Genomic DNA, 72,089 nt, shown 5'->3' on the forward strand with positions numbered 1-72,089 from the left:
CACCTGCACGCGACATGACCAACCCTTTCGAGTTGGGCATCTTGCGTACGTGAGCAAGGTGCATGCGTACGCGAGCAAGAAAAACACGCCCACGCGCACGCGTGACTCTTGAAATCAGCAAAGTGAGTTTTGTGTTTTAAAAGGTAATTTTGAACTTCTAAACCTCTATTTTTACTCTCCAATGTCCTAAACTTAAATTTAATTATAGGGAGGGAGTTGAACATTGAAAGGATAATAACTTGCAAGTGAAGGAAGATTGTAAAGAGGTGATATAAGTTGAAAAATGTAACGGGAATGCTGGTTTGTAAATAAATGTGATTATGGCCCCAGGTAGTAGGCAGTGGCGATATTCACTTGCTCCGGGTATGAGATATAGAAGAAGAATTATGAAAAATGAGTTTAATTATAGAGAATAAATGGACGTAATGATGGTATTGATGTGTTGGATGTGGGGAAGGCGGTAGGGCGCTAATTCCTCGATCTTTTTCCCCTACATTCTCTGTGATTGTGAGGTGTTGGATGTGGAGAAGGTAGTAGGGCACTAATCCCTCGATTCTTTTCCCCCGCATTCACTTTGATTGGATTATGTTAGAAACTATCACGATGATTAAAATGAGATTATGATTTTTGGATGTGGGGAAGGCAGTAGGGCGCTAATCCCTCGATTCTTTTCCCCCGTATTCCTTGTGGTTGTGTTTTGTGGGATGTAAGGAAGGTAGTAGGTCACTAATCCCCCAATGTTTTTTCCTCACATTCTTTCTCTCTCTGTCAGCAAGGTGGTAGGGTACTAATTCCTCGATTGATATGGCACGACCTCACTAGGGGAAGGTGGTAGGGCACTAATCTCCCGATTTATTTCTCCCTGGTGTATGCCTCCAAGAGAAGGTGGTAGGGAACTAATCCCCCGATTTTATGCCTCCTGGAGATGCGTAGTTGAGTGATGATATCCAGGCAAGATTAGACATACATCATATGCATATGTTTGAATTGTTTGGGTTTGCTTAATTGCTTTGGTTTGCCTAATTGTACATGTTTCATGATTATTTGCTAATTGTCTTACTTGCCTTACTTGCGCATTACTTGTTTGTATTGTTTGTCTTTGTAAAAAAGTTGAATTACGATGAAGGATGGTTCGGTTCTCGGATTATTCGGATGGAAGATAGTGAACGTTTGAAGGATATTGTGTTAGAATTAGAATCCCCTATGATGGTTACCAAGTTATGGATTAGCGAGGACTTAGGATGAATATGACGAGGTAAGAAGTTTAAGATGCTTAGGGAATTTATGTTATAGTGCATTGTATTTATTTGGCACTTTTACCGTACTGAGAACCCATGGGTCGGAGTTCTCATTCCGTATATATTCTCTATTTTTTAGATGCAAGTCCTGGTGCTCAGTAGTGAGCTGGATTCGTCTGGAAGGCGGCAAAGTTCATTTGATTCTGTTTTGTACTTTTAGAATCTCTCCTGTTTATTTTGATAAACCTTCAATATGATGTACGTAAATGTTTATTTTGCAACTTGCCTATAGATGCAATGATGTATCTTGAGAGAGATAGGAAATACTGTTGTAAAACTAGTTTTAAATTCTGTACCCTAGTCGGCCTAAACTTCACAGGTCGTGACTAGTGACTATTTACTTATGTTACTTATATATATATATCTACGTCTTGTCCTTATCTTATTCTTATTGCTTTCCGAAGCGCACTTTACTTTTCGTCGGTTATCTATATACGAGAGTGTTGTTCGTTCGTGATTTTATTTTATTCCTTTCAGGCTTCTCGTTTACTAATTCTTTCATTTAAATACATATATATTTACTTACTATTATTCCACCTTGATTCGTACCACCGTAATATTGATTCTGATAAATTTTTTTATTATTGGAAAAATGAAAAAATACCTTCGTGGGTGTTATTGATGTTCTTAATAAAACTTCCTCTCCTAACAGAATATCAAAACAATCCAATAGTCGGTTAAATTATAAAATTAATAGCACAATTTAATCTTAAAAAGGAGTGTAAACATAAATAAAAGAAAAAAATCATAAAATTAATCACACAGTATAATCTTGAAAAGGATTGTCAACATAAATAAACGGAAAAAAAATGTAAGTGTGTAGTAAATATCATTTTACACATTCAGTGTCGAACTACTTGAATCATTTTATCCGATAGCTAATTAATTCAACAACTAAAAATTAAAATCAATCATCGAATAAAGACTAAAACGTGTTATACAGTAATTATAGTTTACAAGAACGATACATGCAGAGCATGAAATTAAATTCCGTTGGATGTAATTAAATCTTAATAGCATAAAAAATAAATGGGATTATTTATGTGTATAGTAAAATTAAATAAATCCTCTCGCCAGCATGTAATACTTACATAAATTAAATAGGAAAAATACAAACAAAATTTATAAATTTTTGCATTATGAATTGTAAAAAAGTATAGAATTAATGTCCACATTAATCATTTAAATAACATTATTAAATCCAAAGAAAGTTTTTATATAGAACACTAACATAACAGAAAGAGAAGGATAAAGGAGAAAATAAAAAATTCAATACATTAATTTTTGTGTTAGTAATAATCGTGATGGGAATAAACTTACCTGACACATTTCTTCACATTGGAAATTGAGAATTTTGAAAAATGGCAAAATACAAGTCTTTATATTAGCCTTAAGAAATGCAAAATTTTCTAACCGTTGAAAGTCAAATTTGAATAATAGATAGGTACTATTTTAACCGCATGTTAATATCATGATAACAAAATATAGGAAAATTAGTTTGTGCAAAATTAAGATAATAGTTTGGTAGCGAAATTAACTATTTAAAATTTAAATTGGGTTCTTATCAGATATGAATTGTTAGAAAAAGTAGCAATGTTATCGTATACAAATTTTAATTTAAAATTTAAAAACATTTTCATCAAATATGGTTTGTTATGCAATTTTCAAAATATAAAACTTAATTAATTTAAAAATTAAAATTTTAAATATTTAGTTAAATATTAAATAAAGTTATACTGGCTTCACTTAATAAATTGACCTAAACACAATAATCAAAAAGTATTTTGTTTAGAATCATTATTTAGACCATAAAAGATTTAGACCACCAATTTTCACAAGGAAACCTCAACAAAGGCCAATGAGAAATGCATAATTCAACCATGCATAACGTCGTTTCACAACGACCTAACAAAAATAAGTGGAAGGAAAATTATAATATCCTCTTATATTATGGGTTTTTAATTATTTTCTCTTCTTTTAATTTACTTGAACCGTTACACTAGATTTCAATTACCTTAAAAAAATCAAATTAATCAGAATTTGAAAATTTTTTGTCTAACGATGTCAACAAAGTATTGTAATTAGATTACCTCGTGTACTATAAGATCTTCTATATTTGCATTCAATCATAAATATACAAGAAAAGACAATGATACGGGTGAATTAGGAAAATTAAAAACAACTTCGATCTTAGAATTCTTTATATTCCTCTGAGACTTTGTTGAGATCAGAATGCATGGCAAAGTTAATTCTTTGGTTGGTGACCTCAACTAAGTCGGATTCCGGTTTTAAGAGCTTTTCTTCCAATCCCATTTGTCGTTGTACCTCCCTTCTCAGGGTTTTTTCGGATTCTCGTTATCGTTTTAGTACTTGTTCGAGTTCTTCCAACTGGCCTTGATGTCCGTAGACAAGTCCCATGATCTTTGTGGAATTTCTTGGCCTGGATGCTTCAAGTCAGTGTACTTGTGAGCTTATTCTGTGTCTTTTTGGAATCGAAAGGATGCGCATCTCTGACCGCACTTTTTTTCCTATCAGCTCGGGAACGTATGACTAATGCACACTCGTTGATATGTCACTCATCTTCTACGGCTTAAGAGTTAGAAACTATGTACAAACCTTTAGGGATGTCGTCCACCATGGTACGGTTTTGACTTCAAAGACTTCGGCAAAGGCACCAATGTTTATTTTAAATGTAGGGTGCACATTTGCAAAATTTAGTTAAACAAATGATAATTTATTAAGCACGAGAATCATTATTAAACATTGACCTCATAAACATTGTTTTATAATTAAGATTTATATTCATTAAGAGGGAATAAATAGATCAATCTCCTAATTAAAATTAAAATAATAATAATGTGGTCTGCCAAATAAGGTTTAACTTTATTTTTGAAAAACTTTTTTATTTTCAAAAATTGAAATTCAGGGTTCATAATTCTAAATTAAAAACAGATACATTAGTATTCATTCAATTTTTTAAATACAACATAAATAATTGAAAAATAAGTTAAAACAATAATTATGTGTTAAATAATATATTAGTGACTATCGTTTATCAAATTTAATTATACTTTATGTCATGGTGGTAAAGTAGTAATTGTAAGTACACTACAAGAAACATCGTTAAAATCGATGGCCAAATCGACGGCTAAGCCGTCGATAACATTGAAATTCGACGGCAAAATAGACGGCGCAGTTGGTCGCTATAAAGCTTGTTGATTTTTCAAAATGCTAATAAAATCGACGGCTTTCATGGCCGTCGATAATAATTTAATAAAATCGACGTTCGTTCCGTCTGTAATATGGGTGTGAGAATTTTACATTCTTAATAAAATCGACAACATTGCCGTCGATATTATAATTTAAAATTGACGTCTTCTTTGTCGATAATTGATTCAATAAAATCGACAGCCTTTGTGTCGATATTTAACATAATAAAATCCACAATACTTTTGTCTATAATATGTTTAATAAAATCGACGACAGCGCCGTTGATATGTGATTGAATAAAAGCGACACAGTTGCCGTCGATTTAATTATTTAGATTTGTCTATTTTCTTATAAAAGCGACAACTTTGCCGTCGATTTTAATAGTTATATGTTTTCATTATTTTTTATTTGAAAAATAGTAAACCGTTAATACAAATAAACTTTTAAATATAAAAATAAATTTTATACAGAATATTAGATAACAAGACAAATAAATTTTTAAATATAAAAATAAAATTTATACTAAATATTAAATAATGAGTTTACAAACTTATCAAAATAATAAATAACCCTCTAACATAAAGATTTAAGACAAATAAATTTTCACAGTAGCCCTTTTTTATTAGTCAACTTAATTCTTAATGAAAGCACTAAAATATTAAACTACAAAACTTTAAAAGAATCATTATTACAAAAATTAACTATTATAGTTGAAGGATCAAATTCCTCTAAAGTAAAAAGGTTAATAAAATGATAAAATAATACTTTAATTATCTTGGAATACCCTTTGCTGGCATCATTTACTTGTCCAAGTAACTCAAATAGATAACAGCGGTAAATCCTGTATAATAGACTACAGTCACACAATGCCAGTTACAAACACCAACCCAAAAGTAAGTCAACTAATTAACTGAATTATCAAATTCTAACCATGAAAAACTACCGTTCCATTGCAAGAAAATTGGTACAAACTAAGAACTGTTACCCTCCATGAAAATGATCCTATCAAACCATGTTAGGTCTTTGTAGTAGAAGGAGATTATAAAACTTATCATGCAAGAAGAAATTCTTTCCCTTGCTATCAACAGCTTTCTTCCACCCACACCATACACCATTAACGATCTTTTTCAGCCTTCTTTGCCTAGGGCTCAGCATATGTTGTCCAGTTAGAACAGAAAAACCAAAGGTTAACGTTTAATCAATTAGCATTTAATTAACCTAAAGGTTAATGTTACAAAATACGGAACATAGTGAAAATTGAATGGTAAAGGATGACTTGCCTTGTAACCTTGAAGGCCCTCTAAGCTGCTTGGCTTAAGTTTTGCATCATACCAATCACCTTTTTTATTAGCAATGAGTGGCCACATGACACCCCATGAGAGAATTCCACCAATCAGCAGGGATACATTGATTATATATGGGCAAATCATCCCAATCCCAACATAAGTAGCGGAAAAATCAAAGTAGAACCTGTTATGCACAAGAAAATAACAAATAGATAAGCAAGTGGTTAAAGGAAATGAAAAACAAAGTACAAATCTATTATTATATAACAATAAACAATTAATAAAAAAAGGCATTATTTCATTGAGGATCAATAAGTGCTACCCCATCAAGCTAAGACTAACACTAGAAGGTGAAATGCTTCATCTTAGTTTTTCTTTTATTGGTTTATTATTATTACAATACAAAGTTGGCTAATATTTGACATTCAAGAAGCATATTTTTTAGAGGATAGAGGTTTTGCGAATATATTTACATGTCCTTTATTGAAATAAGTGTTTTAAACACTTCTTCTGTTTGATACTTTGATTCATCAACAAGATATAGAGTGAGTCACATACTTGTTCTTATAGGCCTGTAGACCAACTGTAGGGAAGCTTGAAAATCCGCAATCATCACCAGCAGTGAAAAACCATTGGAAGAAACTCCATAAGAAGCTAATGGAGAAAATCTTCCCAGCTTTGATACTTGCTTCCTAAAAATGAAAAGATCAAGAAGAAATTAGGAGAAAATATGCCAATAAAAGTGGAAACTCTGCTGTTCAAAGCCCTGAATGCTCACTTAGCTAGCTCTGCGCCTTCTGAAGTATGGAAACCATTGATAAGATTGGCTGTAAATCTGAAGAGAAAATACAGAAATAAGCTAAGATTAAATTACTTCTAAGAAATATTAAAATGAAATGACATATCCCCTAGTAACAAAATCCATCCTTAAGATGAGGCAAACTGAAAATACCTATGAGAAGAAACCTCTATAGATGAGTAGTTTTGGAGTCTGAACCATGAAATGATAGTCTGGAGAGAGCGATAAGCACAACCCCATCCCTATAAGATCAAAGTAAGTGATTTAATTTGTGATACTACAAAGAAATAGAGTTAAGAGCCATTTTGCTTTAATTATATTCAATTTCAAGAAGTGATTTACAACTGCATAAAACCAGATTATCTTTGTCTGATAATTTAAAACCAGTTACTCAGTAATTGTTTTCTTTAGTGCAAGACATTATTAGTTGTAACTTGTAACAATTGTGTCTGTGTTATGATGTGTTAAGAAGAATAAAAGATGAAGAAACTACCGTTGGAATGATGAACTTTCCAGAGAGAAGGCAAATTGCTGGCAAGGAACAATAAGCAACAAGAAACTACCGTTGGAATGATAATGACCCTTTGAATGCTGGCCTTAATGGCATGCACTAAATTGATCTCCATCCTCTACAGTGCATCTTGAATCCAGTTAAGATATCCTCTATCACTGATCTATAAATCCAACCAATCTGAATGAATACACAACAAGAACAACACATTTTAGTTAGTAAACAAGTCAACAACACATGAATGAAACGTTTAAGCCTCACCTCTTTTCCCCATTCAGTATTCTCTTCATATCCATAGCCAATTACATGAATGGCCTCCTTGATCAATCCATTAACCAATATATGAATGCATTGCCTCACCTGCGGGTGTTGTCCCAAAAGGTTAGGCAACATTGAATCTGCAATGCATTTAACTGATCAGCTAAACCAGGGATGGTTAATCTTGAAACTGCATGCCTCAAGGGGAGCTTCTTAGAAGCATAGCAGAGTACATCTAGTTTAATATCCACAACAAGGAGCCTGACTTCATCCTGGGCTGAAGGTAATAATTCAACTTCAGTTAAAAAAATACCCAAAAAAAATCATGCTAACATATAGGATTTAGGACATTAATTTGATCCTAACTCCTGATTCCTGACTTGGAATGTACTCTGCAACAGGCACAGCAGACGCTGATAATGGCCCTAAGCTGTTAAAGAGAACACTAACTTGGATGGTATCTGCATTCTAAGATGAAGAAAATATCACAAAATGGATGATTGAAGTCATTTCACAATTCACAATGCGCATGATTCATGGTAGCAGGCCAAAAAAATAAATAACCACTAAAAATAAATCACAAATACTATCATATAACATCAGCAGCAATTAAACAATTAAAATGAAGAATATCATAATCAACCATTTTACTTGGAGCTAAAGTTTTCATTGCATCTCATAAGTCCTGTGCTCTATAACTTTCATCATCAAAGTATTATCAATTAATGCTACTAGCTCACAAACCCTGATTTCCAATCCCTAGATTGCTTTATTACATGGCAATGCAAAAACAATGAATTGATTGAAGTTAATTTCAAAATACAACCCCAGCAGAACATACAAAGCAAAATTAACACCAATCCAAACTAACACTTAGAGATCAGAAGAAACAAAAATTGAATAAAACTAACCACTCGTATTCTTGAGAGGATAATATACTGGCAACTTGATCGGAAGCTCACAACGAATCAAGCAACCATCCATTTAATTTAAAAAGTACTACTTTTTTTAAAATATGGTAATGGCAATAGCAATGGGCATGCACTGAAATATTTATTTTTATTATTATAACAATATGAATACTATTTTTGTTTAGAAAAAAAAAGAGAGAATCAGAAATCACATAAGTATATTGCTAGCTATCCTATTAGCTATCCTATTAGTAGTGAATATAAGTAGTGAAATCTCTTTTTGTCTTTATTTCATTATTGCTAGCTATCCTATTAGCTGCCACACTCACTACTACTTAGCAAATAAATAGTAATGCTGTGACGTTGAGTAATGCTGATCCAGTCACGAGGAAGTTGTGAAGTTAGCATTAGCAGTATCACTTTTTGTTTTTACAAAGCAGCAGTAGCACTGTTTGTCGGTTCCCATTCCCTTTAAGTCATTAAAATATTTCTAACGTGCATATCAAAGAAACTTTGGCAAATTAAACTTTAATTCTTACAACTCAAGCAAGACACCATAAGCTAATTAAACTTGAAGACTTAAAGGGAGAGAAATCAACCTGAAAGTAGTAGCTAGCAAGAGGCTTTTATATTATGTACTTTTCTGTTCTGCCGAAAGTAGTAGTTGTAGTGTAGTGTGCTGTGTGGCAAAATAAGCTTTCGTAAGAGATTGTGTAGCATATTAGTTAATGTCAAAATAATAATTATCTTGATACTTTAATTAAGCTAAGTGTTCGATAATGTAAAGCCTATGCTGATCAGACATAGAAATTAAATCAAAAATTCCATTCAGGCATTTCTCCGAACATGTGGTGTGCAGAGTTCAAAACAGTAAATTTCAATTCAATATAAGCAGCATTCAACCCAGTAATTTCAGAAAGATACAGCCAACAACAATTTCAGTCCAGAAACACATGTTTTAACAAACCTAAGCCTAACCAAAATTTCTAAAAATAGAATTAAAAAGTAGTGAAAATAAAGAAAAGAAAGACAGGGAACAGGGGAAGGGAACCTGCATTCATGAAAGGAGGAAGAAGAACGGAGAGGCGGTGAGGTGGTGGTGATGTCGCGGTGGCACAGAAGGTCACTGCCGCTGGTGGTTTCTTGTCAGTGCTTGAAGACGCGGACAGAGGGTGACTCCACGAACAGGGGTGTCACACGCAGGAATGAAGAAATGGAGAAATGGGGAAGAAAGAGAAGAAGGAAGAAAGAGAGGGTAGGCGATGGTGGTCGCCGGTGGTGGTGTCGGACGGAGGCGGTGGGAAGAGAAAGCGAAGTCAATCAAAGGATACCTAACTTGAAGAATACCTAGCGAAGTCAACCAAAGAATACCTAGCTTGAATTTGGGGAAGTTTGCGTTTCTGAACTTTGGAAGCGGGAGTTGACGCAAGAACATGTGGTTTTAGTGAAAAAATCGACGGCATATTTGTCGATTTTATTTAAAAAAAACATCACATATAGCGTCTATTTTATAGATTAAATTTATATCGTCCATTCCATTTTAGAAAGCAATTAAGACTGTTCAAATTTATCGACGGCAAAGGTGTCGATATTTTAAATAATAAAATAGACGTCATATTCGTCGATTTTAATATAAAAAAAACAACACATATAACGTCTATTATATAGATTAAATTTAGACCGTCCATTCCATTTTAGAAAGTAATCTAGACTGTTCAAATTTATCGACAGCAAAATTGTCGATATTTAAAATAATAAAATCGACGCCATATTCGTCGATTTTATTTTCGACTTCTGGTTCGCCTATGATATGACGATAATAGGGAAATAAATTAATGCATTATAAAAATATCGACGACTAGGCCGTCGATTTTAATATTTTTATTTTTAATTATTTTTTTAGTGATATCGACAGCAGGCCGTCGAAAATTATCGACGGCAGAAATAGCCGTCGATTTTTGGCGTTGATAAACACGCTTTTTCTTGTAGTGGTATATATAATAAATTATATTTTTTTGATAGCGAAATAATTAAATTATAAAAATTATGAACTTTTAATTTTAAAATTAAAAGGAATTAGTTAAAAACAAAAAAACATTAAAATGGCACATAAAGTAAATAGACATGAACATAATCATTGGAGGTCTTTTGTTTATAATCATTAGTTAGAATGCAAAAAATTTGTACCACCAATGTTAACGAGAAATCCTGAAGAAGATAATCAAAACATTTTCAAATGGGTCAGTGAAATATAAAAAAATATTATGGCAAAAATTAATTTTTTCATAAAGATATTTGCATAAGTTAGGAGTGAAGATTATTGGATGCACATGCAGAAATGATTTTAGTATTGAGAACTAAAACAGAGACCTAGGGGAATATGATAATGAAACAAAAAATAAATAAATGAAAAGAAATAGATATTGATTTTAGAGAATAAAATTGGAGAAGAAGATTTCATAATAAGAATCCGTCTGTGTTAGTAGAAGAGAATAGGAGTATTTATATAGCCTTTCAATAACAAAAAATTATAACTATTCAAATTTGATTTGAAATTCAAATGAAATAATAATATATCTACTCCAACCGAATTATACTACACTATCACCGTTTAAGAACTAGTTTTAAATTTGTTGTTTAAGCAGAAAAAAATAATAAATATAACAAACGAACAATTCAATTCATATTAATAGAAGTTTAACGTTATATGCAGCTTAATTAACAACTTAAATTGCATTATTATGATTAAGGATCAATTTACACAAATATAATTTATAAAAGTTTGATTTAATTTAACGGTACAAATTAGGCCCAAAATTACATAGTAGATTTTTGAAATACAACCAAACTTTTAGCTTTTTGTTTCACCCATGTCTATATTCCTCATCAGCCACTATTTTACCCAAAACCCTAATCTAAGCCAAACACCTTCACATCACATTCAGACATCGTCTGTTGGGGCTACAAGCCTCCCACTCTTGCCGTACCTTTGCGTCACTCTCTCCTCTAAAGTCTCTGCTGCACGCTTCTGTTGTTTTTTTCTCCTATGCTGCAAGTTGGTTTCGTGTTGTGACCAGTTTCATACGCGGTTTGTGCTCGTGATCCCCTTGGTTGGAAGTTGTATACGGTCTTCCACTGTCTTTGGGTGGCTCTGGTCCTTGTTGAGATCACTGCTCTACTGTGTTTGTGGTGAGTTTTTCTATTTTATTAACTTGGTTATTAATTGTTTTTGCTTTCTTTCAATATCTTATATTATTTGCCTCTGATTTTGAACTCTTACTCTGCTCTACCACTTAAATATAAAATGAAAATAGGGGTGCATTGGTGCAAAGTGCTGCTGCTCTGGGTGTAGGTGCAAGGTGTTTCACTGTAGCTGGTGGTGGATTTTGGATAGCTAGTAGGTTACACTTAATTTTTTGTCTTTACTTTTCTCTTTTCTTTGTATTCTTCTCCGTTATTTAAACAATTATACAAATATGCAAAACAGAATTTTGATGAAATTAGGAATGATCTACTTCTGTTTGCACAATGAGCGGAGATTGTGAACTATATATTAGAAGGGACCAAACTAGCTAGTTCAAGAGTGCCAGAATAAAAATGTTATAAGCAGCACTTTTCAATTACACTTTGGATTTGGATTGCTAACATATTTGAGTCTAAATATTTCATAACAATAAGAATAAATATAAGGAATCAATTTTTAATTAGATAATATTAACTATTTTTTTGTAAATCCTTATTTTTAGGGGTTTTATGATTTAGAATTAGGACTTAAAGTTTCAAATCTGAAATTTAGAATTTAGAGTTTAAGATTTAGTATTTAGAATTTAAGATAAAATTAAAAGAAATTAAAAAAAATAATTAATATTGACTGAAAAATAATCAATTCATTAGATGTTCAAAAATAATTTATATTATTATAGGTAAAAGAAGTAGAAATTAACGGACCACAATAATTAGCTTGATATTGGAATTTTTGCTAATAAAATTATGCCTTGTAATTAATTAAATTTTTTATTATTAGTATATCTTTCATGATAAAAACTTTCTATGTGTGAGTTGTTTTTTGAGGTAGTGGCTACATAAAAATCTAATTGATCAAGAATTTTTAGTATTAGTATGTCTTCCAGCTCCTAATTAGTGATTTGTGAGCCAATTAGGTTAAGGGATGGTCCATAAAACTTAATGTCTCATGTGAACTTCTGTTATGTGAATTTATTTTTTGTAATTTCTAGTTTGTTATGGAAGAGTTATGCATGTTATGATTTATGTCAACCATTTATGTTTTGATTTATTGTAAAACTCATGTACAACTTAGATTTAATTTATTTTATTTAAGACTTATTTATGACTAGTAAAGACCTAATACAAGAAACAAGTTCAATGAAGACCTTAGTTATTTTTCTCAAAATGTGTCATGAAAATTGTGATGTGATATGTTATTATCCTTAATTTTTAACTATAACTTTGTTAAAACCTTATTCAAGTTTGATGGACTTTAATTATATTTTATTGAGTGATTAGTAAGCTTGTTAACCGTTGTAGTTGGGAGTAACATATAAAAAATCTATTTTTAATAGCACCAGATTGTTTTTTTCTGAATTATTTTTAATTCGTGAGTATGTTGTAAATGTTAGTCATAACCCAATTTAAAAGATATTGTTTACTCTTTTCTAAAAAATGCCACATTGAAATATGAATTAGTGTTGTGTATTTACTTTCAAGGATTCATTGTATTTGCCATGTAATCTTAATAATTTGATTGCATTCTTTTCATGATAGATGTGATTTTTAGTTTAGGCTAATCATTTATTTGGTTACATTAAAATTTTAAAATTATTCCTTTTTTGTTATTGGTATTTTTGTAGATTCTACTCTCTAATAAGTATATAACGACTCTAGTTTGTGTGAAGGTTTAAAAATATGCCTAGGAGACTATGATACAGCTGTATCCCCGATGCCGACACTGTTGACAAAACTCAGCATATCAATGCTCAGATGTCTGGAAAAAAATAGATCATTCCGTCCACTGCGTATTGAAACATGGCTAGCTCCGTCAACTCAGAATGATGCCGATGAAGCTTTTGCACGACGCACAGAGACTGAACATGTTGCTAAGCTTGCCCAAATATCTTAGGAGGATGAAGATTATGATCCTGAGACTGATAAGGTTGAGTCATGGGATGATCACATTGACAACTTATATGCTGAAGAAGAAGTTGTAGGCCGTAACAATCCAAACAATCGCAAGGATACGGATGATTGGACTGTTGCTATTGTCGGTAAAATTTTCTCCTACAGTTTTGATTATTTAATTATAATTGGATGACTTTAGTATTCTATTTGAGTTTTAGGCAACGATAATGCAACTAAACCTTGTAATTTGTTTCTTAGACAATAGCGTCACAAAAAGGATGAACTTGAGTGTCAAGGCAGCTATAGTACTTCCTCCTAGTAGACAGATCATTTTGGAGTTTAATACAGAGTTGCAACTGATCGATCAGACAACTAGATTGTTAAATGGGTTTCTAGGGAGTTTGGGTGCTAACTTTCAATATTTTTCCATTAATGAAGAGAGTTGGAAGATAATGGACAGTGCTCTGAAAGAACATGCATACGACACAGTTAAGGTGTAATGTTAATTTTCATAGCTTATTATGTTATGTAAAATATGATCTATATGTCCTTATTTTTCCTTTTATTGACATGCATCGCATTATGTCTCAAATTTTTAGTGGACCTTTTGGTATGAGGAGGATGACAACGGAAAAAAAAAGCGGATAATGATTCAAAAGATAGGAAAAATTTGGAAAGAAGAAAGAAACAACTTATTTCACAAATTTTATGACGAGAAAGAGTTTAGAAGAAAATGCTAAGCATAAACCATCAGGAATAAATGCACAGTAGTGGAAATGGTTCCTTTAATATCGTTTGAAGGACTCTACAAAGGTAATTAACATTGACTTGGTACTCCATTTAGTGTTGCAATTTTAAACATTTTGAATACCTGAATAAAATGATTGATTGAAAGTGATAGAATTAAAAACCCAAAATACCAGTCCAATATGTTTCTAACCCTTAAAAAAAAAGATTGGGGCACTATTAAGGTGTCATTACGTTCTAAAACTCATTACATGATTAATTGTATTTGTGTCTTTATTTATAGAAAAAGTGTAGACAAAATGCTCTAAATCGGTCGAAGCAACTTTATACACATACTGGGGGTTCGAAGACATTGGCAAGGCGAAAGGATGAAGAGGTAATTATGTGTCTATTATCTTTCATATATTTTTCGTGTTTTGTGATATTCATATGTTACATGTATGATTGTGTAAATATTTAATGTAGTTATAGGAGAAACTACAGCAAAGACACATTGGTAGAGGAGAGATATAAGCTATGACTCATAAAAAAAAGGATAGCTCGTATATGAATGATGATGCGCGTGTTGTTGGAGTAAGTATTGGTTAATAATTATTTACATCTCTTGCTTTATTCATGTTGCTAACTTCGAAATCACAATAACCCAACTCTAGTATATCGATAGGAAGCGATTGCAAATATCAAGAGCCAAGATGGTTCCTTGAAGGAGATTTCACATAGTGATTCGCTTGCGCGAGTCCTTGGAAAGGAGCATTCAGGACAAGTTCAGCCGTTAGGTTTTGGACCATGTCGAACCAAAATTATCCGTAATACTACACAACAATCAAACTCTGGAGCGCAAATTCAGGAGTATCAGAAGGAGATTACAAAAGACAGCGGCAGCAAAACTAAAGGCAGAGGCAGCAGAAGAGAAGGCAAAGAGATTGACGATGGAGAATCTATTAAGATACATAATTTAACAGCAAGGAGACACTTTGCCACCTGAAATTGATGCACAGCTGAAGTCTTTGGGAAGGGCAACAAAATAGAGATCTTTTAACAATTTTTTTTTTGTTTCCTTTATGAATAGTGCACTTTGAGGACAATTTGCTATTAACTTTTTTATTTTGTGATTTATATGTATAATTTGAATTTTTCTAGCATTGTGTTTTACATGACTTATGTTTTTTTTTTACTATAATTGGAAACATAATCAATTAAATTAATATGTAACATCTTCAAATTAAAAGATTTTTAAATGTTGATTGTGATGTGAAATGAAAATTCAAATAAAATATTTAAATAAAAAAAATACAAAGTTTAGCGATGGTTACTATTGAACGCTGCAAAATCTACTTTTTTTAATTATAGTAAATAACGGCGGTTATCTAACTACCGCGAGAAGGGTCTCAAATCTGTTCTGGTAAACAGCAGCGGTCGTTAACTGCCGCAGAACATTTTTCGCTGCTAAATCCCATTTAATAGCGATTATTCCAGCGATCAAATAAAACTGCCGCTAAAGGTTTACCAATGCCATATGTTTTAGCGGTCAATCAACCTTTGCTATATGTTTAGCGACGGTTAAAAAACCGCCACAATAGAAATATCAACCATCATTATCTACCGCTTCTGTTGTAGTGTATATCATATGCAGGTTTACATTTTTACTTAGGGTGATAACATAAGAGTATTTTTGGCTTAAATGCTTATCACATCCATATTTAACTTGCAAATTATCATTATTAATGAAAACTCTACTTTTTTTTTTTTAACCAAAGATAGGAGACTCGAACCCGCAACCTCTTAATTGAGTATGGGGAGACTATGCCATTTGAGCTATAACTCATTGGCTAATGAAAACTCTACTTGATCACAACGAAGAGAGTAAAATAAATAATATTTAATAAATTAGAAATATATGAAAACACGGTAAGAACATAAAAGACGAAAAATGAGAAAAAAAAAAAAAACTTCTTGTATATTTTGCTTGTATTTTTTTGTGTTGTTACTTTTAGAAAGCTTTGTGCTTAAAATTTTGTGAAAAAAAATAAAAAATACTGATAATAAAAAAATAAAATAAAAATGACAACCAAACAAATTCTTAAAAATGATTATTTTTTCATTAACTAAATAACAAATATGATGAGTAATATTCCAAATTAATTCTCAAGTCACACACATTACTTCCTAACAAATCTTAATTACCAAATTAGTATCAAACTTTATTTTGTTACAAATCAATTCTAACATCAAATTGTTTGTCTTTGCCATGAAGAGATTAATATAAGAATTTTAAAATTTTTAAAAACTTTCACGTCTTTATTAAATAATGATGAGAGATTGTTTTGTCTAATTTTTTTTAACAAAAAAATTGACAGACATATTGATTTATACATCAATATTAAAAGATTAGGAGACTAATTTTAATAATAAAAATATATTAAAAATTAAATTGTTCGACTAAATTTAACTAAAAAATTTGTAAAAATTTTTGCACTTAATGTAATAAAATTAAACTCAATAAAAAATGGATAACCATCACAGTCTACTCTATCCAATCTAAATATGCATAATAACTTAATTAAGTTATTGATTGATCTATCTCATGTCAAGAACATGCATGCCAAATAAGATGATTAACTGCATGACTTTTATCATATCATAGTAAAATAATATTCAACCACTACAATTCTACAAGTATATTATTAAGTCAACAACTTATACTCTTATACTAATAATGGAGTCTATTTCAAAAAACAAAAAAGTAAAACAAAATAAAACAAAATAAAAAATTAACCTATGTAAGATCATAATTTTTTTTTAATAATTATAATAAATATACACAAAAAATAGCTTTTAATTTTAATATATATATATATATATATATATATATATATATATATATATATATATATATATATATATAGTCAAGACAAACTTTTTAAAAGGAGAAAAAGATAGAAAGAGAAAAATAAATAAAGAAATAAACCAAGAGGAAATGAAGACAAACCAAGTAGTGCTGATTATTGGTTGTTCCATGTTTTATGGGTATAGTAGTTGATATATTGTTGCTATGTTGTGAATGCAAAACTGCATGGATATCTCCGAAGAAAGTGGATTTAACATTCATCTATAAATTGAGAAATCTCATTCTTCCTATGTGTGCTATTTAAATAATTTATCACTTCCAAGAAACATGAATAACCTTGATCTTCTTTCTATGCCCTTCCAACACAAATAGTTATTTCTATAAAGAACTAGGTATTATATATCTTATATATTTATACATATATTGCTTTTCATTTGCCTGAAGACCATGCATAACAATTACCGAAGGTTTGTATCTTGACTTCCCTTCTAATTTTAATTAAGTTATATATTAGCGTTTTTGATCTTCTAAAATTAAAAGAGGATAGAGAAATTTTATAGGGATTAACTTATGGAATTATGATATTTATATGCTATGAAAAGAAATTCAGGAAACCATGACGATCGATGTGATGGTGTGAAAATAACACGACTCCTTTGTTATTTTGTAAATTCATTATTAATACTACATATTATGGACATATCTAGATGTAATACAACATTACTCCTTTATGCTTTATCTCTTCTTCTTAATTAATTATAAATAATAATAAAGCTAAATAAGAGTGTTACATATATTTCCCAATTGTATTTTTTCTCAAAAGTATATCCTACTCTCTCTCCTTCTCTCTCTCCCATTTCATTTTGTTTTGTTTTGGTAGAAACGTTTGACTAGGGCTCATCAATAATCAAAGTAAATATTAAGAAAATAATTAAGAAGATAATGAATTTAATTAAAACGTTTAATCATTATTCGTAAAAAATTGGTTTGATATATTTATAATTTTTAAATAAAAAAATTTGAATTTTTTTATCTTTTAATATTTTAAAATAATAAAATATATTTTGATTTTTACTCATTTAAATATTAGAAAAATGAATTAAAATTTTCAATCATTACTCTTTATACATGTTTTTTTACATATTTTTTAATAAAATAATTAATAATTAAAATAATCAAATCTGTCATAATAAAATAATCAAATATTTTTATAGCACCCCACCATATATTATTAAACTTAATTAATTTCCATTAATATCAAATATGCATTCCTATACCGTGGATGACCTTTTGTATTTAATTTTTATAGAATACTACTTTTAAATACAATTAAGAGTTCTTTTTAATGTTATACCGTACAATAATGCTATATTAATTATCTATTGAGTTAATTAATTAAAATGGGCTTAATTATGATTATGATGAAGGATGCAAAGAAATAACAACGGAATGCATCCAGCATGTGCGGCATGCAAACATCAAAGGAAGAAATGCAGTGAGAATAATTGCATATTAGCCCCTTATTTTCCAGCAAATAGAAGCCGTGAGTTCCATGCAGTGCACAAAGTTTTTGGTGTTAGCAACATAACTAAGTTAGTGAAGAGTGCAAAGGAAGAAGATCGAAGAAGAGTTGTTGACTCATTAATTTGGGAAGCATGTTGTAGGCAAAGAGACCCTATTCATGGTCCTTATGGAGAGTACACAAAAGTTTACAATGAGTATAAGAAAGTGTTTAATGAACTTAAGATATTTAGGGGCCAAAATACTAATACTAATCCTAATAATAATAATCATCATCATCAACTATTGCAAATGCCATTACCATCATCTCATCATCAAGGACTAAAATCCGTACAAGATTTGATTATGTGCAATAATAATAATAATAATACTAATAATGGGAATAAAGGGAAACACAAAGGTGAAGAAGTTGATAGTAATAATACTAATAATAACAATAATGGTAAAAACTCATTGGAATATCATCATGTTCATCATGATGAGAACAAGAATGAGATTATGGACTCTTCTACTACTATTTATAATGCATATTGTTCAAATTATTTGCATGATTTGGATAATATGATGAGGCAGGAGGTTGTCATCCCATTTCAGCAGCACTCTCAAACATACTATATTACAGGTAAGTCTTGATGATTAATTCCTTGATTTTTAATTATCATATATACTCATATATTGATGGGTTAATTTAAGCTTATAATTGCGTTATGACGGCCTTTATTAGGTTGATTTCTATTACTAGTATATGTAAAGTACAGTAGCTTTTATTTATGTAATTTTTAATTAAAATGTATTCAATAGAAATTAATTATTTAATGGTCAATATCAACAATTTATTTGAAATTTAATTTTAATTTATATTAAATTTAAATAAACATCTATCCAAAACTACGTACAAGATAACAAGATGAATATCCAATATTTTACTAAAAAATTCATAAATGATATAAAATATCTAATATCAGTGATAATTTAGTTAAAAATTACGAGAAATGGATAATAATAAGTGTTTGGAGTTAAAGTTAGATTTGATAAGTAAAAAACATTATTTAAAAAAAAGAATCAATTAAAATTGGATATAAAAAAAACAAAACTTTATATAACTTTTTTTAAAGATAATGTACTAATACTATCCTATATTATTTTTTAGAGATATAATTATTTATGTATCTTTTTTTATTAGCTTAAATTTTTGGAGTTCAATAATAAAGAACAAATTCTAAATTGTTGTCATAAAAATTCTAATAATATATTATAAAATCAGTTTTTATATATAAGAACTTAAATTGATAAAAAAACACATAAACTAAATAATTATATCTCTAATATTATTAACATGTGACTTAGAATAATTTAGTATTTATGCGTGTTTTTTATAAATCATACAAAAAAAAAAAATAACTATTTTTCTATCCAAATATTACATTATAGGTAATCAATTCAATAATTGAAAAACAAGAACATGGAGGATGGCCTATGTGTGATCGATGGCAGATATGTAATGGCAATAAAGGATCTAGATTCTTTTCTGATTACAGGTTTTCTTGTACAAACCAATGAACCTTGATGGGCTATGACATGCAGAAATGATGTTTACAATTATTTCTATCTTTTATATATTTAATAGCTCTCTCCCCATTATTTAATTAATAATTAAAAAGTCAAAATTTATCCTTTTTTTAATTTGGCATTTATATATAGTATCTTAAATTTCAATCTACATAAGAATTGAAAATATTGTTGCCAAATAAAATAATTTCTTATATTTTTCAATAATAAATATTTTTCTGCATTTATCCTTTTTTGTACTTAATTATAATATTTTAAATTTTTATTTACATAAAAATTGAAAAATATTGTCGTCAAATAAAATAATTTCTTATACTATTCGCATTTTCTTGCTAAGTTACTATATTATTTTCCATTAATCACAAAAGTAGGCAAGTCATCATTTACTTATTGATGCTACTATTGAAGATGCTAAGTTTTAAATAAGTTGATTTTCAAACATGGTAGGAATGCCTGATAAATCCATTGTTATCCGTTCTGGCATAGTTGCCTCTTTTCAACAATAATTGGAATTTAATTCAACTATTAACTTTAGTTTTATGTTTTGAAAATATGTAGCTTGACTGATAAATTTTATAAGATACTAAAATTTTATTTTTTGTTGTTATAAATTTATAAATTTTTTGTTGTTGATAATTAATTATTAAAGGAATATTTTTACAAGCAGAGAAATTCATCAATTTTCAATTATTTTAACTTTCAATTATTTTAGATTGCTAGGATTTTGAGATAAGTTGATCCAACCCAATATATAAGTAGTTTTTTTTATGCATTTAGATCCTTTAAATTTTGAATTTTATTTTAGAAGGTAAAATGTGATATCTCACCATTTATTTTATAGGTAAAACTAAGAAAAAATATGAGAGAAAAAATATTTAATAGTGAGAGATTATATTTTATCTTTTAAAATAAAAATTCAAAATTTAGAGGATCCAAATTTTTTTATATAAATAAAATTTGGCAGTTATTGTCATCTATAAATATTAAACAAAAAAATTCATTTAATTTTATCTCTAAGTCTAATTTCACCAACACATTAATAATAAAAAAAGTTTAATTACTCTGTTAGTCCCTATAGTTTTGCGAAATTTTCAATTAGGTTTCTATACTTTTTTTTTTCTTTTAATTGAGTCCCTGTACCAATTTTTTTTTAATTAAGTCCCTATACTTTTTTTTTCCTTTTATTTAAGTTCCTGCACTAATTTTTTTTAGTTGAGTTCTTATGTAATTAAGCCAATTACTACCAAAAGGGATCTAATTGAAAAAAAAATTGGTGCAGGACCCAATTAAAAGGAAAAAAATATAGAAACCTAATTAAAAATTTCGCAAAACTATAGAGACCAATAGAGTAATTAAACCTAAAAAAAAAATAACCTTTAAACAATTATCACTTATATTTAGGTATCATATGAGTATTATTTTTTTTGTTAGATTAAGAGCCTATTTGAAAAATGAAGCTACATTTTTAAAATATTGCTTTTAATTTTTCAAAAAATTATTTAAGATCTTTTGAAGAAGTAAAAAAATATGATTTCTCTCTTTCTCAAAAGCTGTTTTATCACGTTTATTTATTAAAAAGATTTTAACTAAGTTATTTATCCAAATACAAAATAATTTATTTATAAGTTACTTTTAATATAAGTATTTGTTTAGGTGCTATTATCTTGGTAAAAAAAATATATTTTTTCAATGAATTTTTTTTTAATTTTTAGTGTGTTTGTCAAATTTTTAGTAGTAAAAGTAAAAATACTAGAAAAATAAAAAATACATCTGTTTTGAGAAGTTACAATTTATATTTTTTTTCCTAAAAAAAGATATTTTTTACATAAAAAATAAATAAAAAAATATTTTTATATTATGATACCTAAACATAATTGATAGATAAAAAAAAATCTTTTAACATGAGATATCCAAACATAAAATTACTTTTACGTTTTCATAAGATCTTTTAAAAAAAGGTAACTCAAAAAAAATCTTTTCTTAGAAATTCACCAAATAAGTCCTAAATTCTTATGTTTTAAGCTCTTTTTTTCAAAGATTTTAATTAAGTTATTTACTTAAATTAAACCTAAATCTAAATAATTTTTTATATTATACTCGGGTCAAATTTGCATTAAAATTTATTAGTATTTTTTTCTCATAATAATATTATAAAATTATGAACTTTTTTAAATGCACTGTATGTCAATGTTTAATTTTATTATGAAATAAAAAATCTAATAACATTTAATGTTCTTGTAATAAAAATAAAAAAAATTATCAAATTAAAAGATAAAAAAATATAATACGTTATCAATAAATGCTTGGAGCTAGTGACAGAATTTGTTGCCTCATAAAAAGCTGTATTCGGATTTAAGTCCTATAAAAAAAAAATGAACCGTTAAATAAATTTATGTACTGAATGTATTGTGTAGATGTATAATACATATCTAATGTCTAGGAATAGAGGCTGTGTAATCTATCTGACCAACAAAAAAAAAAAAAAAAAGACTTTAGAGGGTCCGAGTCAATCGATCAATTAGTTGACCCAGGTCTATTGGCAGTTGGTGACTTGGTTGTTTAGTCCATGTCCATAGCACTATATTACAGAATTATAGATTATTATGACAAAAAAAAAAAAAAAAAGAATTATAGAATAAAGAAAAAGGAAAGGAAAGGCGAATTGGGGCCTAACCCAACCTAACCAAATCGAAGTGGAAGTCCAAGTCAACTGAAGCTAGACTGAAGTGGAACTGTGGAGGTGGGTTCTTCATTCATTTCTTCTCTCTCAATTCTCAAAACACTACAACGTAACCAACATGGAATCGCATTTCTTCCTCCTCCGATGTTTTCTCCTCCTAGCTTCTGCCGCATGTTCTCTTTCCCACCCTTCTCTCCTCGGTGTTCACCCTCTAGGTACCGCCTCCGACATGCAATTTGCTTCCAACACATTAAAGTTTGAAACTTTCTCAATTGGGTGTGCAACCCAACTCAAAGTTTGAAGACCCATTTTGGACTTCTTTGCAAATTTCTTTCCTTTCTTTTTTTGAGACTTAAATTGCTTTTTTCTTTTGGTGGTGTAGATGAGAAATATTACAGCTCTGAGGTAATCAAGTGCAAGGATGGATCAAAATCCTTCCCCAAAGATCGTCTCAATGACAATTTCTGCGATTGCCCTGATGGCACTGATGAACCAGGTGTGGCAGATGATAAAATTTATGATTTCTGTTATTCCTTATTTGTTGGCCTTTCTTAGTTGCAGGATATGTATATATAAATTTAAAATAAAAAATGCTATTCGTATATAAAAAACCAGCCACTAAAAGCAGCCACCAATGTATTTGTGGATAAATATATGTGTGGTTTAATTTATTTTCAATGTGTGTTTGTATTCCAACATGAATTTTATACTGATGCCTGATTTTGGTGGCTGATTTTGGTGCTAGTGTATAAATACATGTATGTTTTAATAGTGTATTTGTATTCCAACATGTATTTTATACTTGTGACTTACTTTGGTGGCTGATTTTGGTGTACATGTAGCATAGTCGATTTAAATTATATACTTCTATTGTATACTTTTCTTTTCAAAAAAGAAAGGAAACGGCCTGTATTATTTGGAACACATGGAAAATTTGACAAGGAATTCCTTGTTTGCACTAAAATATTTACTCTTTGATCTTTTGCACAATGTGGATACAATGTATGTACTTCTTTTGGCTGTTAGTGTCACAATTTTCTTACTGTTTGATTTATGAATACTCATATAGAGATATGCTAGCAGATGCACCTCTATGCCAAACTCATGAGGTGCTTTTTTTCTAATAATTTATTTGTAACTTGTTTGGAGGTTGTTATGCATTTAACTGCAGGAACTTCAGCTTGCTCAGCTGGAAAATTTTATTGCAGAAACCTGGGAAGCAAGCCACAATTTATATTCTCTTCTCATGTTAATGATCTTTTCTGTGGTAAGCAATTTCTTCTGCCTTCTGGACTGTGTATTTCTTTTTCATGTTTATCTCTCTAAGTTGCTCTTTCAAGTCTATTTATTATATCGATTCGCACACGTCTTTGGCATTTTGCCAAGTGAAAGGAATTCGATAACCAGTGTCTCCCTTTAACAATGAATTGTTTGAAATGTTTTCTTAATCTCCTCGCTTTCAACTATACAATTTGGAGATGGAACAGATAAGCCTAAACAAATAAATAAACTTTTGATTGCCTTCGTTGCATTATTTCTTAAATTATAAGATTTTAAGGTCATAAAGTCATTAGTATCTTCAAATTCTATACCCTTTTGTGGGCTCTATGTTTTTAGCCGTTTTGCTTGGCTTTCAAATTTATATCCAAGTTTGATTCAATATTACTGCAGATTGTTGTGATGGGAGTGATGAATATGATGGACACATTCGGTGCCTCAACACTTGTGTAATGGGTGGGAATGCCGAAATTGGCAATTACAATTCAAAACTGAGTCAGCAGGCCTCTTTTGCTGGAAAAGTGACCAAAGATGAAGTGAAGTTGGAGGACTTGGTTCATAATCTTTTGAGTAAGATCGTATCCAATAATGTGCTCATGTGTTTTAAAATTCATAGGTGAATATGAATTGAAACTTGATATTGATGGCATAGGTTTGAGGTTAGCAATTATTCTACAAGTGGTTCTGCTTGCTTTTATGGTATTTCTATGGCGTTTTGGTTGCCGTTCCAGATCTAAAAGGAGGCGTACAATTGAACTGAAAGAGATCTAGCTATTTAACTGATACTGAACTGTGGTAATATTTTTTAAATATTCCCCTCATTTTCGATCACTTAATTCTGTTTGCTTTTTTTTTTTTTTCCCCCATATGCTGATGTTAGTTGATGAAATGTCAAATACCAAGGTATTAGTTAAGAACTTTCCACAGTTAAAGTTAACATAACGAGATATGTTATTATATTATTAGGAGTTTTCTTTTTCTTTTTTCCCTGGAAAAATGTTATTAGAATAGGATAGGATGTACAAAAGAGGATAGGCCATCCTCGCATAGATTCAAAAGGTTCAAATGTGGGCAGATTTATTTTTGGAATTTACTAATATTTTAGTATTTGTGTTTAATATCTTCCTCTGGTTTGCTATTTGTTTGACTCCTTGGTGATGCTTTAAATTTCAATACCATCAGATTTAGTTACAAAACTGCAATGTCTACTATTTTGCCTAAGGAAATCCATTAATGTTAGCTAAACTTATCCCATGTTTAGATTACAAAATAAATACTATAAATGCATGATACTTAGCAATGAGATTTTCTGCCATTACGTCTCTTCCTTTGATCTCTTCACATTGTTTTTCAAACAGGAAAAGAAAAGGACTGGCTATATAATTATATTTTGCTCCAATAAATGACGATTAATGCATACATAGGCTTCTTTTCTTCATATTTTTGTATCTCTCTTTTTTCTTTTCTTTTCTTTTTTTCAAATTATATTTTCTTATTTCCTTGGATTGAATATTTGATAACTCTTCACTAGTTCTTGAAGGCTTTGTCACACTAGAGGAGTTTGTTATATTCTAGGGGATATCCACTGCATTGCAATAATCCTAAGGGTAGTGCAAATTTGCACACTCAAATTGTGTTTTATTTATTTTTTCAGGTATATTTTCACAACAATATTAAGAATAGTGGTACATGAAACTAATGGAAATAACATACTAACAACACATCCAACATTGCTACTGTTGAAGTACACTGTTAAGAATGCCAGGCAAGAGGTAGGAAACATATATTGATGGGAGATAGCCAATGACAAGGATTCAGCCAAAGTCTCAAATTTTTGTTTGTTCTCTCATAAGAACAACGCACATTGAAGAATTCATTAGTCAATGTAGTAAGAATGATGGGTGCACAAGTCTTATTGCAAGAAATTCAATCCTCTATCTTGTTAGGCTCCACCAATAATCTGGTTTGGGATTCTACCAAGAATTTCAACTCCATGCATGTCAAGGATGGAGAGAACCCTCTCTTGCCATCGAATGACTAGTTGATTTTAATTGTTATAGGTTAGGCTGCCTATATTATATACCCTTCGTATGCGGTCCTTCTTTGGATCTTGTATTAATGCGGGATACTTGTGCACCAGGCTGCCATTTTTTATGTTTTTATTTCAATGTTCAAAGCGAAAGGGAACCTTGGTGGAACGTTAAGTTGTCTCCGCGTGACTTCAAAGTCACGGGTTCAAACATTGGAATCAACCACTGTTGCATTTATTTGGTTATGCTATCTAAATTACACCTTTAGGCACGCCCCTTCCTTAGACCTTGCTTAATGCGGGATGCTTATGCACTGAACTGTCTTTTTGATCTTTTATTTCAATGTTCAGAGCATAGCCATTTTGATTAAAGTTGTATGTGTTTTTGTAACATTACGAGATTTTATAATTTCATCCTCTTATTTTATCTTTGGGTGTATGGCTATGCCTGATTGCCTGGTGATTATACAATTTTCCATGTAAAGAATCAATTTTCTGGTATGTTATCAATAATTGGCTGATATCTTTTCCACTTGTTTGTTCATCTCATTTCTCATCCCTATATATTCAAGTCTTTTTTGACAAATCTCTGCGGTTGTGTTTTATTAAGGTGCTCTAATACTATATAGTTGATCAATAATGGTGATTGGATCAACAGAGTAGCATATAGTTCTTCATCTTCACATGTTTTTTGAGCCATGGCCCATGCCAAAGCAGAAACAAAGTGTGAAATTCCCGAGTTCCAACATTTTAATTCCCTTGAAATTTGGTCAAACTTCATACCATTTTTCTTTCTTTTCATGTTTTCTCGTTGACTTGAATGCAAGACTGTTAAAACCCCCTATAAAATCAATTTTCGTTATTATGTAATGAATTTTTTAAAAGAGGGTTTATATTGTCTCAATAATAATGTTTGGGGCTGAAGTGTTCCTTTGTTTGGATAAAGGGTCGCATTGTCCTTCGTAAAAATAGATAGGAGTCAGATTGGGTCTTTACTCTTTTTTGTTACACCTCGTCTTTACTCTTTTTTGTTACACCTCACAGCTCCCATCCGTTGCTTCCTAGATCTAGTTATCCTTCGCTGCTATTTTCGAATCCATTCTTTGTCTATGATAGAAGCAGGTTTGGCTTAGTTTATAGGAGAAAAGGTAAGGAGTTGATGGACTGATTTTTCACTATTTTCACTGCTTAATTCCTATTGTTGCTGGATGGCTATTTGTTGGTCCTTTTAAGCTAGTTTAGCAGGTTCAGAAGCAAGAGTGCTAGGCCTAGCTGTTGCCTATAAATACTAGGGGTTAGTTAGTTTTTAGTTAGAAAATTCTGTTAAGTTTGTTAGTTCAGGAGAGGGACAATTCTCTCCACAGTTTGGTAGTTCCAACAATGTACTCTAATAAGAAATTGTAATTTGCAATCCCTAGTTCAACAATAAAATTCCTTAATTTTGCTAGATCCTTAATCCTATCAATTGGTATCAAAAGTCCATGGATCCTAGAAGTGGTGAATGGTGCAACCACGATCGCGGAAAATGAAAGGGAAATTGGATGTGATGGAAACACGATTTAACCGACTTGAAGACCTGCGCCATGCGCTGCAGAAAATGATGCAGAGGATCGATGCGTGAGTGGATTCCATGGAGTAGGACGCTTCGATCCGTCACGGAGTTCTCCCGTGTCACACCAGGCTGTTGGCAGCTTGTAGTGGAGTAGAACTGTGCCGATGCAATGGAGAAAACAAGAACTCCTGATTTTTCGCGGTGAGGATGCAATGACTTGGATCGAGCGTATGGAGTAGTTCTTCTTGCTCAAGCGGCATCAAAAAAGGAGTGGATTGCAGTGGTGACGTTTCCCATGGAAGGCTGCACGTTCATGTGGGTCCGGTGGTGGGAAGCGACCTTGCCGACGATGCAGTTGCAGTCCCTTCGCGTAGCGTTATTGCGTCACTTCTAGCTTGAGAGGTTGCAGAGTCCCTATCAACTGCTGCTGAAGCTGCGACAAACCAGCACTGTGCGGGACTACATTGACCAGTTTGTGATGCACGCACGTCCGCTTTAAGGTCTTGCTCCAGAATTCTTGATTGACTTGTTTTGAATGGATTGAAGCTGGAAGTGAGTGAGGAATGCAGGTTATTCATGTTCTAAACAATGGATGAACTGATGGAGCTGGCGTGGAAAGTGGAGAATCGTAACACAACACTGTAGGATACTCCTGGCTGCGGTGGGGGCAAGGCTATGACTTAGAGCTTCTTAACTAACAAACCGGCACTCGCAGCAGCAATGACAGGGCTAGCAAGTAAGGGTGTGAAGTAAGTGGTAGAATTGGCGAAACGAAGGGGAGTGCAGCACCTTAGTAATGATGAATACAAAGCTAAACGTGCGCGGGGTGAATGTTTTTTCTGTGATGAACCGTACTCAGCGGAGCATGTGTGCAAGAACAAGGAATTCAAGCTGCTGGTCATGAACTGGAGGCTGAGGAAGGGAACTGGTTAGACGACGAGGCTGTTTCAAAAGCAATAGCGCAATTAGAGCTCAAACTTTCATGCTTCGATCGCCACCATAGGGCGTCCAAGGCGTGGGTCGATGTGAAGAGACGTCGAGTGAGGTTGCTGTTGATTGTGGTGCCTTGGATAACTTTGTAGCACTAGAAATTGCAGCGGAATTAGGGCTGGTCATATATACTACACCTAATTTCCGAGTGAGGTTGGCTGACTAGGGCAGATGCAAGGGGGTCACATTAAGCTTCTAGGGGCTGTCCATAAAAGAGGATTTCTACCTTTTCCCCATCAATGAGGTGAGTTTGTTTTTGGGCTAGCATGGCTAAATAAGCTCGGGGTCATTTGAGAAAATTTTAAGGACTCTTGGATCGGGATATTCAAGGGTGGGGAGGCTTTAACCTTGAAAGGCGACTCGAAGTTGTGTTATGGTTTGCTAAGTTTACATTCGGCATTGGTCACAAGTGTGCCACAGTTGATACAAACGGTGTTGGACGATCATGATGTAGTCTTTCACCCACTACCAAGGTTACCACTGCATCGATCACATGATCATGCTATTCTTTTAAAGGAAGGGCTGTTGTTCCTAATATTTGGCCTTACCAAATTAGGATGTGTGACGAGGATATTCACAAAATTGCCTTCTGGATGCACGAGGGACACTACGAGTTCTTGGTAATGTCCTTTGGCCTAACCAACGTGCCGAGTTCTTTTCAAGCATTGATGAATAACATTCTTAAGCCGTTGTTATGGAAGTTCGTGTTAGTCTTCTTTGATGACATCTTGATCTACAGCTGAGATGTTGATAGTTATGCCGAATTGCCAATCACTTGCAGCGAGTATTTTGCATCCTCATCACCAATCAGCTTGTGTTAAATGCCAAAAAATGTACTTTCGCATTAAATTTGGTGGGGTATTTGGGCCACATAGTCTCAGTTGAAGGGGTGGCCGTAGACCCTAGCAAAACTGCAACCATGCTTGCTTGGCCAATCCCTAAGGATGTGCGTGCCTTGCGGGGGATTTTGGGCCTCACTGAGTACTATCGGCGGTTTGTGCTAGGGTATGGCATCATTGCTAGACCATTGACAGATTTAACAAGAAAGAATACTTTTGAATGGAATGCTAGGGCTATGGCAGCTTTTGGAAAACAGAAATCCCGCATAGCAGCCCTTCCCACATTGGCTGTCCCAGATTTTAAGAAAGAGTTTGTCATAGAGACCGACGCCTCGAGCGAAGGGTGGGGGGCTATGCTGTCTCAATAGGGGAACCCCATTGTATTTTTAAGTCAAGCATTGTTTCCAAGAACGCGTCAAAATCAACTTATGAGAGGGAATTAATGGCGGTGGTGCTTACTGTCTTGAAATGGCGCCATTACTTGTTGTGAAGTCACTTCTACTTATGGACCAGTGGAGTCTGAAATTTTCCACCGAGCAGTGGGTGATGGATCCGGCTCACCACAAATGGACAACAAAGTTGCTAGGCTTGGATTTCGACATCAAGTATCGGCCGGGACTGGAAAATAAGGTAGCAGATGCTCTTTCGCGGCAAACGGTAGCCAATGCTATTTCGGTAGTGCATGTAAATCTTTAGGAAAGTGTGGACGCTGAGATAAAAGAAGATCCGGAGCTGCAGATAGTTGTAGTTGCCTTGCAGCAGGGATCTAAGGATTTTCTTGGTTACTCCTTAAGAAAGGGGAGTCTGTTCTATCAGGGAAGAGCAGTGTTGCCAACAAATTTGGCTCACATACCCTCCTTATTGGCCGAGCATCATGACAGCGGGATTGGGGGCCATTTGGGGTATTTTCGAATGTACAAGAGGCTGGTGGCAGCAGTCTATTGGAAGGGGATGCAGTGACATGTAAAGATTATGTGGCAGCTTGTTCCTCTTGCGAACAAAGCAAGTACGCCGCGCTTAAGCCAGCGTGACTGCTGCAACCCTTGCCAATTCTGGAGAGAATATGGGAACATATCACGTTGGACTTCGTGGTCAGCTTGCCCAAGTCGAAGGGCATGGACACCATTTTTGTGGTGGTCAACCGACTGAGCAAATATGTCCATTTTATCCCATTATCACACCTTTTCTCAGGCAAGGAGGTGGTTGCAGTTTTCATTAAGGAAGTGGTAAAGCATCATCGGTTTTCGAAATCCATTGTTTCTGACCGATATAGAGTTTTCATGAGCAGATTCTGGTATGAATTATTTCAGGTGGCGAGCATGAAGCTGAAGTATAGGACAACGTTTCACCCACAGACGAACGGGTAGAGGAGGTGGTGAATAGGTGCCTCAAGACCTACTTGGATGCTTTGTGGGTGGGTATCCAAAGAGGTGGTTGGAGTGGTGGCCATGGGCAGAATATTGGTTTAACACGACCTTTAACACTTCATCTCGCACTACCCCATTTCAGACCGTTTATGGGGTGGCTCGCCCGATTTTACTCCAAGGAGAAACATACACGTCACATGTTGAGGAAGTGGCTACATTGACAGCAACAAGGGATGCAGTTCTAGCTGAGTTAAAGTATCATTTGGCACAAGCTCAGCACAGAATGAAGCAAACAGCAGATAAAGAGTGAAGGGAGGTGGAGTTCGAGTTAGGAGATTGGGTGTACCTCAAGCTACCACCTTACCGAATGCGTTCCTTGGCTCGGAGGATGAATGAAAGCCGAGTCCTTGCTTTTATGGGCCTTTTGAAGTACTTGAGAGAGTGGGAACAGTAGCATATCGATTGACGCTGCCAGACAGGTGCAAGCTCTGCCCGGTCTCCCACGTGAGCAGATTAAAGGTTGTCTCGACATCACAGCAACCTCAGGTTTTACCACCAGTAATGGCAGAGGATGGTGAGTTAATTATGCAACCCATGGGTATTTTGGCATCAAGGTCAGCTGGGGATGGCTCCTTAGAGTACTTGGTTCGTTGGCAAGGTCTTCCATCATGCGAAGATAGTTAAGGAGAGGCTGCCGCGCTACGACGCTCCTTTGCGGAGTTCCACCTTGAGGACAAGGTGTTTGCCTAAGGGGGGAGTAATGATAGAAACATGTTTGGCTTGGTTTATAGGAGGAAAGGTAAGGAGTTGATGGGGTGATTTTCAATTGCTTTCTCTGCTTAATTCCTAATTGTTGCTGGATGACTGTTTGTTGGTCCTTTTAAGCTACTTTTGCAGGTTTAGGAGCAGGAGTGTTATGCCTAGCTGCTACCTATAAATACTTGGGATTAGTTAGTTTAGTTAGTTAGAAAATTCTATTAAGTTTGTTAGTTCAGGAGAGGAAAAATGTTTTCTACCATTGATAGTTATAACAGTGTACTCTAATAAGTGATTGTGATTTACAATCCCTAATTTATCAATAAAATCCCCTAATTCTGCTAGATTCCTGATCCTATCAGTCTACTTGGTTGGAGCGGCAACATCTCTTGTTGTGCATATAGTACTAGAACTTGAGACGAATCTTGGAGATCATCTTTTGTTTGGGAGTTTTAATTATTTATTATCGTTTCGTTGTGTTGATCAGATTTGAGGGTGAATCTTTAGTCCTAACGGGCATTAAGTCATGTAATTGGGGCTGGATGTGTTCCTCATTTTGAGAGTTACTGCATTGTAACGACATTGATGCAATGCACATATTTAGAAGGACTTGAGGCCCTGGATATGATGAAAGCAAATGCTAAAACATGAGCTCATCTAGAACATGGAAATTTTGTGAAATAATTGAGTCACAATGGGGATAATAGTAAGAGGAAGCATACTAAGTTGACTAACGTAGGCTGGGTTCAATTAGATCTAGACTGACCGAAATAGTTTATCAGGTCTATTTTGACGTGACTCTAAATTGATTCGAAATAAATTAGATTAAACTGGTCTATCTTATATAAAATTAGTATATACAAATTTTATAGAATAAATTAATTGAAGTATAAAATACAACTTCTGACTGGCTAGCAAAGGTACGAATACCGAGTAAAAATAACAAATTTGAACTTGGCAAAATATGCCCAAAATCCAGGCCAGGATAGCTGTGTAAATTATTTATAGTGGATGATGTGCAGTTTATTTCTTAATTTGGAATTAGCTAGTAGAAATTTTGTAGAAGCTGTGTGCCCATTGAACTATGGTGTCGTTATTGTTCATGTTAATGACAATAATTTTGTAATCTGACCCAAATGATGCACAACTCAGATTTTTTTTTTCTTTTTTCTTACTATAATGATGCTTGTTATGTTTTATGGCATGACTCAGATATTTTTTTTATATATGTATATATACATTTTAAAAGTAGCTATGTGTTCATATCCTGTTCCAATAATAAAGGCCCAGGATCCAAGCAAAGAAGCCCAACCCAAAGGGTTGGCCCTCACCCAGTACCAGCCTTCATCCCAAGAAGTCGGTACTGAACACGACCTGCTCCAAAGAAGTCGGATACGAGGGTTAGCTGACAGATAACACTCATTCGAATGAGTAACTGCCCCTAGAAACTCTCTAACCACTTCATAGAGCCATATCTTAACCTCCCTAAGATATGGGAACGGTTATCCACCTAAAAAGGTGGCACTACTTCAGCGGTGGTTATTGGTTCACCACTATAAATACACTGACACCATTCAGGTATCTCTAAGTTCCAATACTTTCTAACCTGCTCACACTCTTGCTAACTTAGGCATCGGAGTGTCTTTGCAGGTACCACCCCCCATTCTTTCACACGTACAAGTCGGACGGAGGAACACCGAGTAACAGATCCACTCGAAAACTACCTCCTTCATACGTTTGGGCCAACCAATGCCATCCAGCCCATTAATCTCCGGTTACCCACCGTAACATTGGCGCCGTTGCCGGGGACCCGAGAGATCAACCAGTGATGGCGGATAGATCCCTTGAAGAGGGTCATGTGGAGACAGATTCTAAACAAGAGAATCTGAACACTGAAAACAATGAGGCAGACCAGACCCTTCACCAGGAAGCCAATGATCAACACAGGGAAGGCACCTCCGGAATCAAAAACCCGAAGGTAAATTCTTCGGAGGGGCGCGAATCAGAGAAAGAAGGACCATCCCACGCAATTGAGCTCACGGGATTAGTCCACAGTCGCCTCAAGCAGCTAGAACAGGAACGGGAGCGACAAAAGGAAACCGAAAAGAACCTAAAAGAGGAGATGGAGCGACGAAAAGAGTTAGAAAGAAAACTTTTAAAGTTAGAATCCTCCCTCAAAGGTCAGAACTCCCACGACGGTAGAGAAGATTCGCCCTTAGGGGAGAAGATCCTTTTAGTGAGGACATAATGAGGGCAAAAGTTTCGAAAAATTTTAGAAGCCCCGATATGAACCTCTACGACGGAACCACTGATCCAAAGCATCATTTGAGCAACTTTAAAAGTCGGATGTATCTGGCTGACGCTTCTGATGCTACGCGATGCAAAGCTTTTCCGACAACCTTGTCAAAAGCAGCGATGAAGTGGTTCGACAGCCTCCCTCCGAGGTCGATTACCAGTTTTGAAGACCTCTCAAGGAAGTTCTTGATGAGGTTCTCCATCTAGAAAGACAAAGTAAAATATGCACCGAGTCTCCTGGGAATAAAACAGGAGGTCGGGGAGTCCTTACGAGCCTATATGGAAAGGTTCAACAAAGCATGTTTGGAGATTCAAGACCTGCCCACCGAGGCAGTCATCATGGGGCTAGTCAATGGTCTTAGAGAAGGTCCCTTCTCACAGTCCATATCAAAAAGACACCCCGCCTCTTTAAGTGATGTACAGGAAAGAGCTGAAAAGTACATCAATATGGAAGAAAATGCTAAGCTAAGAGACCTGAGTTGGCGACCTGGTCACCCTCCCTCAACAAAAGAGAGGGAGAGGGAAGCCAAGAAGAAGGAAGAACTCGGCCTCGATAGGCCAAGAAAATATCACTCTTATACTCCTCTAAAAGTTCCTGTAGTGGATGTATACAGAGAAATTTGCAATACTGAAAGGCTGCCTCCTCCCAGGCCCATTAAAAATAAAAGAGGGGGGAGCCGCGGTGATTACTGTGAGTACCATAAGATATATGGGCACTCCACAAACAACTGTTACGACCTTAAAAATGTGATAGAAAAGCTGGCCAGAGAAGGTCGGCTTGACAGATATCTCATAGAAAGGTCGGACATTCATGGAAAAAGAAAGCGAGATGATGTGGATAGAAGAGACCCACCACCACAAACTCCGGAGAGACATATCCATATGATCTCAGGAGGGTTTGCGGGAGGGGGACTCACAAAATCTTCTCGTAAAAGACATCTCAAGAGAGTTTACTAGGTCGGAGAGGAGTCATCTGACCTCCCTACCATTTCATTCACGAAGGAGGATGGGCAAGGAATAATCCCAGGGCACGATGACCCAGTGGTAATTACCATGATCCTGGCAAATGCCCATCTCCACAGAACACTAGTAGACCAAGGAAGTTCAGCGGACATCCTCTTTAAGCCCGCTTTCGACAAACTGGGATTAGATGAGAAAGAGTTAAGAGCCTACCCCGACACCTTGTACGGATTAGGCGACACGCCAATAAAGTCACTAGGATTTTTGCCCCTCCACACCACCTTTGGAAAGGGGGAAAAATCAAAGACTCTGAGTATAGACTTCATAGTCATCGAAGTAGGGTCAGCCTATAATGCTTTAATTGGCAGAACTACCCTTAATCGACTCGGAGCGGTGGTATCGACGCCCCACCTCTGCATGAAATTCCCGACCTCAACGGGGATAGCAACGGTGAGGGGAGATCAGAAGTTGGCAAGGAAATGCTACAATGAAAGCCTAAACCTGAGAGGAAAGAACAAAGAAATCCACACAATAGAGCTCGGTGGAGCAAGGATTAAAGAAGAGCTGCGACCACAGCCCGGGGGAAAAACCGAGGAGATTCAGGTCGGCGAAGAGGAAGGAAAAACCACCCACATAGGAGCCAACCTAGGGGAAATCCTAAGACAAGGGTTGACTAAGCTCCTAAGAGATAATTCCGATCTCTTCGCCTGGAAGGCCTCCGACATGCCTGGGATAGATCCCGAGCTCATGTCCCACAAACTCTCGGTCTACTCGGGGTCCCGACCTGTGCAACAAAGAAGACGCAAGCTCGGCCCAGAGCGAGCCCTAGTAGTGAAAGAGCAAGTACAGGCGCTCCTGGAAGCTGGCTTCATCAGAGAAGTCAAATACCCAACATGGCTAGCCAATGTAGTGCTAGTCAAAAAACAAAATGGCAAATAGAGGATGTGCGTCGACTATACCGACTTAAATAAGGCATGTCCCAAGGACCCTTATCCACTACCAAGCATTGATGCCCTAGTAAACTCTAGCTCGGGGTATCAATACGTGTCGTTCATGGACGCCTACTCGGGGTATAACCAAATCCCGATGTACGAGCCAGACCAAGAGAAGACATCATTCATCACACCCAGAGCCAACTTTTGCTACGTGGTCATGCCATTCGGATTAAAAAACGCAGGAGCCACCTACCAGAGGTTGATGAATAAGGTGTTTGCCTCTCACCTAGGAAGCTTAATGGAAGTATACGTCGACGATATGCTGGTAAAGACCAAGAAAGAAGTCGACCTCTTGCCTGACCTTTCACAAGTCTTTGACACCATAAGGTCGCACGGGATGAGACTAAATCCTGCAAAGTGCGCCTTCGCGGTGGAGGCAGGAAAATTTCTGGGATTCATGCTAACGCAAAGAGGGATCGAAGCCAATCCCGATAAGTGCAGAGCTATCCTGGAAATGAGAAGTCCGACTTATTTAAGAGAAGTCCAACAACTTAACGGCCGACTTGCAGCTCTCTCCAGGTTTTTGGCAGGATCAGCACTAAGATCCCTTCCACTGTTCTCCCTATTGAGAAAGGGACACCAGTTTGAATGGACTCCGAATGCGAGGAGGCGTTCCAGGAGTTCAAAAAATTTTTGAGCCAACCTCCTATTTTGACCCGATCTGTAGCCGGAAAAGACATCGTCCTATACCTATCCGTGGCAGACAAGGCTGTCTCAGCAGCCTTGATAAGAGAAGACGAGGACGGTCAACACCCAATCTATTTCATCAGTAAAGTTCTACAGGGCCCTGAGCTAAGGTACCACAAACTAGAGAAATTTTCCTACTCCTTAGTGGTAGCCTCACGAAGACTACGGCCTTACTTTCAAGCTCATACAATAAGAGTCCGCACGAACCAACCCATGAAGCAAATCCTCCAAAAGACGGATGTTGCAGGAAGAATGGTTCAATGGGCAATAGAGCTCTCCGAGTTCGACTTGAAGTATGAAACTCGGACGGTGATTAAAGCCCAGTGCCTCACCGACTTTATTGCAGAATACGCAGGAGATCAAGAGGATAAACCAACTACATGGAAACTCTATGTAGATGGATCCTCCAACAAAACAGGAAGTGGTGCAGGCATAATATTGGTAGATGAAAGGGGAACCCAGATAGAGGTTTCCCTCAAGTTTGAATTCCCAGCTTCAAATAATCAGGCAGAGTATGAAGCCTTGATCGCAGGACTGAAGCTGGCAGAAGAAGTCGGTGCTACAAAGGTGATGATATACAGCGACTCCCAAGTGGTGACCTCCCAAATAAGTGGAGAATATCAGGCAAAGGACCCAAACATGAAGAGGTACTTGGAAAAAACTTTGGAGCACCTTGGGCGCTTTGCAGAAACCGAGGTGAAACACATAACTCGGGATCTAAACAGCAGAGCAGATGCCCTATCCAAGTTAGCAAGTACTAAGCCAGGAGGAAATAACAGAAGCCTGATTCAAGAGACTCTCCAGGAACCTTCAGTGGTAAAAATAGAAGACAAACAAGAAGTCTTCGAAGTGGTCGGATTAAACCTCGGATGGATGAACCCCTTAGTCGAATACCTGAAATTCGACATCCTCCCCAAGGAGGAAAAGGAGGCCAAGAAAATCCGAAGAAAAGCACAACACTACACCTTGGCAAGAAATATCCTCTACAGAAGAGGGATATCAACGCCATTATTAAAATGTGTACCGACCTCCAGAACCACCGAGGTATTAGAGGAAGTACATAGTGGAATCTGCGGAAACCATTTCAGAGCAAAGTCATTAGCCAGAAAAGTAATCCGAGCCGGATTCTATTGGCCAACCTTGCAGAAAGATGCCACAGAGTTTGTGAAAAAGTGCCAACAATGTCAAATGCACGCAAATTTCCACGTGGCTCCTCCAGAGGAGCTCATTAGCATCAATTCTCCGTGGCCCTTTGCAAAATGGGGAATGGATTTGTTAGGCCATTTTCCTCAGGCGCCAGGACAAGTCAGGTACCTAATAGTGGGAATAGATTATTTCACAAAGTGGATAGAAGCAGAACCACTGGCCACTATCACTGCACAAAGAAGTCGGAGGTTCCTCTACAAAAATATCATCACAAGGTATGGGATACCTTATTCCATTACCACAGACAATGGAACCCAGTTCACCGACTCCACCTTTAGAAGCCTAGTAGCCGGTATGAACATCAAACACCAGTTCACCTCGGTGGAACACCCACAAGCCAATGGGCAAGCCGAAGCAGCCAACAAAATCATACTGGCAGGGCTGAAGAAAAGATTACAAGATGCGAAAGGAGCTTGGGCTAAAGAGCTCCCACAAGTACTATGGGCTTACAGAACAACCCCCCAATCCGCCACTGGAGAAACACACTTCCGACTAGTTTATGGCGTAGAAGCCATGATCCCAATAGAGGTCAATGAGCAAAGCCCAAGAGTGATTTTTCACGATGAGATCGGGAATATACAGGGGCACAAAGAGGAGCTCGACTTGCTCCCCGAAGTCCGAGAAGAAGCCCAGATAAGAAAAGCAGCGTTGAAGCAAAGGATGACCGCAAGATACAACAAAAAAGTCATTCGAAGGAGTTTCACCCCAGATGACTTGGTCCTAATCAAAAACGACATTGGAGTCAACAAATCTGGGGAAGGAAAGCTCGCTGCTAATTGGAAAGGACCATACAAGATCAACGAGGTCTTAGGAAAAGGCTATTACAGGGTAACCGACTTCGACGGCAACGAGTTACCAAGATCATGGCATGCTTGTAATATGAAAAGGTACTACAGCTAAAAGCGAACCCTACTCCCTGATGTACTCTTTTCCCAACTTCATGATTTTTTCCCAAAATCAAAGGGTTTTTTCTGAAAAGGGTTTTTAACGAGGCATCACAGTAGGGGCTAAGGAAAAATAGATTGTCAAAAGCCCTTAGTAGCAATAAGGTACCTCCTCAATTAATAAAGATCTCTTTCATATATCTCTTTTAAATTCCCTTTTTTATTCTCTTTCTACAAAACGCGCCAATTTAAGCTCGACAAAACGTGAAAATCCCATGAACCGACCTAGATGGTCGTCAGGATAAAACGACGAGGTACAAGTCGGCGTAAAGAGGCTATGGAAGTCGATCATGATAAACTCGGGAGCAGTCCGACTCATAAGTCGGAATGCGAAACCGAGTAAAACTAAAATGAATCGCAAAAGTAACCTAAGTCACGAAAAGCTCAATAAAATGAAATTGAGTACTAGGAATAACGAAAAGAGATAGGAAAAAACTAAGAAAAGATTATAAGGCTGCCCCGAAGATAAAAAAGATTCAGAAAAGCAGACAAGCCCAAAGAAAAGATTTTTTCCAGAAAAGATCAAAAATCAAAAGAACTATGAATAGAAAAGCATGCACGCACAAGGTAACTCAAAACCCTTATCCAAAAAAAAGGGGTATTTATTTAATCGTTAAAATTAAACCCTTATCAAAAAAGGGTATGATAAAACTATTTTGTTTATGGCCTTAAAAGGCCAAAAATTGTTCAAACATCAACAAATAAATATAAAGAGTTTAAAAAGGGGGGGCCCACAGGCCGGACCCCCAATAGCCAACAAATTACTTCTTTGCAAGAGGAGTAGAAGGATCACCACCACCAGGACCAGGAGTTGGAGAGAAAGTCGGAGGAACGGTAGAAGAGCTCGGAGCGTCCTTAGTGCGAGGAGGGGACTCTATGATCCTCTGCCCCCGAGTCTTCAAATCGGACTCGGACTCCACCACGGGGACAGGAGGATCCACGATGGCACCATCAATAACAATCTTATCAGGGTCTAAAGGAGAAAGGTCCAAGTCAGGAGCAATGACTCCGACCTGCTCCTTAAAAACCCTCCAAGCCTCATCAGCACCATCCGCAATAGAGTCCTCCAACTCGGTATAGGCCTTCCGGGCATTCAGCAAGTCATTCTTCACAGACACAAGATCATCAAATAAACTGTTGTAACTGGCTTGCGCTGCCTTCCTCAAATCCACCTCCATGTTGCATTGGGCTTGCAACTTCTTCTCCTTCTCCCGGAGGCTATCCCTCTCCTCCTTCAGCTTGGCGACTTTCCCCTCCAACTCCCTCTCGTGCTCCTGATATATGCGAAGCCTGCCTTCCAGCTCCTCGACCCTCGAGGTCATCCCTAAAGAGCTGAGAGGAGTCTTCTCAAATATATCTAAGAGTTTGTCACAAACTCCCGCCTTGAGACTCTCCTCAACCACAACAGTGAGGTAGTGCCGAACAGAAACATCATCTATGCTCATACGAGCATGGGGATAAATGTTCTTTCGGACGAACGCAAGAGCGTCCGCCTCACCAGAAGCGCCAGACTCTAAGGTCTTACGCTTCCTCTTCTCTGGTTCAGGAGTAGGTCGGACAGAGGGGGTGGTAGAGAGAAAGCAGAAGAGGAAATCACAATAGGTTGGGAGGGAGTCCCGACGTTCCGAGGAGGAGGAGGAGGAGAGACAACCGCCCTAGCACCACCAGACCTGGCACGAGACCTCGCCTTGGCCTCCTGAACTCTTTGGTAAGACTCCTGGGCATTTGTTTTGGCCATCTCTGAAAAAAGCAACAATTGATAGATTAGACAAGTCGGAAGAATTAATCAGACAAGTCGAAAAACCAAATGAAAGCTACCTAGTTGCGCCTGGATAAAACTCGGAGACCCCTGGAGAAACTTTTTCGTGTCCAAGTACGGAGACCTCCCCCAAACTTCACGGAGGAATCCCACAATGGCTGCCTCCACATCATCCAGGTCGTCAAGACCATATTTTTCACAAGGGGAGGCCTCCAACCAGTATAAAGGAAAGCGGGGGGAAGAATTATCATCTAGGAAAAAGGGGTGGTGACCCTCTACAGCTTGCACTTTGAAAAAATAGTTTTTGAAGTCGTGGAAGGATTCATCAAAAAGGGTGAAAATTCTCCTACCTTGTATGGCTCGGAACGATACCCACTGTTGTTTATTGTTTAGCCCACTAAAGGGTTTTGTCATATGAAAAAGATGGAAAAATCTTTAAAGAAGTTGGGAACTCTAAAGCCTGGATGATGAATTGATAAATTTTCAAAAAACCCCAAGAGTTGGGGTGAAGCTGGGTAGGAGCGACTCGGCAATGACGTAAAACAGACATCTCAAAGTCTGAAAAAGGAAGAAAAACACCCAAACGGGTGATCATACACTCATACATAAAGAAAAAATGGGAGGCCGCCTCATTAGCCCTCCCAAAGCAAACCCGGTCTTCTGGACCTGGGGCCACTAACTCATACTTCGGCTCGTCCTCCTCAGAAGAACAAATTCTGTGGCGAGTACGAAGATGGGTGATAAACTCAGAATCGACTGAGATTTCCTCCCCTAAGACTGTGACATCAACCCAGTGAGAGAGAGCATCTACAGAAGCCATTTCTTTTTCTAAAAAAGGGGTGACAAAACCTACAAGGGGAAAAGAAAAATCACCAACACGGTCTCTAAAGGGAGGGGATGCGAAACTAAAGTCTGCAAATCAAATTTATCTACAAAGGCATATTAAAGAACTAACCTTTATCTGGAAATGAGGGTTGGAAGCAAAAGCCTTCGAAAGCACAAGAATGCAGTACGAACGAATGCAAGGGAAATTTGAAAGATCGCAGAAACGAAACAATGAAAGAGAGAGAAAGTATTTATAAGAACGTTAGGGGCATAATGGTAAAATAGGGGCAGTCATTAATGAAGATGCACCGTTACCAAGGCTATTGAACCCCTACGCACACCCCTAACGGACACGACGCTTGATTAGACGTAACTGTCAGAACCAAAAGGTCACGAAAGGTCACGTCGGTTTCAAACCATCACGTCGGTCCTCTTACAAATCGGCTACGACCCCGAGTAGAATACTCGAACCCAAATCTTAAAAAGAAATTGGGCTCGAGTAGGGGCACTGTTCATACCCTGGCCCAATAATAAAGGCCCAGGATCCAAGCAAAGAAGCCCAACCCAAAGGGTTGGCCCTCACCCAGTACCAGCCTTCATCCCAAGAAGTCGGTACTGAACACGACCTGCTCCAAAGAAGTCGGATACGAGGGTTAGCTGGCAGATAACACTCATTCGAATGAGTAACTGCCCCTAGAAACTCTCTAACCACTTCATAGAGCCATATCTTAACCTCCCTAAGATATGGGAACGGTTATCCACCTAAAAAGGTGGCACTACTTCAGCGGTGGTTATTGGTTCACCACTATAAATACACTGACACCATTCAGGTATCTCTAAGTTCCAATACTCTCTAACCTGCTCACACTCTTGCTAACTTAGGCATCGGAGTGTCTTTGCAGGTACCACCCCCATTCTTTCACACGTACAAGTCGGACGGAGGAACACCGAGTAACAGATCCACTCGAAAACCACCTCATTCATACGTTTGGGCCAACCAACGCCATCCAGCCCATTAATCTCCGGTTACCCACCGTAACACTATGTATGTGAAATGTATCATATTACGAATTGGTAAGAGGTAATATGGAGTTTATGTTCCTCAGTTTTTTCACTTTCCAGCATTTGTTCTATTTCTGCTAAGTGATAAATTCTTCATTTCTTTGTAGTTTATTAACCTTTTAATTGTTTTCTTGGTTAATAACTAAAACTTGGGTTGGTTCAATTGATTTACTAGTTTTTGATTATTTAGAGACAATTGGTCTTTATTTCTGAACTAAACTGATTTAGTGATCATTTTCGGTTAACTCAATTTATTTCAATTCTCAGAACCATGATTCTCAAAGAAAATTATATTAAAAGTTTTTATACTAATAACAACAATAACCAAATCTTATTCCGCTAGGTGGAATCGACAAAATTTTTTATACTAACAACATAAAAATCTCAAAGTTATACTGACATAATATCAAGGGCAATTTACCCAAATAAATAAATAGGGTGAAAGCTTTACTCAAATACACAAAACAGAAATCCCTTACGTACATGTGCATTTTCACACTTCTATGTAAACCGTGGGAAGCTACCACGGTTTCTGATTTTAACATAAACCGTGGCAAGCTACTACGGATTATGGTGTTTGTGGTTTGTGTGTAAACCGTGGCAAGCTCCAACGGTTACGAAGAGAGAAAGCTAAGCATAAACCGTGGCAAGCTCCCACGGTTTTTGAAGAGTGCGACATGAACGTAAACCGCTATGGGTTACCAGGGTTTACGTGTGATGGTCTATAAATACATAATCCGCTGAAGCTTCTCACGGATCATTTGTGACACAAGGCAAAATTTGGGGGTTGTTGATTTGAGAGAATCTGTGAAAAGTAAAGAAGGTTGGAAAGAGGTTTAGTTGGTGGAGCATGGAGGATGAGGATCGCTTGTACCGACTAAATGGCGTCGCTCACGTGGCTGGATACATCGACGCCGAGGTTAGTTATTATTATTATTATTATTATTATTCTTATTATTACTAGTTATATAAATATTGATATTATTATGGTTGTTGTTAGTAGAATTATTTTTTTACATTTAATTTTTGTTATTATTCTGAGTGCATAGTATTAGTAGTTTTATTGTTATTATTATTATTGTTGTCCTCTTTTCTGATAATGGTAGTTATTATTGTTACTCTTAGATTTTGTTAGTATTGGACCGCTTATTATTATAATCACTGTTATTGCTATAATTAGGGAATTAAGAAAAACAATGTGAGGCTTGTAATAATTTTTTATAAATTACGTCTGATGTTATTAGTAATGGTCGTATGTTGAGGGATTTTGTTGCCCACATTTTGCAGCCTGTTAGGGTGATTAGCGGCGTTAGGAGACAACATGACCTTACACGACCGGATTATACCCTACCTGGAGACGGCGGGCTTGTATCATTTGGCTAGGCTGAACAGCCAGTGGTTCTGGGTTGATGAGCCTCTCCTTAGCGCATTTATTGAGCGGTGGCGTCTTGAGATGCACACCTTCCATATGCCCTTTGGTGAGTGCAGTATTACTTTGCAAGATGTGGCATATCAGCTGGGTTTGTCGATCGATGGTGAGCCCGTCAGCGGGTGCCTGACTGAGTTTGAGAATCTGATGGAGCACAGTAGACCAGCATGGGTGTGGTTCCGCGAGTTGTTTGGGGAGTTACCTCCGCAGAGTAAAGTAAAGCAGATGACAGTGTGCTACACATGGTTCCATGAGAGGTTCCGGGTTCTCCCAGCAGATGCTACTGATGAGACCGTGCGTATATATGCACGTGCTTATATTCTGATGCTATTGTCGTCTCAGCTGTTTGCGGACAAAAATGCAAATCGGGTCCACCTTCATTGGTTGCCTTATTTGGCATCGTTGGACGACTTGGGCAGATATAGCTGGGGTTCGGCTGCACTGGCCTGGTTGTATAGATGTCTTTGTCGTGGGACGAACAGAAACGTTGTTAACTTAGCCGAGCCGCTACAGCTTCTACAGTCTTGGATTTTCTGGAGGTTTCCCACGTTGAGGCCTAGTGGGTTTGATGTAATTGGGTTTCCTCTTGCCTCCAGGTACGGTTTATTATTTTTGGTTCACAAGTTGTTCAACATTATGTGTTATTTCTAGTTATGATATGATTTAAATTAAAATTGTAGGTGGGCTACGTTTATGCCGAGGAACGATCCAGGGGATCAAAGATTAGTGTCTGCACGCCTTTCCTTGGATTGATTGCGTGTCCACGATGTGAGTCATTTAGTTATTGCTCTTAGTTTCAGTGGTTTATGTTAAGTATCGTGGTCTGACGAAACCCTTACTATTTCGATACAGTTTGTGTGGGAGCCTTATTCTTCTGCCGAGGTTGGTGCTGTTATTCACCCGGAGATACTAGCTGACAAGCACCGTAGGCTATGGACGGCCGTCACTAGCCTGATATATTTTGCTGCGATTGAGTGGCATCAGGTCGACCGGATTCTACCGCAGTTTGGCAGTTTTCAGCATCTCCCTGAGCCAGCTCTGAACATAGATTGGCTACATGCGAAGGATGGAAGGGGTGGGGACAGGTGGTTCCCCACGTATTATCGGGAGTGGCATTAGCATTGGGAGAACCGGCTTCATTCATTCATCTGGGTCGATTGAGTCCTTGATCCCGATCCATCATCAGACTACCTGGAGTGGTGGTACCGTGTGACGCACAGATTTCTATCCCCAGATGTTGCATTTCAGGATCCTAGGCCAATTGTGTTGACTGAGGAGGCTCGTCACAGAGGGTCGTCGCAGGCACCTCCTAGAGTGCACGTTTACGACAGACCAGATAACAGGCGAGTAGATCGGCGTCAGCGTATAGGCACCCGTACCACGGATCGAGAGTGGCGAGAGCTGGCTGACCGTTTGGAGGAGGACATCCCTAGAGCTGATCATGGAGATGCGGCGGATTATCGTGTTCCTCGACGTAGAGGCAGACGACAGGCAGGGTGGGACGGCCGTGGAGGGGCTCGAGGTAGAGCACCTTCCGTTGATGATCAGGGCACTCAGTATGGTGTTGGTGAGGATGTAGTTGGTTCAGCCTCAGCTATGGATCAGGCGACCTACGATGTGGGTAGTAGCTCTCAGCTCTTTGGGAATGTCGCCCCACATGCGTTTGCTGGGTATACCACCGCGGCTGTTGGGATGGACATCGATGATCCTGTTACTGAGTCAGAGTTCTATAGGGATATAGCAGACATGCTCATGGATGATGATGGGACCCATTATAGGCTACAGATGCCTGACGACCAGTCCCAGTTTGCTGATCCACAGCCACAAACTGATGATGTTCTTCCTCAGTTGGCCGTTGATCTCAACGAGCCTGCAGCATCTCCGACTGACCCATGGATCCCTTTAGGAGGGACCCTAGCCTCAGCATTCAGCAGCGTTCCCGCACAGCCATCAGGACCAGTGGCAGAGCAAAGACCTAGGAGGGTGAGGCGTCCTCCATTGTGTGGCACCGGAGGTCACCTGCTCGGTCAGTTCGACGATGATGACAGTGACACCATTGAGGATTCTGATTAGTTATGTCATATTGTCATGTCCGGTAGGAACTATGTTAGTTTATGTTCTTCGCATGCTATTTAGCCTTATGTATTTCAGACTTCTGTAATTTATTATCTGCCATGTATTTGATAGTTAAAAAGGTTTGAGAATTGTCTAATATGTTATCTGCTATGTATTTGATAGTTTAAGCGGTTTGAGCTTCTATTATATACATTATTTCCGTCACAGTTATCATGCGCAGTCTAAATGATACCACATTGATGCAATCAAACATCTAAAATAAACGAATTTTATTCATATGAAATTAATGCAGAAAATCAACATGGTGACATTCATAGACTTAACCAACCATACATAACTCAGCTGAACAGTTAAAAAAACAACTAAAACAACAAGGTAATGGGATCTACGCATCCCCCCCGGTAGTATGTCTTCGCTGGTCACAGTTCCTCCGCGTATGCCCAGCCTGACGGCATAGCCCACAGCGCTTCGGCTGGTTCTCCAGAGACTGATCTATACTACCACAGATCCTGGTTGCCCTTGGACGACCTTCCTTTGCACGCCTCATGTTAGGATCAGGAATGATGGTTGGCCCAGCATATGGAGGCCATAAGTCTTCAGGGATAGGCGGAACAAAACCCTGCTTGTAAACGTTGAAAACTTCACTCATACGATAGACCTCGTGAACATATGACGCCAATTAAGGCGGGAGTAGGCGCAACATGCAATGGCGTGGCAACAAGGATAATGCAGCGCCTGAAAGTGGCCACAGTCGCATCTGTGATCTTTAAGGGAAACTCTATAGCTACCCAGCGAGAAGCGCCCAGTTGGTGTTGTCTCGGCCACGGTGTACTCCGATTGATGCCTGTCGTATAACGTGACAGTGAAGCACCTTGAGTCTCTTAGATTCCGATCAATTGCCTTGGCCAATGCCTGGCAAAATTCATTACCAGATCCGAGTTGTGCCTCTGCTGTTTGTCCCCGTACCACAAAAAGCTGAGCAAGCCTCCCGTAAGTTGACTGAACCAACGATGTGACCGGGAGGTTTCGAGTTCCCTTTAGCACCGAGTTCACACATTCACTGATATTGGTTGTCATGTGCCCGAACCGTCTACCACTATCCTTCCACAAGGGCGAATGCAATGGGGAGGATGTTGGAGTTCCCATCCTGCGCTATCACCAACAGCAATGTCCCTCCATACTTGCCATACAAGTGGGTACCGTCAATACTGACGAGGGGCTTGTAATGACGGAATGCCTTGATACAGGGTGGGAATGTCCAGAATAATCGGTGAAAGTACACCGTCGACTCATCAACCTCACCACGAAGCCAAACAGGAGAGGTCTTCAACACGGTTATTGTTCCGGCCATTGTTGACTGTACTCCTAGCATCCAACGTGGCAACTCCGCGTACGACTCTTTCCAATCTCCATATATTTGTACCACTGCCTTCTACTTCGCCATCCAAACCTTCCTGTAACTAGGCCTGAAACCATAATCGGCTTCTGTAGCTTGTTGCAGTACCTTTACCGTAACTGCAGCATCTGCCCTAACCAACGGAAGAATCCTCGCACAGATAACGTGGTAATCCAGCTGACGGTGATCACTGGAAATAGAGGTTGCCAAGCATGTGTGTGGCCCGTTGTACCTCCTAACCTCCCAAGTGCCCTTTCGTGCACGCAGTGCAATGCGAATCAACCAAGTACAACCCTTGCCGAATTGCTTGCAGTTTCCATGATACTTCAGATGATCTGATTCGATGACTCTATACTCAACACCTCGCCGGATGCTATAGTCCTTCACACTCAGCAGTCAGCACAGCCTCATCTTTATTCTGGAAAGATTGCCCAATCTGAAATTCTGTAGAAGAGCCCCCGACCGTGTTACCACCGTCCTCCTGTTGACCAAGAACCTCCAAGTTTAGTGTGGAGAAGTGTGGAGGGTACTGTTGAGAAGCAGAACTTGAAGGCCCATGCTACGCATGTGGATTGGCACCTGTGTCGTCGTCGCTGTCCCCGATGATATCGACAGGCTCCTGGTCAGAGTCATCGTCACACATTGCATTCTCTACTCTATCAGGTTCACCAAAGCCTTCCATATAAGGTAACTGGCAACCACCGGTGCCCACGACATCAGGCTGCTCAAAGATTCCTTCATTCTCCAACTGTACAGAACCAACAACCACCGTTCGCTCTAAATCAGCCGCGAACGTAGGGGAACCCACCGGCGGAAGATACGGTCTGACCGCAGGCATCAAACTAGACGCACCTCCCGCGGCAGTCGAGCTATGAAATGGAGCTGATGCCCCAGAACTATCGACACCAACCTCCAACTTCGCAAACAACTCGTGAATTCGGATCTCTGGAAAACTCCTAACACAATGGAACAGAACCCTAATATCTTCATCAGCCGCTAGCACAAAGGTATCATACTGAACACCCGTCGAGACAACTGCGATGGGAATCTTGTAGAATAGCTTCTTCACCCACTTCGTACCAAAGACGCCAAGCTTCTGCAAGATGCTGTTCTTTAGATCTGACAAAGTGCTTGACGAACTGATGAACACACTCAATGGTTCTTTGTCTGTGAACTTCACACCATGGCTTTTGCTTTTTTTAATTTTTCCAAAACAATGCACTAAGGCAAGAACACTCTCCTCCTCACTTGCCATTGTGAGAATGATCTCTTGTGCAAGTAGAATGTCACCCACATATATATAGAATTTCGGTGTTCCTAAACCGTTGTAACCTACAACGGTTTACGGTCAAATTTTCTCCTTCATAAACCGTTGGAGCTTGCCACGGTTTACACACAAACCACACAATTCATAATCCGTGGTAGGTTGCCACGGTTTATGTTAAAATTGTAAACCGTGGTAGCTTCTCACAGTTTACATAGAAGTGTCAATTTGCACAATCAGATAAGAAATATCTATTTTGTGTATTTGAGTAAAGCTTTCACCTATTTTATTTATTTGGGTAAATTACCCTAATATCAACGTTAAATAAAAATAAGATTTTTTTTTAGCTAACACAAAATCAGTCAATATGATTAACTATTTTAATTAAATTTCAAATAATGTTGTTCTCCCTTTAAACACAATATCATTGAGGTTTTAAAAAAAAAAAAATAATCAAATATTGAACGGGTTAAGTTATTGGTTGAGAAGTTTAGAGTCTTATTTAGAGTTCAGTTAGAATTATTGAATTATTTTTTAATTAAATAATATATAAAATTATACATGAAAATATCATCAGTCACATAATGCAACATTTTTAACTTACCACAAATTTCTTTGGTAAGTTGCCACTCCTCATTACCTAGCACAAATATATGAGTTGGGTCTTCGTGTCTTAATTGAGAAGAAACATCTCTATACAACTATGTAGTTTTTAATATCACATAAGTAGAGTTCCTTCTAAGAGAGAATGTGAATTTAAAGGGGATGTGAAGAAGAGAGCAAAAGGGGTAAAAGGAGAACAGAGAACTAAATCAGGTGGAGAGTACCAAGCACATCCATTTTGATTTGTTATTTTTGTTTTGATAAGGTATTGGTTTTGATTTGTTATTTGTTTTTTTAGGTTTTGATCTTAGATTTGAATATACTGATATTTTTATGATACTGTTTTTATATTTTAAATGCAAAAGAGAAAATGTCTGAGACATTAAAGCTGAAGATGTATTTTTTACAATCATTTAATTGGGTATTATTAAAGCAGTTAATATTTTAAATTGTGAATGATATTGTGAATTTATTGGCTGATTTTATATTTTATGTTGGCTAATAATTTTCTAAATTGTGAATAGAGGTGTTTTTGGATCGGATCCGATCTGCATATCCGCAGTATCCGAATCCGATCCGAAAATTACGGATATAGGTTCGATTCGCAAGGATATCGGATTGGATCCGATCCGTACACTAATAGGATCGAATTGCGGATTTTGTGTAGGTATTCGCATATCCGATCTGCAAAAATAAAGAAATCAATAAGTAATATTCTTTTTATGTTTTATTTCAACTAATAATTATCATATATGTTGTATTATTTTAATTTATTATTTAAGAAAAATATGTTTTTTTTTTTTTGGTGACTTAAGAAAAATATGTTTAATATTATTTTAAGAGTAAACATATTTAAAAGAATAGAAAATATAAATTTTATTGATTTTTTTAACAAAAATAATTTTATAAATTATTTTTATGTTTTGCGGATATACTCGATTTGATTCGACCTGTAAATATGCGAGTTGCGATTCGAATTGGATCGGATCCAAATTTAAAAATTGTGGATATTGGATCCAATCCGATCCGCATTTACTCCTAACTGTAAATCATATTGTGACTATTTATTGGCTGCTTTATATTTTATATTGGCTGAGTAGCATTTTTCATGTTTAAAATTGACCAAATTCCATTATTTAATTGACAATTTTAGTTGTATACTATTAGTTACCTAAAAATACGGTTTCTTTTTGTCTCATTTAGTAATTACAGAATATTTAGAAAAATAAGGAATGCTAATAATTACTCTTCAATTCAATTTTAATTTTATCTTTTAACACATGATTAATTAGTTAATTGGTGTAAAATAAGCATAACAATTATTAATATATCTACTTATAGTACCAGGGCCATCCGTCTTGCCTTTGTAAAGTCTTATAGTCATTATAGAGTGATTAAGCTGGATCTCAATAGAGATTTGCAATTTATCAATACTAGCTAATAACTTATAAATACTAGGATTTAGTAAGAAGGCACAGATTGCTAGATTAATTAAGAGAAAATATAGGTAATCAATTTGATATCTATTTAATTCGGTAACTTAGCAGCTAATTTTTTAAAAAATCAATTTTTAAAATAAAAAAAAAAAGTAGATTTGCGCTTAAAAAATATGCACACTTTCATTCCAATGACGCCACATCCTCTTCCTTTAACTATTTCCGCCGTGCCCTTTGCGTCCAGCTTTTTTTATTGCGACGCCGCGGCATCCCCTTCTAACTCTCCTCGTCGTGCCTTCCGTGTGCAACTCCTCTCGTTGCGACGCCTTCTAATTTTTCAGTGTCTTTCTTCTCTAACTCACGTTTTTTCGATACAGTTTCTGCGTTCTTCTTCTTTTTTTTTTTTTTAGGTTTTGGATGACTTTTAATAATTTTAAATATTTCTTTTTTATATATTTGGGATATTTTATTTTATTATTAGATATTCCTAAAATTTAAACATCTAAAATTCGAATATAAAAAAAATTTAAAATGATATTTTTTTAATAATTTATTTTATTTATTTTTTATTATATATTCTCAAAAAAAATATCTACTACTAACAAACAATGATGATGTGACACAGTAACTGAGGCAATTAGAGGTGATACTAAACAATGTGACTAAAGATTTTGTAATTTTTTTTACCGTAAATATAAGAGGGAAAGTAAGATTAAAATTATGGTTGATTTAAATTTTTTTTTTGGTTGGACTTTTTCACATTCCATATACTAGTTGCTTACTTTGACAAAGTTGATTAATTAATTAATATAAAAACTCCTTAACCAAGATGCTTTATTGGCAAGCACTTCCTTGATTTAGAATGGGAATTTTCCTTTCTTTTCCATTTCTTCCTTTTTCTTTTTAAATATATCCTATCACTTCCGTAATCATATGATTTGGAACTTTGTCAAACTATTTTTCTGATATAAAAATCTTTGGAGTCTTAGTATTGTGATAAGATCACGGAAGAAGGTACCTAGAAAACACTTGGGCACGCAGATAATAAGCAAGCACACCCACAGATAGAGAGATTAAAGAGCATATACCCTACATGTGGGAATTGTTTGTGGACCAAGCGAAAATAAATAAATAAGTAATAAAATAAAAGATAAAACAGTATAGTGAGGGTAAACAATTCACGAGTGCATTACACACTACTATATATCCTTTTACATATGTATCTCTTTTCTTTCATTTCTTTCACAGCTCATATACCCTTAAATCCCTTTAATCAATATAAAATTTCTCATATATATGACTTACTGCAACGATGGGTGACATTAAAGAGGCTTTTTTTTACGTAAATGCGCATGCAAATAACTTTAATTCTCAAAATGCGCATGGCTGAAAATATTTTTGAAAATACGCACGGTCAACTCGCAAAAATCACAAACGAAATGGAAATAAGATACATATCAAGGGGGGTGTCCACGAAATGGGTTCTGACCACTGACACAATTCATTTCATTTGTTTCAGGAACAAAATAGAGCACCTCACACATGGCACACACGAAATGCACCATGTCACTCATGGCACACACGAAATGGCCCAACTCACATATGACATCCACGAGTTGGACACTTCATGGGAGGCACACACGAAATGGCCATCCTCACGTGTGGCAGGCACGAAATGGGGAGGGGGCCAGTCAAAGCAGCAAGTCTCAGTGTTGCAGTTCCCGTACGAGCATGTATTGGGTGATTGAGAGGCAATTTATTGTTGTCTTGTGAGTGTGAAGCATATAAAAGGAGGTGAAGGGAGGGGAGGGGACCAATTCGAAGGTAAAAAAGAGAAGAGAAGTAGTGGGTTGCATGAGAAAGTTTTATTTGTTGGTGTGGTGAAAAAAATTTTGTGCCGGAAGAATAATTTTTATTATTAAAAAATGAGTAGAAGTGGAATTAATGTGGAAGAAAACCTTAATAGGTTGGATGAAATGTGAAATTTCTGCTCATTTACATGTTAAGGTGAGTTTTTTTTTAATAAATAAATAAAAATTTGTTAATGATTAAAAAAATTGTTGTAAACTAAATAATTGTGTTTTGATCTATTTCAATTTCAGCCGGCACGTGTGTTGACTCCGCATGGCACGCTGGTCGATGTTTTCTCTGTAGACGAAGCAGATCTGAGTATGGAGATTAGGAGGCAGATGCTTGAGCCGTATCTAAGAAGAGCCGGCTTCTATTATGCGTCTCTGATAAAGCATTTTGAGTACGACAACCCAATGATTAGCGCTCTTGTGGAGAGATGGCGTCTTGAGACCCATACATTCCACCTTCCATGGGGTGAGTGTACTATCACTTTGGAGGATGTTGCCATGCAGGTGGGGTTACCAATCGATGGTGAGCCGGTGAGCGGTACTCTAAGGTCATAGAGTAAGTTCCACCAGAGGGATATTTGGCAATGGTGTGAGGAACTCCTTGGAGAAGTTCCTAACGGACATGTTGGGACCACGAAGTATAACATAAAACTGAAGTGGCTCGGGAGTAGACTACAACAGATGCCTCTTGACTCTCCCGAGGAGGCCCTCGTACGGTATGCACGTTGTTACATTATGTATTTATTGGGTGGCTTTTTACTTCTTGACAAAGCGAACAACACGGTTCACGTACGTTATCTTCTTCTCCTGGCAAACTATGATGCCATTATTACATATAGTTGGGGCAGTGCCGTGCTCTGTTGGTTGTATAGAGGCATGTGCCTAGCGACTGATTATAACGTCGAGGGAATGTCTGGCTGTCATACACTATTGATGTCTTGGATATACTTCAGGCTTCCTTTCTGGGCACCGGATGTGACGAGCCCATACACGTTTCCGTTAGCTACAACGTAATATATTTTCTTGCATATCTTCTGTATTTATGACTTGTGTTGTGATTTCGTTTGCCTTTTTATTTAAATGTGGTTATGATCATGGTGTTCTTTCGTAGGTGGGCGGGCAAGAGAGGAAAGAATGACTATGCCGAGCAACGCTTACAAAGGCACCGTCTGAGGTTGGACAATTTGAAGGTGGACGAGGTAACTATTCCTGTTGTATGTTCTAGCATGAATTTGTTTTGTCCCTGAAAGTTCGTCTACCTGTGTAAATGACACTCGGCTTTGGTAGTTTCTGTGGATGCCGTACAGGGATGCACGTATTCTGTCGAGGGTGCCTGCGGAATTTCTTGGAGCTCCACATGGGGACACAGGACCTGATTGACTCTATGGATCGAGTTGGTTGGACAAACTTTTCATCTTTATTTGATGGCCTAGATCAATTCATTCCTTCTCAGGCATCACCACGCACACCCACCGACTTAGGACTTGCACTTCGACTCTCTGATTCAGGTAGTCACCCCCCTGTCGGAAGGAGGAGATCTGTTTCTGTAGGTGACACGGCCGGATTCCAGATGCGCCTATTTGAGCCATCGTTGTTAGAGGGCCATCGCTTATCGTATGCGGGGGCTGATGATGTAGGGGAGGAGGCACAGGCAGGACGTCCCCGCCGCGACACTCGAGCACCTTCTTGTGGTACAGGTGGGAGGTTGGGACATGATGGACACCATCACTAGTTCACGTTATGGCTTTGACTGTGTTGTATTATCGTCCAATGGTTGTATTTTCTTGTCGTTCGTAGTTTATTATGTTTTAGGGTTCGTACTTCGTGCTTGTAACTTTTTACGGTTATCTGTGTTGTGATGTTTTGAATTCGGTATTGTTAATGTTCATGTTGTACTGGTTGCAAACGTGTGTGTTCATTTGACAACAAAAGGAAATATTGCATTCATCTCTTTAATTCTAAAGCATATAACATTACACCGACTAGAGACGAAAATTTAATTAAATCAAAAATAAAAGAACACTCCATCACCGACCCAGCCACGCTACTAAGTGCCAGAGACATGAGGACAATGTCTCCTAGTATGCCCTGGTTACCTGCAAATACCACATCGCTTTCCCGGTCCAGGCTCGACGTCGTCCATCTCGTTCCGAATTCTTGTAGACACAGGTCGGCCATCCATCGATCGTCGCAGATGGGGATTGGGACGGAGAAGTTGTCCTTCGTGGGGTGGCCACACTTCCTCATCAGGCAATGGCGGAAACTCCATCTAATATACCCGGAACGCATTTTCCACCCGATAGACATCGTCGACATAAGACTGCCAGTCAAGCCTGGCATGGGCACATGCTGCAAGCGCGTGGGCACACGGGTAGTGCAACGCTTGGAAGTATCCGTAGTCACACCGTCTTTGCTGGAGGTAAACTCTGAATCTGGATTGAGACCCTACGTCGGCTATCTCATCGACGGTGAAGATCGATGTCGCCCTGTCGTGTGATATGACAAGCATTTGCGTGATTCCCTCCCTGTTGGCAAGTATTGCCTTTTGCAAGAACTGCGAAAAGATCTGGCCACATACAACCTGTGCTTCTGCCTGCTGACCCTTCTGGACAAACAATGCATTTAAACGGTGGTACGTGGACTTCACAATTGCACACACTGGAAGGTTACGAGTCTCCTTCATCACAGAGTTGATGCACTCAGAAAGATTCGTTGTTGTGTGACCATATCGGCAACCCTCATCGCGGTGTTGGAGCCATTTCGGTGGCTCTAACCCTCTTATCCAAGCCATCATTGCCAGGGATGTGGCGGGATCCTCCGCGCTGATTAACTCTAGGTAGTATTGTGCTTGCTCTTGGGTCTTCGAGTATGCCACGCTAACAAGATGTCTTTTGGCTTCCTTACTCTTGAAGTTTGTTGCGAAGTTGGACGCAATGTGTCGGACACAGTAAACATTGTGTTCCCAGCCACAACCCTCTCGCTCGAGCGCAGCCTTTATAGCCGCATGCCTGTCAGAGATCAGTAGAACTTCCGGTTGAGTAGCCACATGTCTCCTTAAGTTGGTGAGAAAGAAGTACCACGCATCTGTGTTCTCCCGTTCCACTAGCGCGAAAGCTATGGGAAGAATGTTGTTGTTTCCGTCCTGTGCTATTCCCATCAACAAGGTACCTGTACTTACCATACAGGTGTGTTCCATCAACCGAAACTAGGGGCTTGTAGTGCTTGAATGCCTCGACACACGATGGGAATGACCAGAATACTTGATGAAACATGACACTTTCGCGGTCGAGCGTGTTGCCGACATAGTATGGTCGGGTTTGTAGGTCGACAATTGTACCTATTTCAAAATTGCAAATTCATAAGAACATGATAACTATTACAAAACAAGTATGCAATCCGATAGAAAGGCTTACCTGGAACAAAAGTTTGCAACGCATTGAAGTATCTCTGTAGCTGGTTATAAGAATCATCCAGTCTCCATAGATTCTCGCTATTGCCTTTTGCTTCACTAGCCAAACCTTTTTGTAAGACACCTTGTATCCGTATGCCGATTCCACGGATCCCTGCAACACCTTTATGCAAATGGTTGCGTCTGCTTGAACCATGGGGAATATGTGCTGGCATATGACATTTGAATTGAGTTGAGCATGATCTTGCGACGTCGCAGACGCCAAACAACTGTGAGGCCCTTGGTATTTTCGAACTTTCCAAAATCTGGACGCCCTCATCTTCGCAACCCTCACCATCCAGCAACATTGGTCACCAAAAAGTTTGCATCGACAAACATACCTAGTATGATCTGACTCCACTACTTTGAATTCTGCACTTCGACGGATGTTGTAGTTCTTAATAGCAAGCATTGCTGCATCCTTACTCAGGAATTTCAAGCCAACCTCTAGCTCCATTTCACCGGTCAAACCATAGTTACTGGGTATGTCCTCTGCATTTGTTGAGTTCATTGGACCAAGACTGAGGTGTAGGTAATGGTCGGGGGTGCCGCTGGAAAGACCTCCAACCCTTGCAACATTTATCGGTTCAACACCAGTTGGGATGACCCTTTCGCCCTGAACCGGTTAGGTTTCCGGAATAACTTCTGCTTCCTCTCCACTATCATTCTCAATCTCGTCTTCCTCAGAGGAGTCAGCCAACCCGTCGGCCATTCCTTCCGGATATGAGACATGGACAGTGTGGAAGGGACATCGGTTAGGAATTTCTTCATTCTGGGCGAGGGCCACGAAGGCGTTAAAGGACGGACTACGAGCCCTACCTATCTCCAAAAACAGAATGCCTTCACTAGCACCGAAATTTCGCATTTCCTCCACGTTATTCGAACTAGATGAGCTGTCCCCCACATCTTGGAGCTTCACACAGAGTTCCATCGAATAGATGCTTCCGATGCTACGATGATATGAAAACATCATCGACACGTGCTGGTCAGATTTAATATGCATTTTCTGATATGTAAACGAACTTGTTACAGCAATCGGCATCCTGTAAATAAGCGTACTGATCTCCTTTTTTCCAATCAGCCCAGTGTTCATCAGAATCATATTTTTTAGTTATTGCAGACACGATTGTGGGAAAATTATTATCCAAAGTGGGTCGTCACACATAAAGTTCACTCTCTCAGCTGTATGCGAAATTTCTCCGTTGGGATATATGACCACATAAATATGTTCAGATGCCATTATGACACCCAGAAATTAGTAAAAGCAGCTTCTATGAGAGTGGAATTTTCGGAGAAGAAGGAAGGGTAGAAGAAGTGAAAATTAGAAATATGGCTTTAGTTCTGCTAGAGAAGGGTTTTTATAGCCTAGCCGTTGTTCTAATTTGTGTGCAGTACACACAAATTTGTCACATTTCGTGTGCGGTACAAGAGACATGGAGTCTCAACTCGGCAGTACACCCATTTCGCGCCTGCCTGCCCAGAGTTCTTCCTTCCATTTCGCTGCTGCCACCATAGAAATGGGAAAGCCATTTCGTGGGAGCTGGCCCTGACATGGATTGCCCATTTCGTGGGCACCTTGAGTGAAATGGAGTTCAAATCCATTTCACGGGCACTGGCTAAGAAATGGCAATGCGCATTTTCAGAAACATTTCCAGCCATGCGCATTTTGGGAATTAATGTTTTTTAGATGCGCATTTAGGTAAAAAAGCCCATTAAAGATGAACTATATACGGAACTCTCCTGAACTTTGATGAAACTTATTTGGATTTATTTTTGGTTTCTTTAAATGATAATTGACTTTTTTTTCCTTCTAATTATTTTGAATTATATTAGAGAATTATCCTAAAACAACATCATATAAATATATTAGACAAAGAATAAATATTATTAAAATAGTAATTAAAAGTTTTATTATTGACAAAAATAATCTCAAAAAATACAAACGACAAGAAAAAATCTCTAAAATTGATTAAATTTGACAAAAATAATCATTCGTCAAATGATTTTATTTTTGTTGATGAAAATACTGAGTTCACTAATAAATTTGATCAGATGGCATCCATAAAAGCTAACATGGCAGATTAAGTATTTAGAACAATAAACCCTAATCTCAACTACTTCCCACTACTCCAAATTCCCACTACCACCAACATCTTACTTTTGTCAATCCACTCCACAAATTTATAAATGATCCACAAACTAGAAGTGCAGGACAACGTGGCAGCACTGATACGTCATTGGTAGATTGGATTTTGCTTCTCTGCCTTTTGTTCTTCGTTCTTGGCAAGAAATTGAAACCAAATCAAAAGGAAAAAGGGATATAATTGAAACCAAATAATAGAGAAAGAAATCTAAACCAAATTAAAAAAAAGGCATAATCTCAATCAAATGGCATGAGAAAATCAAAAGTGAAGGAACAGAGTAAAAGAATAAAAACACAAGTAGCAAGCAAATTTGGGATAGAAACATCATTTGGAATGGGTAAGGGGCGCTTCTCCTTTGGTAAAAATATTAACACGTAACCCAAAATTGGAAAAAATAAACAAAATTCCAAATAAATAAAGAAAGAAAGAAGGAGAAGACCTTGCGATGGGCGGTGGTGGAGTTGATCGAGGTTGGAGGCGATGCTGGCAGGACATTCAAGCACAGCGTAGAGGAGATGGCGAGTGGATCTGATAGAGCAAAGGAAACAGAGGAGCTAGGCATAAAGAGAACGATGTTGAGAGATCACGAGACTGGAACAAAGACGATGATAGAAGTTGGTGAGAGAGAACTCCGGTAATTGTTAGGGTAAAAAGCAAAATAAGATTGAGATTTAGGAAAAAGAAGAGACGAAGCTACGAGAAAAATAAAATATATTACAGTTTTTTTCAACTGTTGCGTAAATCGCCAGTTAATTGGTAGATAGCAGGTGATTTAATTAATGCCTCTAAAAAGGCATTGCCATCTGCCAATGTTTTGTAGTGATAATCCTTAGTAAATTTTGAGTAAACACATTTATCCGCACTATTATCTGAGAAACCATTTGATAACACCATTGAATCAAATTCTCATGCCATTGTTTATATGCTTGTTTTAGGCCATACAAAGGCTTAATTAATTTACAAACTTTTTTTTTCATTTTTGGGTAGCATAGCCTTCCGGTTGCTCCATATAAATTTCTTCATTAAGATCTCCATTTAGAAAAACAGTTCTAACATCCATTTGATGTATATGAAGCTTATGAATGGATGATAATGCTATAAAAGTCCTAATAGAAGTTATTCTTGCCACAGATGTGTAGATATCAAAATAGTCTAGACCTTCTTGTTGTCTAAACTCCTTGGCCACTAACCTTACTTTAAAGATTTGTAATAAACCATCAGTGTTATACTTTCTTTTAAATACCCACTTACATTCTATAGGCTTTGATGGAGGCAAATAAAAAAAGACTCAAGTCTTATTTGATAATATTGAGTCCATTTCATTATTGTTGCTTCTTTCCAAAAAAGTAAAATCTCTTGAAGTCGTAGTCTCTTTGAACGTTAGAGGATCACCCTCTATGTTCATCACAATAGGAATCTTGTTTATCACAAAATTTCTAGTTCCGTCTACCAAAAAAGTGATAACCTGAGAAGAAATAAAATCTGGACCCAAGTCCTTTTCTTTTCTCACTTTCAAACTCTTCCTTGATTCGATGAATTTTTTGTTGCTTAGACGTTTATTATTTTAATTATTTATTTCTTGTGAAATATTAGTATCATTTTGGGGTATTCTGAATAAGAAGTTGAATTATTGATAAATTTATTTTCAATAAATTCTACCTCTCTTGATTTAACAACTACGTAAGACATTAAATCTAATATTCTATATGCTTTAGAATTTTGAGCATATCCTATGAAGGTGCCTTTTATGGGTCTTGGCTGCAATTTGGTTCTCTTCTGACTAGGAACTCAATAAAAGCTAAACACCCCCACACTTTTAGATGATTCAAATGAGGTTTTCTTTCTTTTCATATTTCATAAGGAGAAATCTTTCTATGTCTTGACAGTATCCTATTATAGATATGACATGCTTTCAACAATGCTTCACCCGACAAATTGAAAGACAATTTTGCATTTAGTAACATTGAATTAACCATATCAACTAAGGTATAGTTCTTTCCTTTTCACCAAACTATTTTGTTGCAGAGCATACAAAGTGGAAGATTCATGCACACAATATCATGTAATTCACAAAAGTTATCAAATTCATTAAAAAAAAATTTCTCTACCTCAATCACTACGAAAAACTTTTATTTTCTTATCATGTATGTTTTCTACTTTAATTTTATATTTCTTAAACATTTCAAAAGCTTCATCTTTATATCTAACCAAATCCAAATAAGTAAATCCAGAACAATCATCAATAAAAATTATAAAATATCTATTTCCTCCTCTAGTAATATTGTCATTTAATTCATAAATATCACTATGAATTGATGCGTTCGCATCATTAGTAATTTTTCTTGTACTTTTCATATTTTCTTAGAGATAATTATAGTTTCTTTCATCTAAACCAATTGATTTGAGGTATTTTCTGTTGTTAATATATTTTCTAAATACTTTAAAAAAATAAGATAAAGAGAAGAAAACCAAAGAGTAAAAGAACCACGATTCGAAGGCAAGCAAAGGGAGTGGCGTGCAACATCAAACAAATGGCTTTTAATGGCATGAAATCATGTAGCGAGGCTGGCGTGTAACGCCACAACAAGGCATGCAATGCCTCCAAAGGTCCAGATTGGCGTGCAATGCCACCAAGGCGTGTAACGCCCTCCAAGTCAAAGAAAGCTGGCGTGCAACGCCTATAGCATGCTGGCAAGTTGGGGTGCAATGCCACAAATGCCATCGAAGGAATAACAAGCTGGTGTGTTACACCACAAGTTGGCGTGTGATACCTTCAATAAAACCATGAAGCTGTCGTGCCACACCAAGCCCAGACGTGCAACGTCTTGAAGCCCACAACAAGTTGGCGTGCCACGCTACAAGTCCAAGTGCAATGCCAATTAAGGCCCACTCTCCCAGATATGTAAATTCGGTTAAGATTAAGGAAGATTCTGTTAAGATAGGATTTGATTTGATTTTGTTTTAATTAGGATTTGAATTATTGCTATTAATTATCTTATTCTTTCAAAAAGATAAGATAATATTTAGTTCTGAATTTGAATTTTAGGTAAACTTAGGATATAAATAAGTGAATGTAGTTCACAGAGAGGGGAGTTCGGAACCCTAGCCGAATCCTTTCAATATTGTTCTCATCTTTTTCCATGAATAATTAATTCCATTTGTTAAGGGTTTTGAGCTCTATTTACTTTTTCATGGATTATTAATCTAAGTGTTTTATTTTATTTTGAATTTATGCATTGATCTATTTTCAAGATTGAGTTTGCATTCTTCATTCTTTAAAAGTTAGAAGTATTGAAAAATATTCTAATTCTGCTTTGAATTCTATTATTACTTTGGAAAATTTAATATTGAAATTAAGCTAGAAAACTCTTTCTCATGATTTTTTTATTTGACTAGGAATAGTATTTTAAAGAGTGTGTGATGTTTTTTCTTATAATTCTCAATTTTTTAAGACTAATTTTGAATATGTGATATATAATTTGAACTAGAACTACTTTTGAATATTATTTGAAACAAAATCAAAATTGTGCTAAATCTCTTTTCTTAATCGATTGACCAAGAAATTGGTGATTGATTAATTAAAGATAAATTGAATTGCTAAGGAATTGAAATTTAATTATATATGATTTGTCGTGAAAAGATCTTTGCATGCATCAAAATAGATCAACATAAGGTTAATCTTCCTGAAAAATAAACATCTCTACAACCTTTGACATTCTCAATCACTGCTTTCTCATAATCAAATACATGTTTTCATCCCTGTTTCCACAATCATTCAAGCATTCAAAGTTCCAAGCAAGACACGGTTCCTACCCTCATTATTCCAGGTTCAATTGATTTAATTAGAGACTTAATATGATATTTTCTTGCTCAGTCTCTTAATTCTCGTGGAAACAATATCCACTCACCGTGGTATTACTTGATCGATCTGGTGCACTTGCCAGTATCCGTGAGCATTATTTTTTGCTCATCATGAATCAATTCTAATAAATGTGTGTTTCTTTCAGTTTTAGGAAAAGATTCCTTAGTAATGTTGGATTATATACAAATATCACATTTGTTATTAAAATTTTTGTTACTAAAATCAATATAGTTATTTTATACATATATTCAATTGATTTGTAATTTAAATGTGCTAATCTATTATGTCGTAAATCACAAGAATCAACAATATACAAAGAAACATTCACTTTATTTTTAATACTAAATTTAAATATGCCTTCAGTACATATTATTTTTCTATGAATACATCATTTGTAAGCAAGATCACTTTGTCGGATTCCATTACAGCTTTGAATCTTTTCTTACATAAGAGACTAATAGAAACTAATTTTTTTTTTTCAAATTCGGAACATGAAGTATATTTATTAAACTTAATTTCTTTTCAAAAGTAAAATTTAATTCCACAGTTTATTAACTACAAATTTTGGCTAAGTTATCATTGTCCATCAAAACTTCTATATTGTCTTCATATGTTTTGAATTGGTTGCAATCATTGCAAACATGAATAGTAGCCCCAAAATCTAACCACCATTCAAGTGATTTTCTATGTATTGCCATGTTAAGTTCTGTAACCATGCCAATATGCATATTTTGTATTTTTTCTGCAATCATAGCAATTAGTAGATCTTTTTCTTCCATTAAGTTGGTCTTTGGTGCTTCCTTTTTTAGAAGTCTACATTTTTTTATGGAATATCATTTTTTGTGACAATGATAACACTCTCTTTGTCTCTTTTTGTCTTGCTTTAAATCTTGTGAGAACTTTTTTTCTTCTTATTGATTTTGTCTTCACCAATATGATTCACTTTAGAACTTTGAGAAAGATACAAAACATCACATTTTCGAATTTCCTCCTCTATATATATATATATATATATATGTCTTAGTAATTTTTTAATTGTGAAGTCTTCATCAAGATGTAAAAGCTCCTTCCTATAACCATTCTAAGATGATAGTAATTTTGAAATAATTGCTCAAACTTGTGATGATTCAGGGATCACCACGTATAAATCACGAAGTCTACTTACAAAAATTTGTTATAATTTTAAGGTACGATTAAATCATTTTTTTAAAAAAATATTTGTCTCCATACTTAGTTGTTATAGGATTAATGACAATATTCTTTTAAGATACAATAAAATTTATAGATTTTTTACTTAGTAATAATAAAAAATAATTCTCTTGAATAAAAAATTAAAATCACACTTTTCTTTTATATTCTAAATTAGTGAGTAAGGATATAATTTTGCATACAAAATGCTTCAGATTATGTTCAACGGAACACAAATAACTTTTTTATAACCATTACTATTTGTTAAAGTTGAAGAAAATGATATATATATATATATATATGTAATAGGTTGTGACTTTTCATCACTCGTATTAATGGGTATAATGTTTCATTCACAAACCAAGAGTCTAAGACAAAAATATCACAAGAACAGTATATTAACCGTTAACTTAATTATTGATAAATTAATATTAATATATTAAATTTGTTAATATCCTTTATGAGTTGTGGAGCATGCTTCATTGCTTCCAGATATGGATGACAGAATATCCGCAATAAGGGGTTCAATACGGATCTGCAAAATTCTTAGGATCGGAGATGGAAATTCACTCCTACAATAAATAAGAGCGAGAATGGAAGTAGAGATATTCGTCTTACGGGGGTTTAGGAAATTTCTACGAAGATAAAATTTGCTAAAATATTCTCACATATATATAAAATTACGGAAATAATTGATAACAAAAAAAAATCAGTAAAAAAACAGTCATAATTTATCTTATTTAGTATTTATTAATTATTGCGATAATTAATGAATGCTAAATAAGGCAAGTTCTGGCTGCTTTTCTTTGTCTCCTTAGCATTATAAATTGTCATATTAGATATTTAATATTTGTATTAGATTATATATGTTAAATTGTGTTTGAAATTTTGAATTGTTGTGTATTATCTTATGTTAAACTTTGTTGCGTTCTCGAAGGATTGTGTTATGTGTCGTGTGTTAAATTTTTTTAAAAAATTCTTAAAGATAATAACCATAGTTACCTTATGTATCTACCATCCCTGTAGAGACAATTAAATAAAGACTCGTAAGTCGTAACAAGAATAATGTGAAAATAAAAAACATTTTTATAAACAGGAACGAGTGACGGAAGAAAAATACTTACCCTAAAGATACCCATTATTATCTCTACTTCCAGATCAAGTGCATCAATGACAAGAGGTGGTGTCTAATAAGGTCAGTGGTGGTCATGACCACCAATTTCTGCCCTCCAGACAACGTCCTCGTTAACAACACTACTTGTGTACTACATACATACATACAATTATTCAGTTTTTTTTGTCAACCGTCTCTTTGTATTATTATTATCATTATAGGGTACCATGCCAAAAGAGAGGAGGCACGAGGTTCACCACCAACGACCAGGCATACTTCAACTTAGTACTAATCAGCAATGTTGGAGGTGCAGGCAATGTGCACGCCGTCTCAATCAAATCTCCAAGACCGATTCGCAACTCATGCCAAAGAATTGGTAGCAAATTGGAATTAGGATTTGTGGTTTATGATAAACACTTGTCATGTCACGTTTTATGTTTGCCATCTCATTAAATTTATTATCAACTCAACATTTTTTAATAACAGAAAGAAAGTTACTTGACGAATAATTACTTTTGTCAGATTTAACTATTTATAGAGGATTTTTTATAGTTTATATCTTTTGAAATTATTTTATTAGTAATAAAATTTTTTAAGTATTATTTTAATAAGAGTTAAGTACTGAAATCGTTCCTAAGATTTGGGATGAAAATCAAAATTGTCTCTGACTTTTTTTTGTTATTAAAATCATCCTCAACATTACAAAATATTATAAAGTCGTCATTTTCCACTTTAATTTTATTTTTTTTACCATATTACCCTTCATTATTAATAAAAATAAGAGTGAATATCCCATCTGACCCCTGACAATTATCTCGAAAGGATAACGAGGCCCCCAAGAAAAAACAACACCCTCCGACCCCTGATAATTTTTTTTTTGGATTGATTAGCCCCTGTGCAAAAAAAAAATAACATTGATTTTTTTTTGCACAGGGGTCTCGTTGTCCTTTCGAAGTAATTGTCAGGGGCCGGGTTGGATTTTTTTTTTGTCAGGGGCCGGGTTGGGGTTTTTTTTTGTCAGGGGCCTCGTTGTCTTTCGAAGTAATTGTCAGAGGCTGATTTGGGTTTTTCTCTAAAAATAATTAAAATAATATTAAAAAATTAAAACAACCCCCTCCCTTCCCCTCCGATAACTCCCTCACTCCCTCACTCACCCTCCCGTAACCCCCTCAACCCACTCCCTCACCCCTCACCCCTCACTCCCTCACTTACCCAATCTCCTTCCACCTCCTCCCTCTCCCTCACCCATCACTCCCTCACCCCACTCCCTCACTTACCCAATCTCCTTCCACCTCCTTCCTCTCCCTCACCTAATCACCACTGCCATCATAGCCATTCATTACTCATAACAAAACAAATTAACAACAACATTCACAAAACAAAATAAATCAACAAAAAAATCAGAAGTAGAAGAAGCATAACAATTTCAATAATCACATCAATTTCAATAAACAATAATTCAATAATCATCAACTACAATTTCAGTTTTCAAATCCAAAAGTTCAATAATCATCAAGTTACAATTTCAGAAATAGAAGTTCAAGCAGAGCAGAGGAAGAAGCAGAGGCAGTCACAGAAGAAGCAAAATCCTTCTTCATCACCACTAACCCAATGACCCCCAATTCCCTTCTTCATCACCAAAATAAATAAAAAATTCAGAAACAACATCAATCACAAAATAATCACAAAATTAACAACAATCCATCGTCAATCATGTATATGTTCTTCAAAAATTAAAAAAAGAAAAATAGGAAGAACACAGGGGCGGCGCGCGGGTTGGACGTAGGGAAGGCGTCAGGTTGGACGTAGGGGCGGCCGCGGGTGCACCTCCGAGGCAGTGGGGTGAGGGGGTAAGGGAGTGGAAACTGATGATGATGGAATTGGGGGTGGGTTTGGGGTGGAGGGAGAGTCGAAGAGATGCTGAGTGTGTGTGGGATGTGATTTTTTTTTTTAATATTATTTTTATTAATAATTAAGGGTAATTTGGTCCAAAAAATAGAAAAAGACGATTTTATAACGTTTTGTAACGTTGATAATGATTTTAATAACAAAAAAAGGTCGGGGACGATTTTAATTTTCACCCCAGACTTTAGGGACGATTTCAGTACTTAACCCTTTTAATAATGTACTCAATAAATAAATGATGTCTATATTTTAGATCAATATATTTTTTCTATATTTTAAAAGATAATTTAATCTTCTAAAATTAGTAAAATAATAAAAAAAACATTAATTGCTATTCAATTTATAATTTTTATCATATATAATTTATATACTCTTAATTTAAAAGTGATTAACTCTTTTTTTTATCACTTTATTAACTTTCTTATTTTAAAAGAGTTTATTTAATCTTTTAAAAAAAATGGTCCAATGAGAGAATTAAATTTTCAGTCAATAATTAGTCAACAAAAAATTAAATTCAAACATAAGTGAGTTAGTAAATTTACAAATTTTTGGGATGTAAAGAATTTCCTATTTTTATTAAACAAACACTCCACTTAGTTAATTAATTAAATGATTATAACAGTCAACAATAAAGTCGTTGCATCAGGCATATATATATATAAAATTATAAATGGTTCTGACAATTATTTTAAAAGACAACAAAGTTTTTAATAAAAAAAATTTGATTTCTAATCTTTATTTTTATGAGACTGATTAACTCTTCTGTTAATATTTTTTATCATTGACACATGAGCTAATCAGTCTCATAAAAATAAAGATCGGGGATCAAAAAAGGTATTTTTTTTTATTTGAGAGCCTCGTAGTCCTTTCAAAAGAATTATCAGGAATTGAGTTGGGTATTCACTCTATATATGTGTGTGTTAGTACAAAATTTCGACTAATAATAAAATTCGACCATAATAAAAAAAAAAGCGTCGATTGTGCTATGCATGACACAGGTCGAGTCGGAAAAAAAGTAGAGGTCGAAATTTATTAATATGTGAAAAATCATTTTAGCTCGTGATAAATAAAGAATGTGAAAAAATACTTTGTGATCAAGATAAAAGTAAAGATGTGAAATGTTCACCTTGAAGAACAAAATTCTTCATAGTCAAGGTAAGGTCGTGAGTGGTAAGAGTCTGAGAAAAAGAAAAAATTAGATCGTAAAAAGAGAAAAATATTCTGTAATCCACTTTTGTGATCTATAAATAGAAAAAACTTTATTTTAAATATTTTATCATCGCACAAAATTCTGCAAAATCCAAGTCACATTGACACTAAAAAGAACTAGAGTGCAAGTGCATGTAAATGTTTATCCCTCAACTTTCAATTTATTTTACTTTTTTTTTCTTTGAGTATTTTATTTTTCTTTTCTTCAAGCATTTTACTTTTTTTTATTCTGAATTTTATCTATTTTAAGTTTCATTTATTTTTTTGTGTTTCATTTATTATTGTCGTTTACATTATTTGACTCAATTTTTATGTACGAATAATTATTCGACACATACATTAAATAAATTTTGAATTGAGTTCATTCTCTTAAAAAGAGTATATGCTCTTTTAAAAAATTTGGATACAAGTTTGATTTGACATTCTGTCAAAATTACTAAAAATAAAGTGAAACAATATATATATATATATATATATATATATATATATATATATATATATATATATATATATATATATTGGAACCTTTTAAGCACATGACCTTTGTTCTTCTCTCAGTTCACAAAACCATATGATTCACATCTTAACTAATCATTAACCCGCTCAAGTGTGGTTGGCATCCTTGTTTTTAGAAGAAATTAAAAAAGGTTTCAGTGTAGACATCAATTCTTTAAAATTTTCATATAGATCGTCGGCATCATTCATTAAAATCAGTTACCTGATTTTGTTTCTATCTCTAATCTAATTATCCCTACTATTCTTCTTCCCACTCGACGACATAATTATCAAACCCAATTTGACCAACCGATCAAATTCATAACCCAAAAACCCTATCATTTCTGAAAGATCAATAAAATAAATTGAAGTGCTAAATTATTAGTTGAGTGTATTACTTTATATTATTATTCAAATTTCGATATTTTTTATAATTTTATGTTTTTTTTTTAAATTAGGAGTAAAATTTAAACTTAAAATTTTTAGATAAGAATAAAGAAATTATATGTCATTTAAACTATAGTTCCTTGACATAATTTTATGTTACTTGAGCATAAACAAATCATACAATTAACCAGTAATCAATGACTTAATCGTTTCAATTATTGCTAGTTCAACTTAATAACTATCCTTTACGAACATACTTATCTACATTTGGTTATTATGAAATTTCTCTACTGCTTTCTCTCACACACACATTATCTTCCTCTCTGTTACTTGCATAACTCCCAACATTTTACCGTGTGCCTAAGTTTAATTTGAACCATAGACTAATCAAATTAGTTAAATAACAATTCTACCGAGTAGGGTAACGAATTAACTGAATATTTCAAAGTAATTATAACGTTGAAAAAAAAATAGAATATCGCGTTGAAATTGGTTAAAATTTAGACTATGGTCTATGGTCTATAATTAAAATAAAAATGAGGAAATGGTGTAAAGTTAGAAAAAAAAATAATAATGGGACTATTATTATAAGGGTGATGGCACTAAAGAGACGGTCACAATGGCACGTGGTGGATGATTCCCACTATATAGTAAATACCTATTTATTTATTTTTTTTATTAATTAAATAATTTATATATAGTTATTTTATTTATTTATTAAAGCATTAACCACTGGCGACTTTCCAGTAATGCCGTTGAGTTGAGGAGACCCAAACCCTTTCTCCTCAAACAGCTGTTCATAGCTGTCCCAATCTTAATCTCTCTCTCTCTCTCCCATGTGACCCCACTGCACAAACACATAGATGCAGATACCCCCAGAGATTTATTGGGATTTTAAAAAAGAAAAGGAAATTAAATAATTAATTAGAGATGATGATTATTACTACTATGCATATCCAAAAGAAAAAAAAGAAAAAGAAGTTGATGATGGTGGTTATATGTGATTTAGTTATTTTGTTATTGTTGTTGTTGCAATCCTCTTTCTCTTCTCAACCTTTGATTCTTCTTTCTTCCTCTAACATTCCCCTCCTATTGGTTTCTCAGTAATAAATATAAACATTTCTTTATATATATAAAAAGGCTTTCTTAGAAGCTCCTTTCTTCACTTCTTTCTCTCCTTCTTCCTTCCACCTTTGGTTTTTCAAGTGCATATCATCACACAAAAATATTTGCAACTAAATAGATATATAGAATTGGAAAGTTTTTGCAGCTAAACAAGTTTGTTTATTATTATTATTATCAAGATTCAAGAGTGAAATCCTTTTATCTTCCAAATCCATTTTATTGGCGAAATGGCACAATTGCCGCCAAAGATTCCAAACATGGCAAGTAATAATTGGCCTGAGTTTTCATCAAATCAAAATCATCATCACCAAAAGATGCCTTCTCTCACAAGCATTTCAACAAACACAAACCGCGCCCAAAACCAACAACAGCAGCAAAACCCTTCCTGGGTTGACGAGTTTCTGGACTTCTCGTCGGCGAGGCGCGGGGCCCACCGACGATCCATGAGCGACTCCATTTTCGTGGAGTCGCCGAGGCACATTAACAACAGCAGCAGCAACGGCGACGGCGGCGGCGAAGACGAGTTTGAGAGGTTTGATGATTATCAATTCATGAACATGTTCAGTGATGAGGTAGTTTCCGGCGGTGATAACAATACTAACAACTCCATGAATATGATGACGATGATGACGATGCCGCCGCCGCCGCCGGCGACAATGTCGACGTCATCGAATCCTTCTAGTTCTTCCGATCATGATAGCATCAACGATAATGAGAGAGACACAAACAACAAAGAGATCAATAAGGATGATGATCATCATGATCATGATCATGATCAGCAACAAGTGAAGGTAGAATCCGATGAAGATGAAAGCCAATGCAACAATAAAGCTCTGGATAATGATGATGATAGCAGTAAGAATAACAATAATAACTCCAATGCAAATGCTGCTACTACAAATTCCAGTGAAAAAATTACAGACCCCAAGAGGGTAAAAAGGTAAATATCACAATTCTATTCTTTCATGGCTTTAATTAAATAAAGCTGCAAATGGATAATGTGTTATTAGTTAGTGTTTAATATGGACTATTAATTACTGTTCATAATAATGTACCTTGTTAGAAACTAATTAAGTACATTATTATTATTTGTTAATTTAATTTCCTCTGATTCTAATCTTGATTTAATTATTTTTTTTAATACGAACAGGATTTTGGCTAATAGACAATCAGCACAAAGATCAAGAGTGAGGAAGCTGCAATACATATCAGAGCTTGAGCGCAGCGTAACTTCATTACAGGTACGTTAAAAATTTAATTCCATCATCATTGTAATTCTTTTGGTACATATCATCATAGATTAATTTGTTACAATAATAATTATATTGGTGTTTAATTACGAATGAAGGCGGAAGTTTCAGTATTATCACCGCGGGTGGCATTTTTGGATCACCAACGTTTGCTTCTAAATGTTGATAACAGTGCTCTCAAGCAAAGAATCGCAGCTTTGGCACAGGACAAGATCTTCAAAGATGGTAATTGCTTTACGTATTCTCTTTTAGTTTACGTTCATAGTATCCTCTAAGATGCTATACTACTATTGTTTATTCATTTCTCTACGTAATTAATGCTTAAACTATTGACTAATTGGTACTTAGGAGCTAAGGTTGGGGGATAAGAATAATTAATTGCTCTTAGTTATTATTTTCTATTGTTGAGGGTTACTTTTGCATCTTCCAAAAGTGGAAAAGCTAGGGACCAGTTTTATAGAGGTAATTTTAGTTTTACATATATAATTTTATTGGACCACCATGTGTGAAGTATACAGAATTCGAACATCGTCTCTCTATCAATAATTAGAGATGCATGTGCATGTACATTTCTATCCATCGGCTTATAGTGTGTATTAGCTTCAGGACAACAATTAGATAAATATAAAACACGAGTTAAGCATGTAAATAAGAGAATCTTGCAATCTTGTTTAATTTAAACAGTCTAAGACCATGATAAACTAGAAATAAATGGAATAAAAACTGAAGTTGGTTAACTAATAAGTAATGGGAAAGGCCAATAAGTAATAGCTCAAATGTCATAGTCTTTTCATATTCAATTAAGAGGTTGCGGGTTCGAGTCTTTTATCTTTGATAAAAAAAAAAGTAATGGAGAATGGAGAATTAGAGAAATGTTTGCTAAATAGAGAAATTTTAGGGGCAATATATTTTTCTTTAATTTTGTATTTCTGCACGACAAATTAATCCCTCTTATTAAGAGGGATTAATTCGTTTAAAAAATTTTAGAGTAATAAAAATTTATTAACAACTAAAATATTTTATAAAAAAATTTTAAAGATTAATTTAGAAATTTATTTAATAAACTTTTTTAAAAAGTAGATAAAGATATATACCACAACTAGAGTTAATAAAGAGCATTAGTCATCTTCCGGAACTAACGATAGTAATGAGAACAGAAGTTTTTTTTTTTTTTTTGGTGACTAATGAGAACAGAAGTTGCTTACTGTTGCGGACATTTTCTTGTTGAAATTATTCATAAATTAACAAAAGTATTATTTATACATTAAAATTAATTATTATATATTTGTATATAAATATATATTATTTAATTTATTTTTAATATATATTTTATATTAATAATTAATTTTAATAATTTAATAGAATATATATTTAACATGATTGAAAAATTAAATATTATTTAGTGACTTTATAAGGGATAAACATGTCAATTATGAAACCAAATTAAACAGTTGTATTACTTATAGTTAAAAGTGATTTGCATGCCACATTGCCACTCATGTTTTAAATCAGTGTGCCATATCACGTGCCCTTGTCTCATAGGTAGTATGACTTGTGCATAAGAAAATTAAGAAGAAAAAA

At 35.8% G+C, this 72,089-nt stretch overlaps 4 protein-coding genes and 1 long non-coding RNA gene across 16 annotated transcripts in view; 3 read left to right on the forward strand and 2 right to left on the reverse strand.

The window, feature by feature from the left end:
* Positions 1–5,180: 5,180 nt before the first annotated feature.
* On the reverse strand, positions 5,181–9,716 carry LOC112737741 (probable Ufm1-specific protease). 9 transcript variants are annotated; one of them, XR_003169072.3, is made up of 9 exons: positions 9,325–9,716; positions 8,873–8,952; positions 7,729–7,830; positions 7,366–7,639; positions 7,087–7,284; positions 6,747–6,835; positions 6,573–6,629; positions 6,353–6,486; positions 5,260–5,978 (listed from the first exon to the last, which is right to left on the reverse strand). XR_003169072.3 is itself a non-coding variant. In XM_072211494.1 (8 exons), exons 1-4 carry the CDS (start codon positions 9,332–9,334, stop codon positions 7,260–7,262), a joined length of 291 nt encoding a protein of 96 aa, XP_072067595.1. In that variant the 5' UTR covers positions 9,335–9,651; the 3' UTR covers positions 5,181–5,978; positions 6,353–6,486; positions 6,573–6,629; positions 6,747–6,835; positions 7,087–7,259. The 9 variants fall into 9 exon arrangements, 2 of the variants coding, with proteins under 2 accessions (XP_072067595.1, XP_072067594.1); XR_003169071.3 differs by having other exon boundaries at positions 7,729–7,823; positions 9,325–9,688; XR_011869474.1 differs by having other exon boundaries at positions 7,465–7,639; positions 9,325–9,682.
* A 1,412-nt stretch (positions 9,717–11,128) lies between these two features.
* LOC112735821 (uncharacterized) lies at positions 11,129–15,295 on the forward strand. 2 transcript variants are annotated; one of them, XR_003168555.2, is made up of 8 exons: positions 11,129–11,462; positions 11,588–11,670; positions 13,187–13,555; positions 13,668–13,903; positions 14,009–14,222; positions 14,440–14,532; positions 14,622–14,729; positions 14,810–15,295. It is a non-coding gene; the product is annotated as an uncharacterized lncRNA (long non-coding RNA). The 2 variants fall into 2 exon arrangements; XR_003168556.2 differs by having other exon boundaries at positions 14,821–15,295.
* A 7,387-nt stretch (positions 15,296–22,682) lies between these two features.
* Positions 22,683–26,602, forward strand: LOC112737742 (glucosidase 2 subunit beta). Of its 3 annotated transcripts, none has more exons than XM_025787802.3 (6): positions 22,683–22,989; positions 23,157–23,270; positions 23,946–24,041; positions 24,446–24,622; positions 24,705–24,847; positions 25,707–26,602. In XM_025787802.3, the coding sequence occupies exons 1-5, from the start codon at positions 22,893–22,895 to the stop codon at positions 24,821–24,823; spliced, it is 603 nt and encodes a 200-aa protein (XP_025643587.1). In that variant the 5' UTR covers positions 22,683–22,892; the 3' UTR covers positions 24,824–24,847; positions 25,707–26,602. The 3 variants fall into 3 exon arrangements, with proteins under 3 accessions (XP_025643587.1, XP_025643588.1, XP_025643589.1); XM_025787803.3 differs by having other exon boundaries at positions 24,705–24,844; XM_025787804.3 differs by lacking the exon at positions 24,705–24,847.
* Positions 26,603–54,650: 28,048 nt separating this feature from the next.
* Positions 54,651–56,340, reverse strand: LOC112733058 (uncharacterized). Its single transcript, XM_025781918.1, has 4 exons — positions 56,171–56,340; positions 55,795–55,973; positions 55,659–55,718; positions 54,651–55,549 (listed from the first exon to the last, which is right to left on the reverse strand). Exons 1-4 carry the CDS (start codon positions 56,338–56,340, stop codon positions 54,651–54,653), a joined length of 1,308 nt encoding a protein of 435 aa, XP_025637703.1.
* Positions 56,341–68,881: 12,541 nt separating this feature from the next.
* LOC112737744 (basic leucine zipper 61) overlaps positions 68,882–72,089 on the forward strand; it is a 4,968-nt gene continuing 1,760 nt past the window's right edge. Inside the window, exons 1-3 of the mRNA XM_025787806.3 lie at positions 68,882–70,198; positions 70,409–70,499; positions 70,607–70,733. Coding sequence (XP_025643591.1) covers positions 69,486–70,198; positions 70,409–70,499; positions 70,607–70,733 — 931 coding nt within the window. The 5' untranslated portion in view covers positions 68,882–69,485. The remainder of the gene's footprint in view (positions 70,199–70,408; positions 70,500–70,606; positions 70,734–72,089) is intronic.

Source organism: Arachis hypogaea, chromosome 13 (genome assembly GCF_003086295.3).
Source record: "Arachis hypogaea cultivar Tifrunner chromosome 13, arahy.Tifrunner.gnm2.J5K5, whole genome shotgun sequence".
Classification (NCBI taxonomy): domain Eukaryota; kingdom Viridiplantae; phylum Streptophyta; class Magnoliopsida; order Fabales; family Fabaceae; genus Arachis; species Arachis hypogaea.

What these genes read in the sequence shown, in the direction of transcription:
- LOC112737741 (XM_072211493.1), bottom strand. An exon ending in TGTTGCAGAGTACATTCCAA is followed by an intron (nt 7,640 to 7,742) that starts GTCAGGAATCAG and finishes TATTACCTTCAG; the next exon opens with CCCAGGATGAAGTCAGGCTC. An exon ending in TTTTGGGACAACACCCGCAG is followed by an intron (nt 7,285 to 7,464) that starts GTGAGGCAATGC and finishes GTATTCATTCAG; the next exon opens with ATTGGTTGGATTTATAGATC.
- LOC112737742 (XM_025787802.3), top strand. Translation starts at nt 22,893, where the DNA reads ATGGAATCGCATTTCTTCCTCCTCCGATGTTTTCTCCTCCTAGCTTCT. An exon ending in TGATGGCACTGATGAACCAG is followed by an intron (nt 23,271 to 23,945) that starts GTGTGGCAGATG and finishes ATTTAACTGCAG; the next exon opens with GAACTTCAGCTTGCTCAGCT. An exon ending in TGTTAATGATCTTTTCTGTG is followed by an intron (nt 24,042 to 24,445) that starts GTAAGCAATTTC and finishes ATATTACTGCAG; the next exon opens with ATTGTTGTGATGGGAGTGAT.
- LOC112733058 (XM_025781918.1), bottom strand. Translation starts at nt 56,340, where the DNA reads ATGAACTCAACAAATGCAGAGGACATACCCAGTAACTATGGTTTGACC. An exon ending in GTTGCAAACTTTTGTTCCAG is followed by an intron (nt 55,719 to 55,794) that starts GTAAGCCTTTCT and finishes ATTTTGAAATAG; the next exon opens with GTACAATTGTCGACCTACAA. An exon ending in CAACACGCTCGACCGCGAAA is followed by an intron (nt 55,550 to 55,658) that starts GTGTCATGTTTC and finishes TGGTAAGTACAG; the next exon opens with GTACCTTGTTGATGGGAATA.